The sequence below is a fragment of the Orbicella franksi genome, chromosome 3 (genome assembly GCF_964199315.1).
Source record: "Orbicella franksi chromosome 3, jaOrbFran1.1, whole genome shotgun sequence".
NCBI classification, from domain to species: Eukaryota; Metazoa; Cnidaria; class Anthozoa; order Scleractinia; family Merulinidae; genus Orbicella; species Orbicella franksi.
In genome coordinates, this window is record NC_138147.1 from 13,726,187 (window position 1) to 13,797,837 (window position 71,651).

The following is a 71,651-nucleotide window of genomic DNA, read 5'->3' on the forward strand; positions in this document are numbered from 1 at the left end:
TCAACACATGGGAAAGTCAACACCCTGAGCTGATAAAGGAAATCTGCGATGGCTTGTACGTTGATGATCTAATGACTGGTGGGGGGACTGTCCAACTCACTGCAGGAAAAAAAGTCACCACCACAAAAATATTCAAAGATGCCTCATTCACCATTCAGAAATGGCACTCAAACGCACCAGAATTGGAAGCAGACAGAGGCTTGCCGTGGGAAGAGTTAACGTACACCAAACAGCAACTTGGAGTGGCAAAACCATCGCAGGGAAGCTTCCTAGGCCTTCCGTGGGATAGAGAGCAAGATATCATCAGCGTTATTCTCCAGAACAGTCAGACTGAAACGACCAAGAGAGGTGTGCTGTCTCATCTAGTGAAGATCTACGATCCTCTAGGGCCTGCGTCGCCAGTGACACTCAACTCGCTGGGCCTTTACTGAAACATTGGAAGGAGTGGAATGCCACACTCACCAAGAACTTAACAGTCCCGCGAGCACTCTCAGCCTATCATCGACTCATTCTGAGCCTCACACTACACGCATTTGGCGACACTAGTGCAAAGGGTGTCAGTGCTGCAGTTTACGCCGTCGTCCATTAAGAACAAGGACTCTCTCAGCAACTTCATTTGCGCAAAGTCGACTTACAAAGAAAAACCTGACAATACCAAGACCTGAATTGGTCGCAGGTCACATGGCCGTGAACCTGATAACAAATGTGCAAGCAGCCCTAAGTTCCCTACCTCACACAGCTCACTGCTGGCTTGACTCACCTGTCACGCTCTACTGGATCAAGGGTCAAGGGGAGTATTGACAATTCGTTTTCAACAGAGTTCATAAGATCCAACAACATGAACAAGTCAAGTGGCCCCACGACCCAACTGAAGACAATCCGCCGATATGGGGAGTCAAGGGGGAAATGCGATCAACAACAACCTCTGGAAGCATGGCCCAACTTGGCTTAGTGATGCATCAAACTGGCCACCTGACATAATACTAGAACCTACTCCTGAAACCATGGCTGAAGCTAAAGTGAAATGAGAAGCTCTCTCCATCGCCATTCCTACAAGCGATGCTCTAGACCAAGTGCTTAACAGCCACCCACTACCAAGAGTCCTGCAAATTGGAGCGTGGGTGTGGCGGTTTATTCATAATTGCCGAGTGCAGTCAAGAAACTGAAAGAATGTTCCGATCACTACCGATGAAATGCAATGCCAAGAACTGTGGTGGATCAAGCAAGCTCAACAATCAACCCAGCAGCAAGCCAACTTCCAAGCGCATAAACGGCAGATAAACCTTCAGGAAAATGACCAGCAAGTTTTAGAATGCCGAGGACACATTATGGGAGAATATCCAATTTATCTGCCAGACAACCATCCCTTTAACGCGAAGTTGGTCTTCAAAGTGCACTTATCTACCCTGCATGGAGGGGTTGGTCTCACTATGGCTAAGGTTTGCGAGAAATACTGGGTGCCCTGGCTACGACACCTAGTCAAGAAGTTGAGAGGAAGCTGTCACGGGTGCATAAGATTCCAGGCCAAAGTTTACCAAGCATCACCACCAGGAAATCTACCCACAACCAGAAGAGGGTTCAAGGCTGTTCCAAGTAATAGGAGTAGATTTTAATGGACCAATTCGCTAGGAATCTAAACCCAAAGCCGAAAGTAAGGTGTACATGGCATTGTATGCATGCAGCCTGACAAGAGCTGTCCACCTTGACCTGTTAAAATCCTTAAGATCTGAATTTATAGTGAGCCTCAAGAGATTCGTGGCTCAAAGAGAGCAACCGGAAACTACCTATTGCGACAATGGTTCAACGTTTCAACCTGCCAAGAAGTGGTTACTGAAGGTTCAACAAGATGAAAGATTCCACAAGTTCCTATCTAATCGAGCCATCAAGTGGTGTCTTAACCTGAGTCGTGCCCCATGGTGGGGAGGTCAATTTGAACACCTTATTGGCCTCTTCAAAAATGCATTTTACAAGACCATCGGCAACGGGACCCTCTGCTGGTCAGAGCTAGAAGAAGTCGTGCTTGATGTTGAGGTTGCTTTCAACAAGTGGCCCCTGAACTACCTTGAAGAAGACATCCAGCTTCCTGTGTTGACCCCAAACTCCATGCTGCACATCAACTCGAGCTACATTCCCAAATTACAACCCCATCATGTGTTGGATAAGGATCTGAGAAAACGAGCCAAATTCCTTATGAAGTGTAAAGAAGAGATGTGGAAACGATCGATGGCAGAATATGTCAAAGGCCTTTGAGAAAGCCATTGTCGAGCAGGAGGAGAACAAACGCTCCATTTCAACTCCGGAGATGTTCTCATTATACGGGATGACAACAAAAACCAGAACCATTGGAAGCTAGCAGTTGTCACCAACTTAATCAGAGGCAAAGATGGCATCATGAGAGGAGCCAAACTGAAGACAGACAGGGACATGTTAGTCCCTTCTTGGAACTTACATGGGGGAGGGTGTCGGGTACGTATTACAAAATCGTGAAACTTGATCACTTTAATTAGAAGAGTTTGTGCAACAATTTAGGAGTTAGTCCAGATCGATATAGCTTTGAGTTAAGACACTGTGAAACCTTTGCAAACTTGTTACCATTAAAGCTTTTAGAAAATCAACCTTGTGACTTGGCTTGGATACTGCTCCAGCAGCCGGAGAATTCCAGCAAAGCAGCTCTTACACAATTATTCTTCGGTCTTTTCTTGGCTCATGTTTGTAGGCCACAAAGGTCACTCAAACCCTGACCTACGCCATGTTCTTGTAACCCAGACTCCGTGCAAACTTGTTCTTTTACCATAGCAACCGCTAGTGTTTAATAGTGCTAACGTGCATTACACAATCATTCTCGTTGAAACTCTCTTGTGGTTATCATGCCAAAAGTTTCCAATTACACGCGAACACGAATCAAGCTTCTTTACAAGATCTCCACCCAGCTGAGATATTTAAATTGCTAAAAGGAGAAGGCTTACTTGTCAGTTTTGCCAGTGTAACGCGAATAATCAAAAAGCTTTGACTCACCAGCTCCATGTCTAATCTAACACGTTTTGGAAGACCCACCAAGCTATCTGTAGAAGCAAGCACTTTTACAGATCAGCAAATGCGAAGCAATGATGAGATGACAAGCGCTCAAATCCAGAAGAGGCTGGCAAAGTGTGGCGTTGCAGTGAGTTTGTACAGTGTGAAGATCTTGCAAGCAACAAGGCTGGACACTATAGCGGACTGCTTACTGTCACCTGATACGCGAAGCCAACAAAGTAAAGAGATTGGAGTACGCTCAGCGCATCATAAAGAGTGGCGATACTTTTTGCAACATCATTTTCAGCGACAAGTGTTCCATTTCTCTTGTGCCATATCGGCGCACCTGTTACAGGAAGGTAGACAAGCCAACGAAGCAAAAACCGAAACCAAAACATCCGCTGAAGGTTCATGTTTGGGCAGGAATTAGCAGACAGAGTCCCACAAAGATTTGTATCTTTGATGGCATCGTGGATGCTGATTTGTTCTGCAACATCCTGGAGACCATGCTCATCCCATCCATTCGAGAAAAACTTCCCGACCACCAGTTCATGCAGGATAATGACCCGAAACATACGTCAAGAGAAGCAAAGGCTTTCTTCCAAGAAAAAAATATCAACTGGTGGTGTAGCCTGCAGAGAGCCCAGATCTCAACCCAATAGAGGACTTGTATGGCACACCATGTGTAGCAAAATTACTTTTCAACATATTACGACATATTACGACTCATCATGTGTCGAAAAGACATGAAACAGGTTGAAATACGTCAAAATAAGTAATGTCATATCATGTCATGTAATTCTCGAAGACGGTTGTCATGGCTATACCATGTAATGCGAAGCTCGTAATGACTTATACCATGTAATGTAAAGCAGGTAGTGACGTTCAAACCCTTGGTTACTGCCTGTTGTTAAAGACGGAAACTGTTCTCATACACAAAGCCTATTTACCCCAGTTCCGCTCAGCTCAATACAGTTCCCCCATGTTTTGATCATTTTGCTCTTTGCCTGATCTTCTCCTGGAAGTTGCTATTCAAGCTCACAGTTCGCTTGATAGGTTTATTGTTGCTGTGTATTTACATTTGGTTCTTTAGATTTATTGCTTTATTTATTCAGTGTTAACTCGTTGTTGTTGTTTGCAGCTCCATATTGATCTGTTCCTCTTGCATGTGCTTTATCATTGCTGTGCTCAGTCATTCTCTGTTCAATCCATCTTTCTTGTCTGTCTTTCCGTTCATTTTTGTTTGTAATTTTTAAGTCCCAATTGTCCAATAGAATCATGTCTGGATATTCTCCTGACTTGTTTCTGGAAAATGTGGACCAGGAGTTTATTTGCAGTATCTGGTGAGTGAATGTTATTCCTGCATATTTTGCAGCAATTTATGAGTTCACTGCCAACCTGCAATGGTTTCATAGAGGTTACGGTTTGTTGTCCCATTACAGACCATGTGATATTCCCTAGAGAATTGTTCTTTTAACCATCTAAGTCATTTCTTCATATACACGCAGCTATTTGAAAATTTGAAAGGAAGAATTCTCAAGAGTTTCATCACATGGTCTGAAATGGGGCAACAAACCGCCCAGTCGAAAAAGTTCTATTCCTATATATAAGTAATGCCATCAACTTTTCAATCAAAAATCGTGGAATTTTTGAGACGTATTTGTAGAATCAATTTTTAAGGCTGTGAAAGCATCAATTTTTGTGGCTACTGCCAATTTTTCTGGAATAAATTGTTAAGGCATTCCTTCTGCCATCACTGCATCACCCAGTGGCAGTCAAATCATAATCATTGTCGAGTTGACAGGAGAGTTTCAAGTGGCACTTTAGTTAGAAATCTTGCAGTTGAAGGTGTTAGCAGGGGAGTAATCAAGTGTCTGTCGACGATCTCTCTTCCTGGTGGCTGCAACTGGACTGGGCCAACAGCTAGTCTGGAGAATCACCTTCCACATTGCGATATGAAGATTGTGGAATGCATTTTTAAAGGTAGAGGATGCATTCCTCATTCTTACCAATGTGAACTAGCCCAGCATCTGCGAATCTGCCCTCACAGGACAGGGAAGTACCTTCCTATGGTGTGGATGTCCCACATAGTAATCAGTTAGGTCATGATGAGCTTTGTGTCGCCAAATTGGCGCAATGTCCGAACAATTGTGGGATTCAGGTGGAAAGGTAGATTTTAGTGAATTTTGTATTGTTATTGAAGTGAGCTACTGTAGATAGTCTTCATTTGCTCTTTATCTAAAATATTTGTTTCTCTCAAATCTTTTCCACTCATTTTTCTTTAGATGCAAGATGCTGTCCCACTTGGCTTTTGTGTGTACAAAGGAAAGATGATCCTGTCCCCTCTATGCCCTAGGATGTACAGAGGTGCACGCATTAGCTGATGCAGATTCCTCAAGCCACCTCAAGCTTCTCCTAGAAGCTCATGTTTCTGGGGCACGTGGAGTAAGTCTTTATAGCAGTGATTTAGTAAATATCCATCAATGAACATACTAGTTAACAAGCACTTGATAATACCCGTCTTCATGTAAACCTACTACATTCAAAGCCCTGGTAAGCTGCCACTCTCAGGGAAATGGGAGGTGGGTATTTAATAGTGGTTGGTCACTTTTTACTGTCACCAGGCTACCTGCCTTGGAGTAAATCATCACCAGTGTGTGTTTGAGTGATTTTATTAGGCATTCCTTTGTCTTAAGGACTGTTATTTATATATACCTTTTTTAAAACAAACAGACATGTATTAAATTTGTTTGTAGTATTTAACTGAAAATTATTTCTCAATTAATGCAAGTTAATTAAGGGTGGCTATGTAATAAGGGATGACCAGTTAACCTGTGGCCACTTGTCAGAGGTTCCAAAAAAACAGCGGTACCCAAATTAGACAAACAGCAGTGACTAGGGACTGGTACTTTGGTAGTAAACATTTGTACATTGCTTTTATGTGTTAAATGGCAGTATTCATTGTTCTCGTCACTTATAAGAAGCAAGGGGAATCTTCTTCCCTGAAATTGCTGCAAAGGCATGCCACAGAGACCATTTTTAGATAAAACTGGAAAAAAAATTGCTCGGGCCCCAGCTCAGTTAAATAATTGAGACACATAAAAATCTTCAGAGATTGCATTTGGAATAAGCACAGAAATACTGGCCCCAGAACTGTAGTTTCTTTTCTAGAACGGCTTAAAGTGCACGGTCACTTTTATTTGACTTGGGTTTAGCCTGCACACAAAAAAATACTGCTGTTACAAAAATGAGTATAACAATGCTGTAAAAGCGCTCAGTCATACGTACCAACAACACATTTCAAAGACACGCCTGAAACATGTAGATAAAGGAGATAGCATTGTCAACCTACAGACTTACAGACTTTGAATTTTTTCATTCTGAACTCATGTCAAACAGACGTGAATAAAGTGTGAGGAGTACAAGTGTGAGCGATGATGGTAATTGCCAGTCTTTATTTTACAATGTTTGCTTCCTTTTTGGCATGGATCACAATTCATGTATACCAACTACGATGCCTTTTCATTGATAATTATTTGCTTAGTTAACTAATCATTTCTTCTGTGGTCATTTATAGATGCACGAGAGAGGGAACGTTTGTTGCGGCGACGCAAACGCAAGAGTAGAAGAGAAAGTAGACGAGAGCGCTTTCAAGTTCAAAGAGGTATTACATTGTAGAAAAATAAGTGTCGTTCTCGTATATGATTTTGCAAAGTTCAAAAATTGCTGTAATTGCCCAACATCTGAAATGATTGCGGGTCATTTTCTTCGTAGAACACGAGGCAGAAAGAGAGGAAAGACGAGAAGAAGAAGAGGGATGAAGAGAGGATATAAGAATTTACAAAGGAGATTTAAGATACTGCCTGCGATTGAGAAGAGGTGAGTGTTCCTAGCTGTTGGGGCTGTCTCCCAACATTGTTGTAAAGAGAGAAAAAAAGGTTTCTTTACCATGCATGGAACAGAAAACACCATTTAATAGTTAATGAGATAATGTTAGATGTTATCATTTTGACAGATTCTGCTAAAAATATACTGATAGCACAGTAATTACTATTTGAAGCTTCTCACTTCAATGTTTCTTTACAGGATCCTCAATTAAATTCGCAAGTTTTTTTGATAAAGTTTCTGTCATGCCTCATAAAAATACTCAGAAAATGAAAAAGGTCAACTTCAGTTTTTTTCTTTCGTAGTCAGTTTGAGAGCCAAAGTCTCCATTTAACCAATTCGGAAGTCAATTTTCCATGCATCTGTCCTGGTAATGATCATTAATTAAGGCATAACGCGTGGATCCACTATACGGCTCAGCGGATCCATGTAATTCTCCCACCAGTATTTTTGACCTATCGAATGTTAATTAAAGCAAAATCAATTGTGACTATCTCGCGTGGACACGTCTTCCCATGCTTCGCATGTGTCATTAGTCTCTGGTATAAATCATTTATACAACTCTCTCGTGTGGTATACCATGGAATATACTACTTGTCAGTTGTATTCTCTTGGTATACACACTAGCCTAAAGGTTTGCGTATATACCGAGAAAATACAAGTGACTCTTGGGATATTCCATAGTATACTACGAGAGAGCACTGTATAACTAGTAAGATCAGAAAAATGGGATAGAAAGTCCTCATCTACATATCCCTGTGCACAATTCTCTATGTAACATTCAAAATTTTAAAAATTAGCATTCATATATATTTATCTTATTTCCCATAGTGCCCTGCTTTAACTGCCAAGGAATGGGCTACAAGGCAAGGGCCTGTCCCTTGGCCAGGATCAGATGAAGGAGATCACCAGCAGATCACCCCCCAGCAACAGCAACACCACCAGCACCAGCACCAGCACCGACCATTGTCCACCACCACCATTATACAAAGCACACCCGAGTTAATTTCTCGTAATTTCTTCTTTTACTGTCATTTTCAATACTTATTTTGTTTTTAAATCTCATTTTATCTACTGATGAGTAATAATTTTTCTGCATTTCTTTCGTCTCGTCTTTCCAATAGAAATAACTTTCCAATTTTGTTTTATTATTTAACATCACATAATTTTCGCCTATTTTTCACTGACTACTGGTATAATTATTTCTCGTTTTTTTGGTACTTTTCAATCTAAAATAATTTTCAGTGATCCCCTTCACAATTTTTTTTCTAATTTCAACTTTACAATTTTTGTGGGGTTTTTTTCAGGCATAAAATCAATTTCAATTTCAATTTTCTTTTTTCCAGTAAATAACATTTCCCATTTTCTCTATGTTTCAACAAATATTTTTTCTTTTTTTCACGAAATTTGTTTTATTTCCCAATATAGAGTTATTAGAGTAATAGAATGATAGAATATTTTCAAATGTCATCTTTTTTCCAATATACAATGATTTTACATTTGTACTTTTTTCTTATTTACCAATGTGAAACAGTTTCTTTTTCAAGTTCCATTTTCCAATAATAAATTATTTTCCAAAAACACTGTGTTGATCATTTTTTTTAAAGATTGTAGTCTCTCTACAGTAGATTACAGAATAGGGAATAAACAACACCTATGACGGAGGCAAGTGTTTTTCAGGAGTAAAGAAACTGGAGGCAAAAGAAAACCTTATAACACAGGGAGCTTTTGTTCTACAAATGTGAAATGTTTCAGCAGAGTGATGAGCACCTGTTTATATAAGTGTTTTGATAAATAGATCTGCAAGTGCAAATAAACGAGAATATTCCTAGGACAATAACAGTCATCAAGAGGCGCGACCAAAATAAGATGCCGTGAGGAACTTGACTAGTATATTTTCCTGCTCTTAAATTTCAGTTTTGAGTGGGGCTCTACTGTAACTTTACAAACGTGCGCCGATTATTTTCAATGAATTTTTTGATTCTTGACAGAGTAAACAGAGACTTTTTAACTTGCTATTCCCTTGCCTGGAAAGTAAACATGTACGTTGTGCTTTGTCGCCTGTGGTATGGGAGTAGAGTCAACAAACATGTATGTTTTCTAATATGGCTCTCCTTATGAACAGTTTGCCAGAGATTTTCCAGGTAACTACAGCAAATTGGTTTCTTGATTAATGGGATTATGACTGGAAAGTAAACATGTGTATTGCGCTTTGTTGCCGTCTTCCATCATTGAATTCTGGTTAAGTCTGCATGACACGAAATAACATCACCGTTGACAGGCAAACAACGAAAAACCGAAGTAAATGTATCAGGCATTCTTTTTTCCACTTCCCCCGTTCACCAAAAAAGGAACACCTTGTTACAGGTTACCAGAACTTAACCCATACATGCAAGCTGTGACAAAGAAGAAGAAAAGTTAATTAAAGCTCGAACAGCTTTGAATTGTGGTTTCAAAACAGGAAATAATAACGTCATTGACCAGAACGTGAGTAACGCAATGCATCACTTCCTTGTGTCAAGTTGACTGTGGGAAAGTTTGCTACTGAGCTTTCACGATATAACACAAGTACAAGATGGCCACAAAGGATCAGGAGGGAAAGCGAGTTCTGCTCAGGGACATTCACTGGTTGAACTTCGGATAGGGGGAGGAAAAGGAAGCGGGAAAGGTGGCAATGAAGCATCACCCAGACGAAGTGTGGGTAAGATTTAGTATAAGCGAGGATGAACCTTGGAAAAAATTAAAAATCGTGCGGCCAAGGCAAACCACAACAGGGCAATCACTTCCACAGGAACTTTACCAAGGACAGGTTCTCCTAAAAACTGCCAAAGTTAGAGACTTGAAAAAAATTGCCTCACAATTTTTACCACCTCTTCAACGTACATTTTACATTCAACTAAAGGACAATGGCTCAGAGGACAAATTCTACGGACTAGGACCCTGTAAAATAATTTTACTGTTTATTACGCGCAAGGTGTCGATCATCCAGACTTCTACAGCCTCTTGAAATGAAACGACAGTTGCCGCAAAGTGAAAAGGGAGCTTCACAGCTATCATCACTACAGATAATTTGGGCGAACCTTTACTTATCCTTCGGGCAGGGTGAAGTTTTCAAAAGTTAGGGCAGCATTTTTCTGGGACTACTACAGTCCTCCGCCAATGTAACCCGACAATTATCCCAAATGTGGCTGGTATTTAGGAAAATGCACCTGTTCGATAGGTCGGATTCTTATTGTTTAGCATAACGATGTCTGTCAAACGTCCTAGCTTGGATGAACTGCATAGGGCTTCCCAAACAGTTACGGTTTAAAAAGTTGTTTAGCCTGCAGTTCAGTAACTCAAAATGGAAAACTTGATTTACTTTCCCAAAGGTTTCGCACTGTTCATACCTCAGCGATGTCTGCTATCCATCCTGATTTGATGGACTTCATTTAGCTTGCCAGAAAGTAAATTTCTTGAAAAAAAAGATTGGATAAACAGCATACGGCTTGCCAAACAGTTGCGGTTTAAAAAGTTGTTTAGCTTGCTTTACAGGTAACTCAAAATCGAAAACTTGATTTACTTTCCTAAAGGTTTCGCGTCGTTCATCCATCAGCTGTGTCTGTTATCTCTCCTGATTTGACAGACATCGTTTAGCTTGCCGGAAAGTAAATTTCTTGATAAAAAAAAGAAATGTAATGATAGTTACAACGATAATAACAATAACGTAACTGAACAAAACATTGATGTATCCACGTTCGCTATTTTGTCCGTAAAAAAAACATAAATTTGCTTGCAAAGCCTTGATCTATTCATTGTGTAGCAATAGAGGTAATTAGGAAGGTCATCTCGCTTAAACCACTCTTGCTGAGAACTACATCACTTAAATTTAATAAACACAAGAGCTTTGCGTAAACAAGTCCAATCAGACCTAACAAATAAACTCTTCAATTTGTCTAGAGATATTAGTATTGAGATATTGATAACGTATTGATCGGTTCAAACTCATGTACAATATCGCCAAATTAACAAACAGCAGAAAGCTCAAACATCTACGGACCTAATTTCTTTCTTCAAAAGTAGTCAATACAAAATACCAAAAAAAAACTTACAATTTACTTGTCCTTTTCGCCTTACTCCTTCTGTGAGATCCAGTTATTTACCCGACAGCATGATAAAAACCAGCAAACACAGCGCTAAAGGCTACTTGACAAAATGGCGCCAGCAAACCAAAGTGATCACTGTTTTCCTTCTCAGTGGGATTTTCAAAGTGATGGCCACCACAGAAAAAAATACATCTCTCTTGCTTCACTCTTTACATGGAGATCAAAATCATAAGAGCTTTTTAAACTTCTCTTAGGACCATGTATATTTCCACAGAGCATGTGTTTATTTCCACACGGCTTGTGTCCATTTCCACACGGCAGTTGCTTGTTGTGTCTTTTGTAGTGAAATATTTTTTGCATAGTTTTGGGAAAGTGATCTTTGTTTCCTTCACAGCTAGCATTGATCGAAAATCATTTTTACACTTTCTCACGATACTTATTGCTCGTATATTCTTGAACGGAATAAAGGGACAATTATTTGGTCCCTTTTGGGAGTTCTGGTTTTGAAGTCAAAGGGAACCGAAAACGGCAGCAAAGCTTTATGGATGCGCAAAGCATACTGGGTACCCCACCTTTTTCGGCCAGCACATTTCAATGGGCGCAATTCCATAATCACCTGGACTTACCAGTGTGCTACAACCACTTGATGTCAGCCTCAACAAGCCATTCAAAGATAGCCTTCGTGCAAAGTGGACCACATGGATAATTGAGGGTCAGAAGACCTTCACAGCTGGTGGTAACATCAAGACAGCCCCCCTCAGTACTGTCTGCTCTTGGGTCAACAAATCATGGAAAGAGCTATCTCAAGAATTGGTTTCTTCCTCATTAAAAAAGAGCAGTATTTCAAATGCAATAGACGGAACCAAGGACGAAAAACGACAAGGAAGAAGAGCTGCCTGCAGTTGAAAGCAATGAAAATGAAGAAATGGAGGACAAGTGTGACATTTACGACGACAAATTAAAAGAGGACCAGTGGCATGACATGTTTGGAGAGAGTGATGAGGAAAAAGAATTTGAGGGCTTTTAGACATTCCGCTGTATAACTTTTTAGATTTTCTGTAAGTTTGCTTGTAAATAGTTGAGCAGTAGACTAAGACTTTTCCGGACTAATTTTGCACCTTAAGTTTTGAACATTTGCCATTTTGTTGTGTACTTTTATTGCAAATGGTTGAGCTGTTCACCAATATTACTGCAAAATATATTACACGAGTTCCTACTTTGAATAAGTAATTTACCTTTGACTGGGAGTGCTTTAGGCAAAGAGGGAGGAGATTCCGTTCACGTCAAAGGCACATGCTTTTATTTTAGTTACCAGTGCTTGTCGGGTTTTCATTACCAGGTTACTAAGTCAGACAAGACGGCAGATTGTTTTCAACTTCATTCGCTTGTGCTTCACATTCTTAAGTGTTTTGAGGTTTATCTATTCTAAAAGGCTCCAAAACTTCTCCCAAAAGTTATCAGGTTTGTTAAAATACCTTTATACTTAATGTATAGCATTGAATTTTTGAGATTTTTAACATAATTCTTGGTGAAGTGTCACTCAATCAATGCAATTTCTCCTTATAACATTTTTTACAAGAGAATGCTAAGGATTTGGAACTCAGTTTATAGAGCAGAACTAAGGAAAATCTCAAATTTTAGGCTCAAAAAGCAAGGTCAACTTGTACACCTGTTCGAATTATCAGGGTCCGAAATTGCCACCAGCTGGTCGCCAATGCGACTGAAAATCTAGCATTGGCAACCAGAATTTCAAAGCCAGTCGCCTACTGGCGACTAACTTTTAGCATCGTGGCAATGTTGAGCCACGGCTCAAGGAATTAAATTGACAAATTTCACGTTTGATTTTGACAAGAAACTTACCTGTAGTCTTGTCAAAGTTTTTTCCTAATATAAAATAATTGAGATAAAAAAATAAAGGTATGATTGTCATTAAATGACTTTCAAAAACGTTGTAATCCGCGCACTGAAATCAAAATTTAGCGACCGTCATGTTTTCAGCGGTTTCATCTTACAGCCATACCGTGGGCGCAGTGTGTACTACAGCTGGTAGAATCAGTGCCACACAAACCCAGTGTTTCAGCATTCTAGAGGACAGGACTCTCTCCAACTGTCCCTCGCTGTCTTCCATCTAAGACATGCTTGAGTCCCAGGCAGAGGAATATGTATTCCATACCAATCAACGAGGTGCCCTTAGTCCAGTGCAGCATTCTGCATTTCAGGACATTGCCTCCAAGTCCATGGACAATGCTCTGAATGTGTTTTGTCCAAACAGCACCCTTAGCCAACACTGCACAACCAAACTCTCGTTGCTTCGGGTATGGCACCTTCTTACAAGACGAGTAGACCGAAATATAGAAGACAAAACACTCCAGGGTGAGTGCATTGATCTTGCTTTACCATTACAAGACAACTTATTTAAGTTTCACCTATGCTTCTTGGGGTCTTTCCAACAACACAAATTGAGCTTACAGCTGTGGGGAAAATGGCTTTTTCAAATTCTGCCTCATGAGTCACCACCTAGGTCCAGAAGGGGATGTACTAACCACCTCCAAGGGGACACATTTATTTTACCTCCTATCTCACTAGAATGGTGTCATAGCACAGTTTAACTCTACTTAGCAGCTGTTCACAGCCTCCATATTACTGCCCGGTACAATGACCTTCTGAAGGACAAGCTCCTTTTTGACAAGGTTTTACGCAGTATTCACCGCTACCAAGGTGATCAGCGTCTTCGCCATCACCCGCAGTGTTTCTGCCAGAGTGCACCATTGCGGGAATCCCGTGTTACAATCAGAGATGGCCCCTAGAAAAACGAACAAAGGGCCAATTTGGCCCTTTCCTTTTACAAGGCTGCAGGCCTAACACAGGCATAATATTTTAAAAGCCATGCCAGGGCTCGAAATTGTGATCGATACGGTCGCCAATGCAACAAGCATTTCATCCTTGGCGACCAAAAATTCTGGTTTTGTTGCCATAACATGGTGTAATGGCAACTATATTTCTCTGTGTTGACGATCAATAACGGTTATTTTGTCTCACGTTATGTCCTTCTAGAAAATCATATTGAAAGATCATTGTTTCTAAAACATTCAACATAAGAAAAGAAGTCAATCCGTCCCTTTGCTTTGCTGTATTGATTCTCTCATATCGGAAAACTTCTAAATGGCTGACCTTGTTTGAAATCACCCTATAATGCATTGCAAACCCTTGATCGTTGACTACATCATGTTAGCCTAAGGATTGTTCTCTTGTAATGCACTGATCCTTTGTATTAGTATTTGATTCAAAAGAAACTTTGTTGAATAGAAACCCTTCAAAAAGCACATAGTATTAAATTTTATCAAAGATCCTCATAAACTGCTTTATTTTCCTTGGTACCCTGATGCACTTTTTCCTTCTGTAGTTTTCAGTTTACTGGCCCCTTAATTAAAAAAAACTAGCCCCTAAAAAAGATCTTCGGGGGCCACTTTGGCCCTCAAGTAAAATTTTCTGGCTGAAACACTGCACCTGGTTACCCCCGGGTGCTCTTAGCACCCATCCAGTTGCAATCATGGCTTAACCCCCTGGATTTCTCCATGGTCTGGGCTGCCTTTAATTTAGCCTTTCTTGCCTTCCTGGGCTGCAGTAAATTCTACCTCGCATTTGCATACAATCGGAGGTCACATGAGATAGCAAGCATGTGATATCCGAGCTCAGTGCAAGTTAGCTGTCCGAGCAAGCAGTCTGAAGTTTATTCTCGCAGTCTTATTTTCGAGTGTTTTAGACCTCTCTACGTCTTGCGGTTAACATGTCTGGAGGAAAAGAATCCGCAGAATCGGCGAACGAAGACCAGTTATTGGCTTATGACCCAGACGAGGACAACAACGCCGGAATATCCAGAGAGAAACATCTCGACACGCCAAGTGTCATGGCGGCCAAGGCCCCTGTGAGCGATTCGAACATTTCGATGTCGCACGCTGACGTAAAGCTCCTTTCGTCAGCGATACTGACCTTGTCACAGAAAATCGATAAATTCAAGGAATTCCCTTCTAAAGGGAAAGGAAAAGGCAAAGGTAAACGACTGAGTGATGACCGAGAACATCAACACGGTCTTCCCGCCAAGAAACCCGCCAAAGACAGCTCGAGCTCCTCGAGCGACCAACATGAGAACGAAGAAGACATTCAGACTCTCATGGATAAAGTAGAGGGTGAAGATGGCGATCTTGAGGCGGAAGAGCCAGAGGAAGACGAAATTTTAGCGGACTTGGAGAAGGAGTACGAGTCTGAAGACCTGACTGGCAAAAGTATTCACAGTCCACAGCTCGCCAAACTGCTTAACAAGATGTTCCGCAACCGTTTGCCAGATAAATTGCTCAAAGAAAAGCTTGAGCGCCAAGCTAGACTGGAAAATTGCGATACTGCTAAACCCACAAGGGTAAATCCAGGCATCTGGCGTAAGCTCCGTGAGCCCACGCAGAAGAGGGATTTACAGCTGTTCAAAATCCAGCAAGCCCTCGTTAAAGGCATAATCCCAGTCGCTCGTTTGACGGATCTGTCCATGACAGAGAAGAAAGGCCTAGACCAGGAAGGGGTTCAACAGATAAAACAGTTTGGACTCGACGCTCTATCGTTGCTGACGCATGTTAACTATGAACTTAACATGCAGCGAAAGCAACTCATGAAACCTGATATTGGCAGAGATTATGTCTCTCTCTGTTCTCCTCATGTGCCGTTCACTGACTTGTTGTTTGGAGATGACCTTCAAAAACAGTTGAAAGACATAGGAGATGTGAATAAAATTGGAGCCAAAGTGCAAGGTCATAGAGGACCCCACAGATCCCAAACGGGCTATGTCAACAACAACTCCAAGGGATCTTTTTCCCACAGAAATCAGTCAAAAAACTTGAAGGGCCAAACCTTCAAACCCTGGCGACACAAGGACTCCCAGAAGTCCAACACAAACAACAAGAGGTCATCTCAGTAGCCCACGTAGCTAACACGGTAAATGCTGTTTCAAATTTTGTTGCTGGTAATATAGCTAAGCACATCTCTAACTGGAGGTCTATTACCACAGACCCAAGCATCCTTGAGATTGTGTCAGGCTATTTCATTGAATTTGAAAGCACACCATGTCAGTCAGCTGTGCCACATATTACTTTTTCTAACGGCGACGATCTCATCATTGCTAGAGAGATAAATAAACTCCTAGAGAAGGGAGTAATTAACAAAACTACACATTGTGACACTGAATTCATATCCACAGTTTTCACTCGGCCCAAGAAAGATGGGTCTCATCGACTCATCCTAAATCTTAAAAGATTGAATGAGTATGTCACATATCACCATTTTAAAATGGAATCTCTCCAGTCAGCAGTACAGTTACTTAAAAAAGACTATTGGATGGCAGTTTTAGATCTCAAGGATGCTTATTATTCTGTGCCCATAAACCCCCAGCACAGGAAATTTCTCAGATTTGAGTTTAAAGGATCTCTCTACGAGTTCACCTGCTTACCTAATGGCCTTGCATCGGCCCCTAGAGTATTTACAAAGCTCATGAAGCCAGTATATGCAACATTGAGGTCAAAAGGATATCTGATAGTAGGTTACATAGATGACATCCTTTTGCTAGCAAAAACACCTCATGAATTAGAGCAAGTTGTGGCTGAAACACTTGCTTTGCTTAGATCACTGGGATTTACAATTCACGAATCAAAGTGTGTCACAACACCAACCCAGATTGCCAAATTCCTGGGATTCTTACTGAACTCTAAGGACATGATCATTTCTATGATCCCTCAAAAAGCAGCCATTATCAAATCCAAGTGTCACAATCTAGCACATCTGGAAGGACCCATTCCAATTCGAGATGTGGCCTCTGTAGTGGGCCTCATGGTCTCAGCCTTTGAAGGAGTTCAGTATGCACCTCTGTTCTATAGGTCTCTAGAAAATGACAAGACGTATGCTCTAAAAAACAATGGATGGGACTTGGAGGGGAAAATGACACTCTCCCCTCTAGCAAAACAGGACCTTTCATGGTGGGTCACCAATGTTGATCAACTCCCCAAAGCCATCACGCCTAAACCCTCAGACTTAACTCTCATGACTGACAGCTCTCTTAAGGGTTGGGGAGGGGTGATTGAGGGCACATCATCTGTAGCAGGTGGCAGATGGTCACACCAAGAATCCCAACTACATATTAACCTTTTGGAATTAAAGGCCATTCATCTCGCCTTGCAGGCCCTCTGCAACCATATGCGGAATCGCCACATAAAAATCCTTTGTGACAATACTACTGCTGTTTCATACATTCGTAATATGGGCGGTACAAAATCTTGCAGTTGCAATGACATCACCAGGGAAATCTTTATGTGGTGCATAGATCGAGAGCTAACACTATCAATTTCCCACTTACCAGGGAAACTAAACACAGAAGCAGATAAGGCTAGCCGTGAATTCCACAGTAGTAATACTGAATGGTCGCTAGACCAAACTGCATTTAATGAATTGAAATCAAAGCTGGGTGAGCCTGATATTGATATGTTTGCGTCAAGGCTAAACCACAAGACAACCCACTATATAGCCTGGAGACCAGATCCAGGGGCAGTAGCTATTGATGCCTTTACTATAGATTGGTCCCACTATAACCTTATCTATTGTTTCCCTCCGTTTAGCCTCATCGGCAAAGTCCTTCAGTTCATACAAGAGAGCAAAACAACAGCCATCCTAGTTTACCCACATTGGCCAACACAGTTCTGGTATCCACTCCTGCTTCAGTTAATGAAATCTCCCCCGGTAAAAATCAAGATGCACAAGAAGACTCTAACATTGCCCCATCAACCAGAAGAAGTTCACCCTCTGTTCTCCAAACTTCAGCTTCATGGATGTCTTGTGTCCAGTCATCATTAATTAATCAAGGCGTAACAGGGGAGCCTTTGAACACCATCTTGGAATCATGGCGATCAGGGACCCGTAAGCAATATCATACATATGTTTCTGCCTGGGTTAAGTTTAGTAATGACAATTCTATCAGTCCAATGAACCCAACCCTGCAACAGGTTTTGGAGTTCCTGTCATTCCAATCAAAAACAGTTGGATATAGTGCGGTAGCAACTGCTCGGAGTGCCTTGTCAACCTTCATCAAAATAGATGGCGTAAAAGTGGGTGATCACCCACTAGTGTCACGGTTTATGTCTGGTTTATTCAATCAAAAACCAGCCCTGCCTCGATATACTGAGACTTGGAATCCACAGATTGTGCTCAACCATTTAAAAACATATCCAACCACAGGAAACTTGTCACTTAAGCAACTCACTCAGAAACTAGTCATGCTTATGGCACTTCTCTCAGCACAGAGAACCCAGACTCTTCAAAAGTTATCTCTGGAGGAAATGCGTGCATCGCCTGGAAAGTATATATTCCATATCTCCTCTCTCTTGAAGCAAACCAGTGCAAAAGGTGGCCAGAACAGACACTTATTCCCTATCACCTTTACCAGTTATAATGTGGATAAAAGACTTTGTGTTGTTGAACTTTTGACAGTCTATATTGAAAGGACAGCCTCTCTTAGAAAAGGCACAAAGCAGCTGCTGATCTGCTATGTAGCACCTCATGGACCTGCCTCTAAGGACACAATATCTAGATGGGTTAGACAAACTATGAAGGATGCAGGAATCAATACTTCAGTTTTCAAACCCCATAGCACTAGGGGTGCAGCAACGTCAGCTGCTAAAGCTGCTAATGTACCTATTCATGAGATCATGAACACTGCTGGATGGCGCTCAGATTCAACCTTTGCAAAATTTTATGATCGCCCTATCATAAATGAAAGTAATTTCGCAGAGGCTATCCTTACTAGCAGTAGCCAGTAATTTTCTGTGTTTGCAGCTTTGCATGCTTTAGCAGTGGTACCATATCATATTCTGTTTCATTGTGTTTACATTAGCATTTGGTATGGTACATGTCATGTAAGGAGTATCATTAAAGTACATGCCATGGTGTTACAGCTATTATGCCTGTTATTTGCTGTGGCTTTGAGCTTTAAAATCTCACGTGACCTCCGATTGTATGCAAATGCGAGGTAGAATTGGAAAATTAAACGAGACTTACCTGGAAGTTGAAGTTTGATTGAAATTCTACCGTGGCATTTGCAGGAATGAGGAGGTCACATCCCACCCATCCCATGGGCCCTTACGCTCTTCATAGTGACCTCTTTTCCTGTACCATCAAAGCCACACCAAACTGCTTTCAAGACTGAGCTCGGATATCACATGCTTGCTATCTCACGTGACCTCCTCATTCCTGCAAATGCCACGGTAGAATTTCAATCAAACTTCAACTTCCAGGTAAGTCTCGTTTAATTTTCCAATTTCCCTACAACACTGTACGCAAATTAAGACTGACGACATTAATTCAGATTTAAATTTTATCACATTTCTTTGTCTACTTTTTCAAGCCAGACACACGAATTTAAAATCCATTTGTGTCAGTGAAGTGCCACTCACAAGTGATATGGCCACAACAAATTAGTACATTAATTTGAAGCTTAAATTCAAGACATCACTGTTAACATTTTACTTGTACAAAAATATCCTTTCAAGGATTCTTGGTGAGCTCAGCTCAGCAAAAAGTTCAGAAATGAGAGAAAGTCTAAAACGATGATCCTGAGGTACTCCTTCACAAGAGGAAGAGAACGAGGACAACTAATGATAGCCAGCCCAGAACCTCTAAGTTGAGGAGGGGTGGGATATACTGGGAACCTTCCTTCAGCTTCCCAGAAGAAGATGAGGAGTCCATGAACAATAAATAAGCAGTTCCCACCAAACAAGTTAGGAAAACACCAGACTAGGAGAAAGTAAAAAGGTGTATGGCCCTGACTTTCCCACAGAGAAGAACACCAATTAATAAAAGTGTGGAGCTGGTAGATATGTGATCCGAGTACTCTGCATTATTGGACTTTACACAGGTATATTTTCAGGCAGCAGCTTCTTATTAAATTGACTGAAGAAAGCACTGACATGATTATATAGATTAATGCATTTTGAAAACACCACAGATTCTCGACTGTACTTTGCTCAGTAGAGAAAAAATGAGCCTCAGGAAACTGTGTTCTCTGTTGTTTTAGTGCCTCTTGTTATAGTCTTCTTTATTGTTAAAGCACAGTCAACATAATCATTTTCACTTTTGTTTTGGGACAGGGCTCCAGGCTTTGGACTAAAAAACTATCCTGGAAATCAGTGATTATTCCAGCCTGAGTAATCAACAATTAAGTGGAACATGAAGCCTCTGAAAATGAAAGGAAATATTAGCTGAGTCAGGGAGGCAGAAATAAAATAAAAACTAAGCTGTTCCTGTTCAATGTTTTAATATCTGAAGAATACCATTTAAAACAGTTTTTTTAGTGGGACATTGTTTTGACATTAAGTAACAATTCTTTTTTTTTCCTTAATAGTAATCCTAGAATCCATATATGTAGGGGAAACGTTCACACAATTGCTGAAAACTAAGTCACGGAATGTCTGCTTTGGTGTGCAGTATATTGCATCACTCACCATGACGCAGCATGTTTCCCCTGTCAATGTCATGGAACCTAGTACCTCCACTCCACTGAATGTTATTCAGTCACTGCCCTTCAAAATTCCCAGGGTGTACATGTAGAACCTGTAGCTAGTACCTTAAGTGAATGTGACCTGGAAGTTGGCTGTCTAAATACCCAGAGCATAAATCATAGTGAGGTTGCATTGGAGGGGCCACTGGAGCCTACGAAAGCCAATCAAACAAGTGTACTGAAACATAAGTTTACCAGTGATGTTGGGTGTCAAATTAACACACAAGGAGCACAACTTATGATGAAATCACCTGAGTCCAAAACATACAAGTGTTCAATAGACCATTTTACAATTGTCTGCTCAGTGACCTGGCCTTTGGATGGCAGCGAGGCTGGAGTTGACCTTGTTTTGTTACAGACCTTACTGCTTTTGTTGTGTAAAACAAATTGTTCTGATGCTAACTAGGTGCATTTACATGACAAAAGCAGTGAGGTCTGTATGAAACCAAGGTCAACTCTAGCCTCGCTGCCATCTAAAGGCCACGTCACTGAGCAGACAGCTGTAAAAGGTCTATTGATGTAATCCTCTGTGACCAAAGCATTCAAACTGATGAAAACTTTTATGGAGAGGAAGTGATCTCTCCTGATGAAGTAGGCCCTTCCCATCAACAGAACATCACCCCATAAGGATCCATCTTATGTACCATTTGAAAATGATGAAATGTCAGATCACTCAAACAATTTACAGTCGGATGTTAGGTTCCTTGTGTTCAAACTAGAATTAGTTAAGCTTTTTAACCCTCTGTTTACCAGTTACGCATACATGCGTAATTTATTCTGACAAGAAAAAATATATACACATATCTTAAACTTTGCCTAAAGGGGAGTTCTACTATTGCTAATAGGGTACCTAAAGAGTTGTGTTTGGATTCTATCAAGTCATTTCACAATTTTCAAGCTTTGAAAAGGTTATTTTCTCGACAAAACTCCGAAGTACTTCTCGTGTGGTGCTTTAAAAATGGACGCCAAGGATTCAGATCATGCTGATCGTGTAATTCGGCAAATTCTTGGAGATTCTGACGTGGAAAGCGATGAAAATCTTGAATTTGATGAAGAGGAATTCGAGGACAACTTACCGCATGCCTGTCTTCTTACTCGTTCAGAAGAGTCAGAAGATGAAGAACGATTCAAAATGCCTTCTGATGAAAAGGAAGAAGAAGAATCTGACAGCAAGGAGTGGAGATCGGATGTCATTACTCACAATGACTTTGATTTTGACGAGAGTTCCGTGGGCCTGAAGGTAAGAATGTTACCAAACAAGTCAGCCTTGGACTTCTTTGAACTGATATTTACCAATGATCTTTACAATCTCATCATAACTGAGACCAATCGGTATGCCACTCAACAACGAAAAGAGCCTCGCAACCAAAAGACGCCCTGGACTGCCCTTACTATTGAGGAGTTCAAAACCTGGTTTGGTTTGTACCTTTCAATGAGCATTGTGCAGCAACCTTCACTAGTGGATTACTGAGGCCAGTCCACCCTGACAAATACCCCAGGTATTGCTGCAGTTATGACTAGAACAAGGTTTCTTCAAATCTTGCATTATCTGCATTTTGTTGACAATGAAAGTGAGGTTGCTAAATTGCCAAAGGACAGTCCTGATTATGACAAACTCTATAAAATCAGAGACTTGTTGAATATCATTAGAAGAAACATTGAAGGAGCACTGAACCTTGAAAGGAATATTGCTATTGATGAAACACTTATAAAATTCAAGGGAAGAGTTGGGTTTCGTCAGTTCTTGCCAAACAAACCCAGTCGATTTGGAGTAAAAAACTTTACTCTTTCCTAGTCATCAAGTGGGTACATCTGGGATCTACTCGTGTACACTGGCAAGACTGCTCATGATCCTGAGAAAGGGGTGGCTCACCATGTTGTAATGAAGCTATTAGAAGGACTTGAAGGAAAGGACTACAATCTTTTTGTGGACAATTGGTATTCACGTCCTGCACTGTTCCTCGATTTGGCAAAGGAGAAGACTCTGGCATGTGGCACTGTGCGAGCTGGCAGGAAAGGCTCACCTGGTGATATTATGAACATCAAAGACAAAGAGATCAAGTCCATGAAAAGGGGACAGTGTGTATTTAGGCAGAAAGGCAGACTCACTGCTTGCACATGGAAGGACAAGTTTGTCCACTTGTTGACAACAATGCCAGCCACTAATGAGTGTTCAACAGTAACACAGGCAGTCAAAGAGAAAGGAAAGTGGGTGCAAAAAGAAGTCCAGAGGCCAGCTATTGTGGAGTTATACAACAAGTTCATGAGAGGAATGGATCTAGCTGACCAGAGAGTAAGAAGCTATCAACGCAACACTAAAAGCTATGTTTGGTACATGAAGTTGTTCTTCTATTTTGTGGAAGTGGCAATCATGAATGCTTACCATTTAGAAAGAAAGAGCCCACATCACAACCCCCCAGCAACACAAAAGGCTCGGCGGATGCTCCCTTTCCGCCAGGAACTTATCAAGAAGCTAATAGGGGGATGTGTTTATCACAGAAAGCAACAGAACAATCGATCCTTGCCAGATGAAGGAAGATTCAACCTCTCACTGGGCCACTTTCCGGTATCAATGCCTACCAGATCCTACTGCAAAGTGCATATGCAGCGTGTTGATACCCAATATGCATGTTCTGTTTGCCACATTGGGATGTGTCCTGCACCTTGTTTCAAAAGATTTCACACCCTGGAAAACTATTACTATGATGACGAAGACCATGGTGATGCTGATGTGGTCAGGGGAACAGTGCGTAGCAGACCTAGAAAGCGAGCAAGGGGTCGCCTTAGCATTTAGAGTTATTTGTTGAAATGAGAACCTCCTTGGACTTTTATTACCCAATCTGTAGTGTCCATGAAAGAAAATAACTTCTGTTTTCATGTTATCATTGACCTTTGATATATTCTGATATTTTCCACCACAAAGTGAACTTTTTAAATGTCCCTCAGATCATACCCAAATTGACTAAATAGGGACCCCATGGTATCAAATGAAAGCTCTTTTACTGTAGTTTTAGTTTTTGTTAATAGTTTTGAGTCATGATATCATGGGAACATGTTTTAGCTCATTGTTCATAAAAATATCATTTTTTTTGTCCAAAAAAATGTCATTTTTTTGGAATTGCCCTCTTGGGTGACATGTAATATCTAAAATTTTGACTTTTTAATTAATCAGAATGATAGAATAAACATTAAGCTTTAATTTGATAGGTAGGTTGTGTGGTGGTATTCACTAATGATCAATTTGTATGACATTTTGCATTACACCCCCAAATCGAGCTAAAAAAAATCTGAAAGTCTGGTATACAAAGGGTTAAAAGATGCCCTGAGTGTGGTGCAGGCATAAGGAAAAGGCATGAATCTACCAAGGGTTCTCTGTTGCTTGTTACACTTAAGTGCATAAATGGCCACACCTACTTCTGGAACAGCCAGCCAATGATCAAAGGGATGGCTGCTGCAAACCTGTTAATGTCCTCGTCAGTTCTTCTAAGCGGGGCCACCTACACCAAGAAATTAGCTGAAATATCAAGATTATGCTTTTTTACAACATTTTATCACATTCAAAATTGTTGACTTCCAAATTGTTCCGTCAGTGAAGTGACCAGCAGTAATGCTATGAAGAGAGAAGGATCTAAAAGGTGCAAGGAAAACATCCAGGGTAAAGGGGCTAAACTGAAGGTTGTGGCAACTGATCGCCATGTAAGCATTAAGTCAGATATGAAATGAACCTACCCTGATGTGGATCACCAATTTGATGTGTGGGATTTAGCAAAAAGTGTCGCTCAAAAACTAACTGAAAAGGCAAAGAAGAAGGACTGTGGTGACCTCTTTCCATGGATCAAGTCAGTCTCCAACCATCTCTGGTGGTGTGCCAACACATGCAATGGGACAAGGAACTCTTACAAGAGAAGTGGATATCAATTGTCCACCACACTGCCAACACCCATCACTGGGACAGTGTAAATCACTATCATGAATGTCTCCACCCACTCGAACACAGCTAGCAGCCCTTGACCACAATGCCAACAACAGCAGAGACCATGCCACTGCTTCAACGAAACAAAACGAAGAGAGCTTCATTTCAACGTGGTCTCCCCCAAAAGAAGTTAGGAGTGTACTGCTAAACCAATTATGGAGAAGACGACAAGGGACCATGTACGCCCATCGCTGGATGCAATTGTCAAAGGGAAGTGTCAAGATGCTGCTGAAAGAAGTGCCACTCTCACGGCACCACATATTCCACGCAACATTGCTTGCACCCCTCGACCAGATAAAGCAAACGTTATTGCAAGGCACACGTAGATTTTCTGATACTTGAATGAATTTGATGCAATGGTTATTTAAGGGCTTCGGGCAATGTGTTCACTCTCTCTTTGGTATTTTTTTTGTACATGTACACCAAAAAATCTTACCTTTTAGGTGGTTTGCTCTGTAAAAAGTTATTTTCATTTAATTAACTTTCAAATCAATCCATTGCCAAGTTTAAGTTAATGAACGCAATGATGTTGGTGTGCAGAACAATATAATAACAAGCCATCATTATTACTGCTATTATTATTATTTTTTGAATAGAAATGGTTTGTTTGGATCGAGACCACGTGGTATACACTTCTCAGAGCGATGTACTCTGGCGTTCATAAGCTTCCATATAATTTAACACAGGAAAAAATGTCCAAACCGATGCAAAGGTCTTTTATAAAAGTGTTGCTTGCAAACTGCTTAGTAACTACATAAAGCAATAGCAAAAAATTAAAGGAGAACTGAAGGTAAAAACTGTTATTTTTTGTCACACTTTTTTTTAGAGAGCCTAACATAGGTAAAGTTGAGATTAGATAGTTATTCCTGTCCGTTTCTTGGTTTTCCCGAGAAAATTAGGTTTGAAACTGCATTTTTCCCACTTTTCAGGCCTTTTCATTGCAGGCCCGTAATGCATGTCAGCGGTAGGCTGTGACGTGTGATATGGGGAACACTGATTTCGTAAACAAGAAGAAAACAAGAAATATGAACTGAAAGCCGTCATTCTGTCACGGATTTCCACTACTATTTCCAACATGAGGGGCCATTTCAGCCATTTCAGTTTGAGCCAACCTGTCCTCCTAGTGAAGAATCAGTTGACTCGGTGAAAGGAGACGAAGGGGACGGCAAATTGGCCAATTTTGATGTTGAAGCTGGAAACACCAAATGGTGCATTTGTGGAGGCAATTGTGTTCCAATGCCGATGGCCAATGAATGTTTTTACTGTCAAGAGTTGGAGGCACTCAATCAAAAGTTCGACGAGTCGGGGGTTGAATGTATAACCAACCATGCAAAGTTTAGAATTGTGCCTGGATACAGACGTGCTAAATACTGCCCTTGTTGCAATTCACAACGCACGCTGTAATCCCTTGCCGGAACCCACCAAGAACAGGTTAGTTGTTTTGAAAATTGAGCCGCAAAAATTATTTGTTCATTGTATAATTGGCATATTTTTATTCTCTTCTAGATGGTGTTTAGTGGCCTACCTAACAATTAGAAATGAATTTCCAGAAGAGAGTGGTGAATATGCCGGATTCAAACCGGCGGAAATTGATTTAAATTAGACTTTCAAGACAATCAATCATGGATTTTAGCATGCTTTATTGATATTGATTTCTACAAATTTATGAATTGCAAAAACAGTACTCACCTTTGGCTAATACTCTTCTACTGATCTCTAAAATTAACCAGTTTTACTTTCCAGTAGTGTACTGGTTCTTGTAATTGGTTTTTTGATTTTCAACAAGTTGTTCAATCCACCTTAGAAATATTTATAAGTAATAGTCATGATCAAGTCCATTATGCATGGTTTGTTTGGAATAAATTTTGATTTGAAATTTGAAAGAAATGTACTGCTTGCTGTTGTTTTCGATGTATAGATTGGATGTCATGCATTTAAGAAAAAAATTGTTGCTTTACATTTTTTAACTTGTGTGACATTTTCTTTGAAAAAATAAATGTTAATCATCCATGATCACAAGTATTTCGATCATTTGATATATGACCTTGCATCTTGCCTATTTGAAATAAGCATGTTATTCAGTGTTTTCTTAAAGAAAACATAATACAACAATAACATCACAACATATGACAGCCACTGACCAAACACTGGCTCTTGTCTTTTTCATTCACTCACACAAGATTGATGCAAATGCAGACACTGCTTCCGAAGAAATCCAAAGCCATCCAAAGTCTGAAGTAGGTTTTACCTGTCCATCCCCCAAGGTACTGCCCCCTGGAGGTTCCAAGGGCATTTTGGGGGTGGCAGGGAACAATACCAAACCCCCAACAGGGCTTCTTTAACCCAACAACAAACTATCAGACCACAAAAGCCCATCATTCAGGGGCAGAAGCAAAGCTTGTCCTCTCCAGTTTCAAGGACCATACCACCCAAAACCACACTTGAGGTCCTGCCGCCCAAGCCACCTCCCCATAGGTATGTTCAGAAATCTTTAAAATTCTCCTATCAATGTGCCACAAGAAGGCTGGTCAAAACACCTTTCTGCCAGCATGGGAACAGATCACAAAGGACGCCTGAGTCCTTTAAGTACCGCACTTCACCTTCCCAAGCTATGGACATTGACTATTCAAGTTTTATTTCTTCTGTTGTGAACTTTGTACCAATATTGATTTTCTTCTGTTTGTTTCTGTATTTGTTATCTGTTCTGTCCTTTTACCTTTTTTGTGTTTATATTTTACTCTTGCTGGCTAGAGTTCAGGGGGGACAAACAAGCTGCACGCTGTGAGGACATACCATTATGAGAGATCCTTGGACCATTCCCCCATGTTCCTGAGAAATTATATTTTTATCCTCAAAGTTTTCATATTTCATTTCATTCTGCCGTAAATTTGGATACCTTTTAAATTTCTTTGCTCTTCGCACTGCTCACAAATATAATGCGTATATGGTATAACAACATTCCATCCTGAGCTGCTTGCAATAAGCATGCAGTTTCATTTTTCATCGCTCCAGGTTACTCGCCTGGCCACAACTTTTAAACTGCTCCACATTTCCACAGAATCCAGCCATTTGTAAAGAGTCAACTTCATCCACTGCATCACATCCGTCTTCAACAATCTCACCAACTGCAGCATCAACTTGATATTTTCATTCAAGCCCTTTATGTTATCGTCCACGCTGCCACTGACCACAACGAAAGAACTACCACCATACTGCACTTTACCTTCCCAAGCTATACACATTGACTATTTAAGTTTTATTTTTTTGTTCTGAACTTTGTACCAAAACTGATGTATTTATGTTTGTTTTTGTATTTGTTATCTGTTCTGTCCATTTACCTTTTTTGTGTTAATATTTTACTCTTGCTGGCTAGGGTTCAGGGGGAACAAACAAGGCACACACTGTGAGGACATACCATTGCACAAGATCCTCAGACCATTGCCCCCTGTTCCTGAGCAATGACATTTTTATACTCAAAGTTTTGATATTTCATTTCACTGCTGTAAATTTGGCTACTTTTTAAATTTCTTTCCTCTTTGCTCTGCTTACAAATATAAGGAGCATATGGTATAACTATGTTCTGTCCTGAGCTAATTGCAATAAGCATGCAGCCTCATTTTTCATCACTTCAAGCTACACCGACACTTGCCCATGACAACATGAAACAAAAAAACAAACTAGTGCTACAAGCTGACTTCCAAGTATGTTTTCACTGATGGTTTATCTTGCTCCTGAAATGATGTGAAGTCAAGAGAAAATCTCTCCTGCTTAAACCAAAAACATAAACCCATCCACAGGACTTAATCGCATTGCATCGCAATACTGTTTCCCTTGACAATTACTGACTAGCCCCCAGTAGGTCTGCTTATATTTTCCCAAGTAGACTACTATTGGGGAAAAAATGTCATCACTGACAATTTTGCAATTGGATCCAATTTAAGCCAAGTGCACTTTTACTATAGCAGATAGAAAAATCCCTTCAGCCACCCAACAATTCCATTGTCTTAAAAAATTCAAACCAGAACAATAGCCAAGGTTTCATATGGGTACAAACTGCCACAAGACAGTTCTATTGGCCCCAGCGCTGATGAGTTCATGAGAAACAAATTTCTCTTTGGCCTTAATGAATCCTTCAGCCACTTCCAAGAAGATATATTTTACAGAGATGGTCAAAGGAAACCTGAAGACCCACCATTTACCCTGGCTTTTATAGTGAACCAAGCCATATCATTTGCAGCAGCACAAATCAAAGTTGAGGACACCTCTTCAAGCTAGCTTACAAATTCTTTTGATGTTTTTAATATTTTGTTGTTTAATAGTTAATTGCTTTAATATTTTACAAATTTAAACTATTTTGTGAAGCACTTTAGAATATTTTTATAGTTTTAGCACTGTAGAAATACAGTTATTGTTATTACCAACACACAAACAAGCTTCTAGCCAGTTCCACCACAGAAGAACAGGTCCTCTACACAACAGCCACGGACACCTATAAAATGTTCCAAAAATCTCCTGGCAGATCCAGATCTGGAAACTACCCCCAACGCACCCTGCTTCTTCTGTGGCATTAAACAGCTACACCCCTATGACGTATGCCCTGCTTCAGGACAATCCTGCAGCTACTGTCACAAAACTGGTCACTTTGTAAATGTTCGTCAACAAGCTGCCAAAGACTGAATAACCCTCAAGCCCTAATTTCTAAAAGCCTACTTCACCAGGCCCCAGACAGGAACACATCAGAACAGTGGAGGAAGAAACAAACTCATACAAGTACACCCTTCCAGAGGAAGGCATATAGTACGAGAACTGCATCACCCTCTGAGACCAGCAACCTTCCACAACTAACAACCTTGCACCAGTCAAGAATTCTGAAAAAGGCCATTTTGTTTTCCTCGTTTTGAAGGACTTTAACAATAGCACACAAGTTTAGTTCCCTTTCTGATGGACTCAACAGCTTCATACAACACTTTGCCATCCAGCAGGCTCTCCAACATGCCATGGCAAAGGTTCTGCCATCCAAAACTATAATACTACCCCACGCCAATCCACATGAAATCATGAATACATGTAGACAAATGGAAATACCGTGCATAAATAAAATTATTAAATCATATTGTACCAATGTAACCCCTTGGTCTACTCCCCCTCCAAGCCAGTAAAGCCAACTAGTAGTACTCAGTACAGAGGCCAGCAAGACAATTGGTGCATTTAACTCTAAACAATGACTTCATATGGGAGAGTTCCACACACAACAACCCTCCCTCATTCCCCCGCCCCTGACAACTGGCCCTAAATGTAATCAAGATGTCAGCAGCCGGGACACCGTAAACACCTCCAGCCTCCTAAAGCAAGTCTGACCCAAACCAGGATCTTCAACTCTTGAGTTCATTTCAAACAACTGATCCTTGCTTTTTAAGGGGTTTGGCTTCCTCTGCCTGCCAGTAGATTTTGGCCGATGAAGAAGCAGAAGCAGCAAGTCTTCAAGAAGTTGATGCTTCTGCCGGAGCTTTCAAGCTTCCAACTGACCAAACAACTCAGACTCAAGATTCCTCTGTATTCATCATCACTTTCAAAAGCTAAAATAAAGCAATGCTTAGCACTTTGTGCTTAGCATTCCTCATCACCAATGCAGTTTATCTGAATCAGTTATCACAGAACCAATTTCAATGATAGTTTAATTTGTCCACTGAACTGTGTCGATGCCACAGGCAGCACAATGATGACATGCATTACTGAAACCATAGTATCCAAGGCATTTTTTTGGAAAACACTTTTGTAGTGATTTATTTCCAAAATTGTTTAAAACTAGTAAAGACATGAACGAAAAGAGCACCTCCATCATCGGTATTGACGCCCAATTGGGGCCCTGGAAAGCCGGCAGAACAACGTTCTTGCCATGATGGACGATAACTGAAGCAAATTAATGATCTTGAAGATTTCACAGTGAACTCTGTGGCACTCGCGAGCTCTGCAACAGCTCCTGTCTGTAACAAGACCATGTTTGCCCTGTCTTACCAGGTTTCCAGTGTTTTGTTTCACAGTGGAGTGTCTCAACAAGATAAGATTTGTCTAAGCCATCTGGGAATTTGCATGTCCAGACAGGGTGTTGAATCTTCAGAAAAATTTGGACAAAAACTTTGAATTGAAAATGCTGTGTTACAAATAGGCATTGGAAGAGAAACCATCAGAAACCCTGGCTATATTGAAGGGAAAATATTTCTGCGGCAACTACACAGTTTGAAAAAAAAAGGTTTTTTCTGATTCCTATGGGTAGCACAATGAGAACATCGTTTTCTCAAATAGAGAAGATACCACATTGGAAGAGGAAGGATTTCAGTCTTGAGTGAGTGTTGTACTTAATCCAGTAAATCTCACTATTTTGCTAGCGCACACATCCTATATACAACCATCCAAAATCGATGTGCATCTCTGGAAACTTCATCTCTGCAGTTCGCCATTTTGTTTTTCCTAAGCTCACGCAATCAAGTCACGATGATGTCATGCATCAATTATGTCTCACCCAATCAGTATTTGGTGCACCGATTCAAAATTCAAAGTGATGTGTGCAGGCTCTTCTCCCTTACTCTGCACACACCCCCCCCCCCCCCTAACTGTGAAGCACGAAAAACGCCTGATCCTGTATACTTTAAAGTACAACTGCACACAGCACCCTATGGTCACCAATAACATAAAGAGTATGTTAGAGAGGGGAAGACATCTTCCAGCAGGGCATTTCAGTTAAATTGATCCAATACTCCTAAATAGGGGACTGGTTTTAAGTGGTGACATCATTGGTCATCGCTTAATGCTGCCTGGCAATGTCCGAGGATGTTAAGATTTATCCCTTTGGACCAAAGAGCACTGGGAACGAGGAACATGAATTTTGCGATCTGCCATCTTTGATTTGCAAGGATTGAATACTCAGCATTGGTGGCTGTTACATACAGAGGAAGTATTTGAGTCTTGAGTGAGTGTTGTACTTAATCCAATGAATCTCACTAGTTTGCTAGCAAACACATCCTATATACTAAATACAAAATCCTTGTGCAAACCAACATATTAAGCTCAAGCAATCGATAGGTGTTGAAAAGTAGAGAGAAGGCCAGTGTCGCAGCTGTCAAGACCTTACCAGATTGGAAGGAAACCAATGGCAGTTTCTTGACAAGATTAAAAAGGTGAGCTGTCTAAAATTTAAGACATCAATTTATACCATGGTATTTCAATTTCTTTTATCATGGATGATATTCATTTTCCAAGACAAAATATAACGAAATAAGATAGAAGTTGCGTTCTACACTGGTGGTTTACGGTTTTACATGGTTGACAGATATCTTCCAACATTGAGTTTAACGAATAATCTACTCATAGTAAATGACCAACAGTATATTTAAAAATCGCTTCTTGCATGACTTGGGAATGATGTGGAAAGAAATCCTAGCCCTTTAATTAACAATCAAGGGGGTTTTTTGCATTCATAAGAGGCCATAAGATATTCAAGCTGGAAATGGACAAGTCATACTGTTTCAAGTTTCATAAACAATACAGAGTAAAGGGTTCAATAACTTGAAAAAGTCTAAGTGAAGTGTAAGGTATTGGGGCTAACAATGTATCAGGTAATCAGAATGGTAGATACAACAGTCTTGTTGTCTGCAATTTACAGATGGTATGTTTAGCAATGGGGTTATCATTTTTGTGATAATAATGTTATAGTTACTATAAAAGAGGTATTATTAAATTATAGTTATTTTAATTGATACCCTAATTTTTCTCTTTGTAGGACACTGAAAAGGTTACACCTTGCTCCATATATTCAGTATCACTGACCTTGTCAGTGTAATCAAGTAAAATTTGGCTATATACAAACAAGACATGGTTTCACAAGACAGTGTATAATGAGCACAGTAGTAGGAATCATTACACATTATTTTGTATCATTTGAGTAACATTAGCCCACACCAACCATGTACTGACTAAACAACACAATCCTCAATTGATGTCCTGCCCTTTACCAAGACACTGAGCTACGTACATAAGATCAAAATTATAACAAGTGTTATCTCATTGATTATATTTTGCATTGGAATCCATATGGTCAGTATAAACAAGTAAGAGCTGATATTCAAACAAGATGCAATCAAAATATATAACATGGAAGAAGGCTAGAAAGCCAAACACTACATAGAGTATGTAGAGACCCAGAAAGAGATAGTTATGGAGGTAGCCCATCATACATTTTATCAGATTTTGTTTAAGTTCCGCATGATTTAAATGTACACATTGCAGACCAAAAACTATTTGGTCAATATTAAATTACTACAATTGCAAGCTACTTACTGAATGATCAAAAAAATATTTTATCTAGCCAACTCTTAGGTTGGTTTATTTTTAACTTGAAAAGCGATTGAAGGAAAATCGCTTTGTTGATCTAATAACAACAGCTTAATCATTACCTGTAGCAATCTAATCTAGCAGGAGTTCCTATAGAACATTGCACAGCATCAATGAAAATTCATTCATATAATTTCTAATCTTTTACCATTTTGTTATTACAACACTTGTCAGTGGTTCAGTAGAAGAGGAGCACACACAGCCTGAACAGACCCATATTTAGGTGGCCCTTCTTCCCAGGCAGAGTTGTTCTCTACAAGGGGTTTTGTCAATCGGCGCCATGCAAGATACTAAACATTACCATTGCCGAATTCCAAGCAGTTGCCAAGGAGCTTCAGCCACAATACAGAGATGTCATTATCACACGCCTTTGAAGGCACACCAGTTTCACACTGTATTTGTGAAACACAAGCCGAACACCACAGATGATTTCAACAATGAACATTGCAACTTAGGACAGTACCAAGACTACTCCATGTCATATACCTTGCCTTCTTCACCCAACTGTAACCAACAACGTTAAACACAATGGACATGATTCCGCCGGTTTTATCAATTCGTGAGCATGGTCAATTTAGCCACAACAAAACCTTAAGTTACATATTATCAGGTTTTTGTATCTTGCCAATAGGTTGTAGGTGTAACACAACAATGTATTGATAGTATCTTTTTCAGCAAATATTTCACTCAACAACCAACAGCAATTATTCAATATTCTGTGATTGCTTTATTGAGGTGTAGTCTTTAATTAATTAAACTACAATTCCTTAAAGTTCATAAGAAGCAAAATTAGTTTTTTAATATTTTGAAAGTTCAACATTTTAAAGACACTATTCCAAAGTTTGAACTGTGTTGGAAAAAAATAGGCGATTTTATAAGCCTGAAAGTTGTGCCATTTTGCTCTCAAAAATGGTCTTTGAATTGCATGGCCAAAATGTCAGGTCATGTGGCCTGATGACATAGTGTTGTGGACAAGACTACGAGATTGCAATATGGCGTTGAGTAGGAAAGTAAGCAGAAGAAGGAGATAATGCATCGCTGGTGTCCCTAATAATCAAAGTTGTACAAATTCAAGCAACACTCCACATATACGAGTGCATCAGTTTCCTGCCGATCCAGTTGTGAGGGTCAAATGGGTGAAATTAGTCCAAAAACATTGCCACGATTTTCATGAGCCACAGTCAAAGTATTCATCACTCTGTTCTGCACATTATAAAGAAAGTTGTTAATTGCGAAACTTATCAGTTCTCAGCGGCATGGAGGAAGGAACCCAAGTCCAAGCTATATTAATGCAGGGAGCAGTTCCAACTCAAGTTACCATTGTTCCTGTAGTACCAGAACGCATTAAAAGACAAGTAAGATAAGCTTACATGTTGCTTTTTTGGTTATTATTTGCATCAACATCCAATCACACCAAGTGTAAAGACCACATCATCTCTCAATCTCTTGTGTGTAGTTTTGCTCTGCTGTGATGAGAAGAATATTCTTTTTGCTTAAGGCCTGAAACTACATGTACTTAATACATAGTTAAGTGTAGTTGGTTTTGGTTGAAGTTTCATTCTTGACCTAATCTGCAACACTCTTTGATTGCCAAATGTATATGAAGCTTACGTGTACGTGAGGAAATCAGGGGCGGATCAAGGATTTTCCTTAGGAGGGGTGCACCAAGCATTGGTGAATGTGAACCTCTGATTAAAAAGCTGTAAAGAATGGATCCCCCAATCAAGAGAAACTAACAAAAGGAAATCTATTTCAAAGGAAGCACCTATAACTGCTGCAGCTGTTGTACAAGTGAGATGGTGAGCCTGAAGATGCATCTGACAGTCAAGAAATTAACTCTGTCCCTGAAGAACTGCACCTCCTATCAGAAGCTGAAGGTGCGAATGAAACAGAAATTGAATCTGTGATTGAGGCTCTGAAGCTTCCTCAGGAAAATGACTCAGACTTTGACTCTGACTCTGAAGGTTTTGACAGCAAGGAGGAGTCAGATTAAGAACTTCTTTAGAAGTCAGCCATTTGAGTAAGCTTTGTTTTCAAGTAATTGACTTATAGCTTGCATTTTGGAAACACTTAAAATGATTTTTGTTTTACATTTCTATCTCAGACAAACAAGTGTTAAAAGGACTTATTTAATTTTCATCCTACAGTACTCTGTAAAGGAAGATAACACGGCGGCTAATATAAATCATTGCTTCTTTGCCTAGTTTTCATTAAATTAATGCCACCTAACAAAATCAATAACACTGTCCCATTGATAAAACAGTTTATAACTCTAAATGCTGAAAATGGCTTTTCCTAACTTCTACAATGTAGATTTCAAAATTTTCTGGGGGAAGGGAATGCCCCCAGACCTCCAAGATAAGGGGCCTTGCAACGCTAACTTGTCACAGCCAGCTACTCTTCCAGCTGTAGACACTTACTTCAAAACATTTTGAAACCCCTGCTGACAGGATTGCAAGAGGACTTTCTCCAAAAGGTGGTGGAGAAGTGGGAAGACCTCAGTGAAAATTCAAAGAAATCCCTTGAGGAAATAGGGAACTTCTTGCTGCAAACTTCACTTACTTGTAATTCTTGGTGAAGAAGCAAACAAAGCCTTGAAATTGTTTGAATATGCCAAAAAAGAAGGCAGAAATCCTTTGGCATTTCTTTCTTCAAATGAATCTGGCTCCTGTAGGGTAACAAGAACAGTGTGTGAAGCTTTTCATCTCTGTGGTAGTCAGAATGCTGAAATTTAACACAGTCTATGAAGGAATATTCAAGCTACATATTTTTACTGAATCAAAGTAGGAATATTTTAAAAAGGAACTCATTTACAATGGAACATATGGCATTCTATTTTGGTTTCATGCACATCGATTTAAGTCGTGTCAAGCAACATGATTTTGTTTAGACAGAGTCAATCAGTTGACAGAGTTTGATAAAACAGTTGGCAATTACTGGGTGTTTTTGAACTAGAAGTGAAATAAATTTGGCTGAACTATCGTTAATCCAGAATTTCCTTTCTGTACAACTTGGCAAGAAAACTTGAAATTGACATTTGGTGCATCAAAAGATTGCACAATCCCACACAATTCCCTGCACAACTGAAGTTTTTTTCCTGCACAATTTGCCTTCAAAATTTGGAACAATTTTTTTTCCCACACCCTATTAGAAGGGCAACTTGGAGGTAACACATTTAATTTTGAAATTCAGGTGAGAGGGGAAATTAAATTGATTACCGTATTTATTACTGTATTTTCTCAATGAAACGCCAGTTTATTCGAGCCTGGAGTTAATCAGAGTTTTATTCATTATCTTATTATTATACTTAAAGCTTACTATAACTCAAATATAAATTCCTTGAGGGTCCTTATTTACGAATCTACGTGGGAGACCGGGCATTTATTCGAGGCCCGGCGTTTTATTGAGAAAATACGGTCTATCCATTATCGGTTTTCATCGATTGGGCACACCGGGATAAAAAGCAGAAAACACAAGGTCACTTGTTCTTAGCAAATCGAGCAGTTTTCACACCTCCAGTCCCAAGGAACGACGCTCGTTTCCCTCCAAAGTCATTCCTTGTTAGACCTAGACAGGAGAAGAAGAGAGGGGTTGTTCTCAAAAACAGCTTTCACAATTACAATGAAGTTTCCAATATTTCGGAACGCAAAATCAACATGATGAAAGAGACCTTAATTGTGAAATCAGCTGGGCGACGCCTACATGAACACTCGTGTGGTGCTAGCAACTCGTCTATTTTCAACAAAGAAAACTAAGCAGAGAACTTGAATAAACTCGATCAATTCAAGCCAACCATTGAAATTTCAAATTTAGCAACAATTCGTCTAACGGGATGAAATTGGCAATAGAAACTCCGTGCCCAGCCTGCGAGCCCAAACAAAGGTGACCTTGCTCACCAGCCCCACAGAACGAGATCAAGTTTGACGCTAAAACTCCCTTCTCTGCTAATAGAAGATCATTCTCTACATCAGAAAGTATAATAAGTACCTATCATCTGTCATGAAAATACTAAATTCTTAAGTTAAGATTACTAAAACGTACCAAATAATCGACAGAACCAGGACGATCGAACTCACCTGATCGATTTCACATCCAGCTGTTACAAACTGACGCATTCTCCACAATGCATTGCGACGCCTTCACCAAAGTGAGGCACGTCTCTAGGGAGGGGTAAGTTCATCAAATTTTTCTAACAGGTAGAGTTCAGCATTTATTTTCAAAGCAAAATTTATAGAACAAAGATAATTCTTTACAATGAACATTCGGATTCTAAGCTGTGTGCCTCATTGACTTAAATTAAAACAGAAATACGCATCATTTGACAATTTTACTCTGCCCTACCCTACCCAGTCTGTTATTTTGTCCTCTTTTGTCCAGTGTTTTTCCCGCGCAAGTTTGAAGATGGCTTTGAGGGATAATGGCGGTCAGACGACAAAAAGAGCTACAAAAGTCCCCAGAACGGTCGTTATAATACACTCAGACGAGCTTGTAAGATTGTGCGATAATCTGCCCAAAGTTCCTAAACGGGTAAGCGGACTTTTTTCCATTTCGCTAGCGTTGTTTGTTTATTTTGCGCCGAGATCCGTTTCCGTTAACACTCTGCTACATTGATTCACCGGCCTGTCTGATTCCCTATAACCATGGATGTCTTTTTTTGTAGGCATCGCTGACTCATACATTGATTAAAGCCTATGGACTTATGGAAAATGCCAGGTAATTACGTAGCGTTTCTTCATTGTCTTCATTGTAGTATCAGTCTTTGAAACACCATTCTTTTTCTTGACAAATGTGTCATACTTCAGCTGTATCAAGAAAGTGGAAAACCGTCTGACTTAATTGCTGCAATTTGCCCGTGTGCTTACATGAAGCTCTCGCAGATACATTAAATTTCAGTCATTTTCCGTAAAAAGGCTATCTTAATTAAAGGAAATTTCAACTTTTTGATCACAAAAATTGCTTTAATTAATCCAAGAAGTCAGTTGAACAAATTATTAATATTGATACCTGCTGAAAAGCAGGTTTTTGTGTAATATTGACGTGGTTCAATTATTTTATACAGCTTAATCTTAACTTGAAAACCATGTATCAATTAACTTTTGTGTATGTTCATCTTAAAGGGAAAATATCAGGGATGCTTGTTTGAAAATTTTCTAATTAGACCACTAAAGGAGACCAAACTGGGTGTGGTTCAAGCTTTATTTGACCCCTAAAAGATACCACTTAAAACGGCTCTATTACCAGCCACTCTTCAGTGGGGAGTCCACGTTAGTAGACCGGACTCATGAGACCGGTAGAAATTGAGCCTAAAAACGGAATTAAGAGCATTTTTTCTATCTTTATTCTTTGAGTACCTTAAAAGATACTTTGACAGCCAAAAATAGTGGTGTTTTGTCATGAACACACAAAGTGAGACTAGAATCCTTGATTTATACCCCTAAGTGAGACAACGAGCATCCCCAACCTTTTCATATGAGTCCATCCCTCTGAGGATCTTGTTACACTTATGCTACACGGTGCCAAATGTTATAATCATCTCAACTTGAGGTTGATAATTAGCTAAGTGTACAACACATACACAAACACATAAATGATAGCACCATTCATGCAGCTTCAGGGAACTGGTTTCATAACGATACATGTATCTCTAAACAGAGTCGTTCAACCAAGACAAGCCTCAGTCAGAGAGCTTTCTGCTTTCCATTCTTTGGACTACATTGAGTGCTTAGAACAAGTAACAAATGGTGACGAGTGCGAGGAAGGGGAGCATGTGGCTTCTGAGTATGGTTTAGGTATGATAGCACTAAACCTAACTAAGTTAACTTATGATAATGCTATACACCTGACCAGTTAAATGACTGCACATAGAAAGCGTACACATATTGACTGAACCAGAAGCATATCACCTAGGTGATATGAACTCAATAGTGATTTGACTGGTGAGCAGAAATACTCACCCTTCGAACATCCAAGGCTTAGCGCACAGATGGTTGGCAGATGTCATCACATTTTTAGCCAACACATACACTGTAGTCCTTACTTGCTCACTAACTTACACGTACTTCCTTTTACCATATGGCAAACTAGTCTAGCAATTCTGATAAGTTCCCTAAGCAGTCTAAATTTACAATTCAGCAAACAATTCTTTTCCACAGGCTTTGATTGCCCTGTGTTTGATGACTTGTTTAACTGCATGTCTGCTGTAGCTGGAGGAACGCTTACTGCTGCCGAGATGTTGAACAAAAGGGAATGCTCTATAGCAATCAACTGGCAGGGAGGCTGGCACCATGCCCAGAGGTATGTAGCTCATGATTTTTATTCCTCAAACCATTCCTTTCCATATCAAGATTCTCCTTAAACCATAGAACAGAATGATATATAAGCTATTTTGCTCCTTCCACAAGCAACTACTATAACAATACTGTTGCAAGGGCAGCACAGTGGATATCATGTATGGGTGACATTGCACTGGCATATGATCAGCAAATTACTATTAAAATTCTGCATCCAGCTAGAACAAGAGTTGACAAGGGATCAAACTCTGGCTCTTATTTTGCACTCTTGACAACCCTGTTAAAAGTAGACAGCTGCTCTTGAAAATCACAATCCACATGTATTGCACATCATGCAAATGATCCTGCACATCATGCATTACTCATATCACACCATACACATGTACTGCAAGTACTGCAACAAAGGGCTATGTGGCTATTAATTCCTCCGGTATGCATCACACGCCTACATTTTTTAAACTTTTCCAATCTAGTACATGCATGTGGAAATATTACAACTGGTTTAAATTTTTTGTTCTTGGCATCATTAGGGATGAAGCATCTGGATTCTGCTATGTTAACGATGTTGTCTTAGGGATTTTGAAGTTGCGGGAGAAGTTTGATAAGGTTCTCTATGTGGACATTGATCTTCACCATGGCGATGGTATGTGAAATCTGTTTTTAGCTCTCATATGAATTTGTTTGTTTTTTGTGGTTGTTGTTGTTGTTGTTTTGTTTTTCTTTTCGTTTTTGTTTGCTTGTTTTTTTTTTTTTTAAGGCTAGTAATAGAGGATCATCCTCTAATCACTCTATTTTGCCTACTACTGGGCAAACAGATGCATTTTGTTTGAATTTCAGAGAGCTGAGTTGGGTAAGAGAATGTCTGTGAATGGGCCATATATTTGTGTTCTTGGTTTTGGACTGGAATTAGCTTGCAATAGAGGCTCATCCGTCCACCAACAGGCTATAAAAAGTTGGCTATATTAATGGAGTAAAATGACTGACTGAGCTTTTGTTCAGACCAAAGTAGACGTAATAACGAGGTGACCATATTAACGGAGTGACAGTAAGGTGGGGTTCCACTGACTGTAATTTACATTGGGAGAGATTCCCCCCATTAGCCCCAGTTGCAAGCTAGTTCCAGTCCTATACCGAGAATTAATATGAATATGGTCTATTTGAACTCCCTATTACCAGTATTATGAAATCCAGTATTGGTAATACATTACAGGCTAAGCAAGAGAGTTTCCAGAGACCTGAAAACAAGTAACTTCTACTTTGCAGTGAGAGGTTTAAGTACAATAGATGTGTGTATGACTAATTCATCTTTTGCCTGAAAATTATTTGCAGGGGTTGAAGATGCCTTTTCTTTTACTTCAAAAGTAATGTCAGTATCATTTCATAAATTTTCCCCTGGATTTTTCCCAGGTATTACAACACTAAGTTTTGTTTGTTTCTTTGTCTGGTTGTTCTTTATGGTACAAACAATAACCCTAACAATAATCACATTGTGATGTGAAATTTTCGCATACAACGCATGGATACACAACAGTGATGTACAATTCTTGTCATATAGTCGCAAAAAAGACGAGCATTTTTTGAAACAAACAAGATAATTTATCCCCAGTTAATAATTATGGTGAGACTCCAGAAACTAAGAAACCACTTGTGTCAAATGGAGAGGAAGCCATTGGTCAAGTGTCATATCCATAGGTGACAACAGGAGACAGTGTTTTGTCTAATCCACTAGTTGCTTGATCTGATCTTGTACCTCAGTCAGTTAGTAGAGCTCAGCTATGAGGCTTGATATCCAGTCTAGTAAGTAAAAACAATGCTTTTGTTGGACTGCAAGTGAAAAACTTTTTGTCTTGTTCATTTACAGGTACAGGATCACACTATGATGTGGGTTTTGGCAAAGGAAAATATTATTCTGTCAATGTGCCACTGAAGGATGGAATCACTGACAACCCTTTCATTGAAATATTTTCAAGGTTAGTACAATACAACCAGACTATGTTTCTCTGTCTTCCTGGTTGGTCTAAATTTTAAGTCAGAGCCTGTACAATCATGTGAAGAGCTTTCAGAGCCTTTTGAGGATCAACTGAATGTGTGATACTCTATAATAGTTTTCCAAAGGTCACTATTAATAAACTAAGAAGTTTAAAAATCTTCTTTCAATAATTGTGTTACAGAGTGATGTCAGAGGTCAAGATGAGATTTAAGCCAAATGCAGTCGTTTGTCAGTGTGGCATTGATACACTGGCTGGTGATCCTATGGCATCTTTTAACCTCACCCAGCACAGCATCGGAGAGTGTGTCAAATACCTAATGCAATGGAACCTGCCATTGTTATTGCTCGGAGGAGGTCTGTGAAATGTCATTTTACATGTAGTTGCTACAGTAATTCCATTTCTTGGCCATCCCACTTTGTTCATTCCAGAAGTTTTGTTAAGAATAAGTCTACTGTCCATAGACATGTCTGTATTGACTTATCAGACTATGAGCCCTAGTTTTCATGTTGTTTTCACAAGAGTATTCTTTTCATCTTTGCAGGTTTTGGCATTTGTCCTCAATAAAAATTTCAATTTCCATTTTAAAGAGAGGCTTGTTGGTGACATCTGCTTGTCTGATGTTATCATACATAACAGCCATTCACACTCCTTGTCAGAACAAGAGATAAAAACTGTCATGTCAGCTAATTGATGATTAATTGTATTTTATTCTAGGCGGATATAACGTAAAGAATGCTGCAAAGTGCTGGACATATTTGACTGGTGTGGCTCTGAATCAATCATTATCACTTGACATCCCAGAACATGAGGTAATAAGTGCTGTGAATTAGATTGAAAAAAATAATTATAATCCTTGAATGACAGGTGTGGCCTGTTTGAACTTGATGACACAAAAAGGCAATGCACAGAGCTGTGTTTTAAACTTAACAGAAGATTTGATTTATTTTTAAAAAAATAAAGCACACTCCCAACTACAATAACAAAATATTTATCTTTTTTTAAGTATTTCCTGACCTATGGACCAGACTACCAGCTTAATATTCCACCTGGGAGACGGCATGACATGAACACCACAGAAGATCTCAAAAATCTCCTCAACACTGTATCAGGTAATTCATTGGGAAATCCTATCTTACTAATAAAAACCACCCAATAGTTCCTGTTTGGTGGTTTTATGGACCGGGTATCAAGTGATATACACAGTGCATTTCCTACCTACCTTATTCTAGTGAGTTTAACAGGGCCTTCCTCCTAGTCTAGGCACCATGCTGTATTATCTGTGGAGAACATCAATAGACAACAAGCCCCAAATCACACATTATAGTACTGATTTTTTATTGTTTCTCAAGTGCATCAAATTCTTTCACAGTCTGTATGCTATTGAATGGCGTTGACACTTATAACAGCCCCAGACCTCTGTGCACATGCACCCTTTAAAATTTTTGAGGTCAAATTTCTTATTTTTTTTTCAATTATCCACTATTACTGATGTCTAAACAAGATACTAATATTTTTTCACATAAAATTACCTTTCTATTTCCATCTTTGTAGGAAATCTGCAGAAGATTAGATGATGAGACCTTTTTAAAAAAATATATTTAAAGTTGGATGTAACCATTTGATAATCTGCCTGATGCAGTGGAAGTGACCATGCATTTTGAGCTTCAAGAGTTTTTATTGTATAGTTGTAAACTAGTTGTATTTGCAGTCAGCTGGTCTGATTTCATTTGGAGTTTGCAGAATAAGTGTACCTGGCAAACAGACATGTATGTCTTTTAACATACCCCAGAAGGGGTTGCCTGAGATTCAGTGTCTCTTATCACATGGCAAAAGAAGTCTATAGTGGTTCCTTGTAGGGTACGAAACTTGAACCACACCTAAACTATGAGTCTGAATGAGCGACTGAATGGATCAACGTTCTTAAATGTTATCTAGTTTTACTCAACCTTTGCAAGATACCTTTAAGAAATATCATGGAAGAATCACCTTTATTACAAGCTTTCAAACCCAATATTATTGTTTAACCATGTTTTTGTTTCATACATGGAGCCCCCTCTAACATTATTGAGACACCGGTATTTATTTTTAACATTTCCTGAATGAATGTACTTCGGAAATATAAAAGAATGTGGAATATTTATTTTTATACATCAGTCAATCTAATTATACAGTATACAGTACATAGTATTACATCTGCTGTAAGCATAATAGATATATTGTCTTACATGTATTTGAAGAGTACTTTTCTTGCATAGTGACTGATAGTTGGTTGGAAGTCTTTTTTTACTATGTGTAGCTGTCAATTATATTTTGCATAAAGCGGATACTTTTGATTCTAATTAATGGTGACACCAAACACTTTGTAATTTTGTCAAGTTGCTGAAAAAGAGTGATTGATTAAAGAAAGTGTTCATCATTCAATGTGTACCCAGTCATCAGGTGTGAATTCTGGTAGCCATTTTCATGGTCAGGAAATTTTGTACATCATGGAGGAAATTCAGAATTTCCCGTGAAAGTCAGGGCATTTGATTTAACATTGTTGCAGGTGTTGTTAGCATCTGTTGTTGATCATTACCATCTCGTTATTAATAATCAATTATTTTCTGCACAAGAAATTGTCATAAACTACAAGGTTAAATTGGCTACTAATTTTCTTTGATTGGTCACAGTCTCAGTGAAAAGTCAACAGTATCCTTTCTCATATTAATTAACTTCTAGCAACCTGTAATTATTCAGCCTCAAGAGTCCCCATGGGCCCAATGAGGATGAGTGAGTGAGTAACCTGTAATTATATTAACTCATTTCCCATCTTACATACACATTCCTAAAAATACAAGACATGTTCCATATTTCAAGTTATAGAAATATGAGTGGAAGTTTGGGAGAGAGAAATGCTGTGGGAACACAAGCTGACAGGAGTGTTTCCATAGCTTTTTCAAGTTCTCCCAAACTTTCACAAGTGTTTCTATTAACAGAGGTCTTTCTTAACTACAGATTTAGAGCTGTTGCTATTAAGGGATTGCTGAAGGCGATATTCAGAGGAAAACTATTTTGGCCATGATTTGAAACTTTTGCAGGAGTCTTCAATGAAACTAATCTGCGCAAATAGCTTATCCTTGGCAGGTCTGGTTTTCAAAATTTGACAGTTAGAAACCTTCCTTACCAACAAATTCATGACCAATTGGTAGTTAAGAAGGACCTCCCTTAAACAATTAGATCATGAGCTCAAGATTTCTATCACGTGATAGTCAACAAAGGGGCAGCCCGAGTCAACTATCACTTGTAGAAATTGAGAACAAATAATCTAATTGTTTTGGTATAAATCTATTAGCCATTTAAAACTTTATCTAAATCCTCTTCACAGACACTTCGAGAATGTCAAGAGTGGCTGTCATTTTGTTAACACAGGCACACTGTTAGGCTACTCACTATCACAGAATAGATGGTGAGTAGCGCAGCCAATCAGAGAATGGCATTTGTGATAGAATGCTTGTAGATTTATACTAAAACTCAATAGAAGCACAGAGAACATGTCTACTATTTCTATAGGAATTCCTTCCCCTGTTGTCATGCTTGCAGGCAAAATGTACATCTCAATGCAGTCTAAACAAGACACCTACCACAAAATTAACCAAACAAACCAGTTTTAATTACATAAAAAAAACTACTCTGTACAATGTAAAAATATCACTGATTTCAAACAAATATGAATGAAAAATGTTGAATATGTGCATTAAAAAATGTCTAATTATTTTACTGTGCAAGAATAATATATAAATAAAATTTTAAGAAAGGCTTTCAAAAATACATTGTAAATACTACTTCACACCTAAGCATTAAAAAAAACTGGCTACTTTTTCACTTAGTTTACAATCATACAAAACCTCTCAAGACATAAAATAATTCATGTATAAATTCTAACTTTGTAAAAATAACTTTCCAAATGGCTGTTCAATTCCTTGCCAAGGTCAATGTCCATAAATAAAATTGTAAAATTGAAAATAATAATAATTGTCTATCTGCAATAGAGAGTTCTGTTTGATCACAACTTCTGATGACATCATCCATGTGTACCAGGAAGTTGCAGCACAGGCGATAGCAGATCAGCTGGTTGCCAGTGATCAAGATTTTTTACTTCTTCAATTTCTTCCCGTTTTAATTTTTTCTTCTGCTTTTCTTCAAACGTGAGTCTGAAATGGACAAATAATATATAGATTTAGCCAAGCTTGAGTTTTGTAACTTTGCAGTGAGGTTTTCTATTTATATTGTTTGGTTTTCTCTTTTGAGTTTCAAAAATCTCAAATTGCACAAAACAAAAGTAGTGAGAAACACTTGTATACCCTCCGAACAACCTGGCCCTGATTAACAAGTTAACCTGAAATGGGCCTGCGATCCAATCAAAAATCAGTACTTGGTCAGCGGTCGACTTTAAAAAAGTATGTGACCTCGCTGAGCTCCAAACCTCAGCCCTCAATATGGTCACGTGAAACTGGTCAGCAGATACCTTGTTTTGACAGCTGTACATTGACCATAACATGGATGCCCAATATCAAATATACATGCCGTGAACCAACTTAGGCTGCATACCTGGGTCGATTTATTAGCTGGAGTATGGTGGCCATGTTGCGCAACATTGTTGTTGTTGGGCGCACGTGCCCGCGATCCACTCTGCTAGCCATGTTGACCATGAAAATAGAGTTGCATGGTTTTCTATTTCTAAGCATGCGGTTCTGTTCCTAGTTATGGGGCTCTGCTTGGCAACCCTTCACACAGCCAGAGCTCCTCTATGAGTGGGGGAGTTATTGGTATACCATAGCTAGTGGTCTAAAAACAATTCTCAAGTTAACTTATGTTGTTGGGAATTAAGCTTTAGGGTGCCATGTGTGTTGGGAATTAAGCTTTAGGGTGCCAAGTGTAAGTGTCAGAAATTAAGCATGATCAAAGAAGATTTACCGGTATAAACTTACCTAGGTTTAAGTGGTAAATCCTGAAGAGGAACAAAAGTGTCTGGTACACATTTTAAGGATCCGCTACAAACAAAAATAACACATTTTAACACTTTGCCCTCACTGATGGATTACTTGCCAGTTATGAGTCCCACAGTTCATCAGATATGAACCCCTGAACCACACATTTGATATATCTCTGGATTTGTTATGGTTAGGTTAGTATGAACTTCTGATGGTACCCTTTTCTGTTAAAGTAGTAAAAATGTGTTGTTTAGCTGTTGTAATCTACTGGAGTGGCATGTTATTGGTAAAATCCAGGATGAACCTCCCAGCCAGAAGTAGTGCTATATTCAGAAATCAGAAATAAGTTCAGGCATGTTCAGGGAATAATTTGAACCTCTTAAATTAGTAGCAGACACAAGTAACTACCACTGACTTTAAATTATAAGGCACATATTTATCTACCTGGTCAATTCTGTTGCACCTTGTGTATGCATTTGCAGACCTATTGGAGAAAATCCATATACAATGCAGACCTACTAATAAATATTACACTCACCCAAAATTAATAACAGGTCTTGTGCTTCCCTGCTTGTGGAAGTCCAAAGAATATTCTGGAACTTGGTAGCTTTTGTCTCCTAGTGAGGCTATAGGGATACCATTTCTGTTCTCAAACACTGTAATGGCCGGCAAAACAAAACACAAATGATCTTATTGTTAACTATTGCTCTTACAAAATAGAGGGATCCTCTCCCTGGATCCTAGTTTCAACAAAAATTGAGGTTGGGTAGGTAGCTGTACTAAATTATTTAAAGGGATTTCAAAATGGCAGGTGGGTGGCTGTTGGGTGTGAGATACTGGCCATATTTTAAGAAGATCAGAAGATTTCCATTTAGCAACTAATTAAATTAAACTCCTAATCACAATTTGGATTTCTTGAGGTTTTTTTTTTGACAAAAAAATACCTCTTAGTCGGGGCGTCGAGTATGTTAAGGGTCAATGGTTGAGTGAGTGAGTGAGTGAGTGAGAGATGTATGTATGTCACACCAATCAGATTGGATCTACTATGGACGGCCAATCAAATTTCTTGTTGTAAAGGTAAATGGTATGTGAGAAGATCTGATCCCGATAAAGTTCAGAATGGCCGTATTCATTCTTCTATAAAAGAGGAGGAAGTATTCATATATTGGGTTTACTTCGACATTTTCTGTGGGTTAGGCTGAGGATTTTAGTTAAATGAACGAGATGAGCCTTGAGGTTTGAAACAGTTCGTGAGTTCATAGTATGCAAATGCAACGAGATATTTTTATTTTTAGTTAAAGGTAACTTGATACTTTTGTTTTTCACAAGGAGTAAATTCAATTAGAGGTCATGAATCGTCGCTTCTAGTTCTTAGGACATGTTTTAGAGGGGATGAGACTTTAGATTTGAAACAGTTCTAACGTTTACAATAGTAAGTGCGGGTAACGATTGTTTTGTTCTTGTTGCATGCAAATATAACAAGATATTTTTGTTTTTTAGTTACAAAGTGTAATGTGACACTCTTGTTTTTCACAAGGGAGTAAATTCAATTAGAGCGGACGAATCATCACCACTCCTTCCCACGAGATGTTTGCTATCTTTAGTAACAAATGGTAACTTAACACTTTTGTTTTTTATATGGGAGTGAATTCAATTAGAGCTGACAAATTATCGGCTATTGTTTCCAGGATATTAAACAAAAAAGCTTTCATTTCTGGACAGTTTTTACGTCCCTGTAGTAGCAGTTTAATAGTTTTATTTGATGACATTCATTTCAGTCCGAAATTTTTAAGGTGAAAAGTATGAAAACTGTTCAAATGTTCTTTGAAGATTGCGCAGCACCAAGTTAAAGTGCAATTTAATTAAATCAGACTTTCAACGTGTCAGAGGTTTTTTTCTCTTTCTTTCTATTTTCGGTGAAGTTGTGTTGTGTTGTGTTGTGTGAAAAGGTAAACTTACGTCTCGTATAAAGTGCGAAAAAGTCCCTAAATTAACTTGAGTATTTTTGAGCAAAAATTCCTCTTGGGGGTTGGAAGGGTTATGTGATCGGTGAGTGAGGGAGTTATGCATGTACGCGTGTCACAACAGGTTGTATCAAAGAACGAATCAAATTGTCTGTTAGAAGATAAGATGGTATCTACATTAATCTGGAGACATGTCAGATTACTGTAGTTTGTTCAGTCAAACATTTTATGGCTTACTATTTAGCTATCTTACCATGACCAATGTAACATCGCAACCAAAGGAAAAATGTCAAATTAACCAAGTCATTACTGTACCATGAATGCTCCTATCTCCGACACTTCACACACAAAAATAACTCTTGCACGTCTTGCGTGCCTATGTTTTGTGATTTTGGCATCAGTTTCGTTCTCTTGAGTGAATATTATTGAGAAGTACAAGATACCTTCAAATATAACATAATTTTATCACAAGTGCAGTTCCAGAAAATATCCATATCTTCCCCAGGGATGGGATTTTTTTCTTAGATCCCCTACCTCTGTGGAAATTCTAATTAAGCTCCATTGACTTTTTTTTTTAATTTGTTTGGTCTTACAGAACCCCCACCCCCAAGGAAATTCCAATCCCTTCTGTAGGGGGATAGCCTGCGAATGCAGACATATTTCCGGTTATCACTTGGTTCCGCCGAAAAATAATGTCTGCAAACGCGAGCCAGGAAACAATTTCTGTGATGCAATGACTTTTGTTTCTCCTTGGCCAATCAGATTCCATGATAGAATGAAACTTGAGCGCTCCTCGCAGTGAATTCCTCACACAGTAGTTCTGGGGTTATTTGAGCTAAACTGTGATTAGCTTAGAATTCCTACGTCACAGAAATTGTTTTCTGGCTCGGGTTTGCAGACGTTATTTTTCGGCGGAACCAAGTGACACCCAGAAATACGTCTGCGTTCGCAGGCTAGTAGGGGGAGCAATGGATATTTTCTGGAGCTGCACATTAATTAGTAAATTAATATTTGATCTTAGGGATTTCTCAGTAATTGTAAGAAATTTAATTTATCCCCCAGAATAAGTACCTTGTTTCTTGGCCCCAACAGACATTCTTAAAGATATCTCTAGTGGTCTTCTCATGTAAATTCTCTCAAAGTCATCATAAGTGTCATATACAACAGTAGGCTGAACATATGCAGGTTTCTCCTCCCTTCCAGCACCAACTTCACTGGGTATCATTTCACTACCTTGCTCTCTGGTCAGTATATAACTTTCCTTTGTACTATGATTTATAGGTGCTTTTTGTTCTAGCCTGGGAGGGGACAGTCTTGTTTCTTCCAGGGATGCACAGCGAATACTTGAGACCCAGTCAAGACCATTGCCCCCTCTGAGGAACACAATGACAGAACATAATAATATTGCCATTAATAATAAACTCAGCTACAATCATGTCCCAAGTTAGGGTGTCAAGTAGTAAATTTGAGACTGACGGCAAGATGGATACCCTTTCTGAAAACTCAGTCTTGTGAAAGAAATTAAGACTGAGATATCAACACAAGCAGGATTTGAGACTGTGAGATCATTGAAATTTGATGCATAGCTTTTGAAGGGCCATTTGCCACTCCCCCAGGTTTCAACATGAAAAATTTAAGGTTTGAAATCAAAGGGGACGTTAGGCACATTGGATTACAGGTGCCTAGAACCCACAAAATCTTCCACATGAACAACAGGCAAGGATCCCATTTTTCACAAAATTTTGCTTGTCACATTTACACTAATAAATTCATAAATTCATGCATCACGTTTACCTTTCTTATTAATTTTCACACACCATGCACTAGTTTTTGCCATCATCCAGGCATAAACCCTACCTTTGCTACCTTCTCCATGAAGACCCTCCCAAACACTCTCATACCATAATGTAACCCTATGACCCCGCTGTGACGCAAATGGTATCCTTGCCCAGCCCCCCTGTTCCCGGAGTTCCCTCCTTAATTATGTGTGTGCTAAGTACTTTTTATAAATAACTTATTGACCCCTTCTCACACATAACAGTGATTTAAACAAAAACTTCTCATAACCTTTATATAACAATTTTATGTAGGCAGGTTAGGAGAATGAAGACTCTTATCACTGCAGGTAGTCACTGGGGCCTAAGATTAACTGGGAAATAGAAATGAGAAAACCTCTGGAATCTGAACTGGACCTTGAACCATCTTTTTCAACAGCAAATCATGAAAATGTACGGAAAATGGAACGAAGATTTTCTTACGCTCCCAAGGGTTAAAAAAAAGAGTCCCACCAGATACTCACCTCGCTGTGTTGTCAAGTCTATCTGTCACTGAAAGAGCATTTCTAGGATGTGGCCTCCATTGTGGCTCGCCTATTGATTTACTTCCAAAGCCGTCTCTATAGTATGGTTTGATAACCGGGTTCACTAGCGGCACATCTATTAATTGAAGAACACTGCATGAAGTTCAACGCACACACATGGAATTCAACGCTCGATCACAACGCTGAGATTGTTGCCTTGTCTCCATATGATACCTATTATTTCAATTCATGGTTAACTTAATTAAGTTCGATGAAATTCCTTTCAACAGATAACGGCAAAAATCAAAGCTATAATTAAGGTAACAAATGGTGTTTGCCTTCGATCGCTCCTTCGATAGCGCGCGATATTACTGCGCGATGCTTGATTGTGTAAGAGACCACACGTAGTTCGACATTTAGACATTTTGCGGGAAGAGTTTTTGAAGGAGTAATTGCCGGTTGAACCAGATTTTATTTTAAAGGGATTAATTGATTATTTATCGAAAGATCGTCATATATTTACCTCCAACATCAGGACGTTGGTGAAGAACGTAAGCCATTTTGATTATTTTGGTATTACACGTGTGGCGTCTTCACCATGGCAACCATCCACTGCAAGTCCCGCAACGATTTGCCTTTTCAAATGACCAAAAATGTTTATAAACGAATTTTTTTTCGAAGTTTCAGTCACAGATCTTGATAAAAAAAATTTTTTTTTTTAAGAACGCAATAGTAAGAATATTTCGAACATCATTTCCTGCGGTCCATTTCGTCCCAGTCTCATCAAGTGTACGCGAATGGTTTTGTCTCAGAGGGTCTGAGTACGTGATAAATTTTTCAAATGAAATCACTTCCGTAGGCGACTTATAACAGCAAGCTATTTTCTTTCGTGGAAATAATCTTGTACCATCGCCAAGATGCGATCTAGCAGTGCTGGATCAACAGGAGTGAAACGGAAGGCCTCGTGCCTTGAAGCTGGAGAGTCGTCTTCATCTTCAAGCACAAGTTCAGCTATGAGTTCGCGAAGAGCTCTGATCAGAGCTTCGAATCGTGGAACGCTGAAGCGCGCTGGCCCTTATTTGCTTGGGCCAAGATTGGGCAACTCGCCGGTACGAAGCATTGTTCAATGCTTGGCTAAAAAAGAAGGTACAGATGATTTTTACTCCATCAAGATTCTTACGTTATCGGATCCCGGACGTGAGAGTTACGATGACAAACAAGGTAAAATGCTCTTACACACGGAGTATTCATTGCTTTCCCTTTTGAACGATCAAGATGGCGTTGTTCACCATCACGGACTTTTCAAAGACGAATATTACGAGGAAATCCCTCCCGAGAAAGAATCTCCAAACACAGCAGCAATTCATCGTTCTCAGAGTGCAGTTGCGAGACAATATCGAATTCGCCATCGTCTCTGTTTAGTATTGGATTGCCTTTGCGCCCATGACTTTAGTTCGGACACTGCCGACCTGATAAATCTTCAACATTACGTGATACGAGAGAAACGATTGTCCGAAAGAGAGACCGTTATAATTTTCCACGACATTGTCAGAGTGGTAGAGTGCTTGCATAAGGTAAGACTACAGTACGAAATGATATTGGGCTAATTATATCTGTAGTTTGTGTGGTGTATTTCCGTTTATTTGTGAAGGCAAAACCTTATTCTTTTAGTTTACCCTTTCAAGGCAATGTTCTCGCGTCTCGATTATTGGTTGTAAATGAACTTTTAGAACGTTTCACAGCCAGTGCTCTCATCAAGTTTAGGTCAGCGCAGTAATTCTTTTTATTATTATTTTCAAACTTTATCAAGACTTGATGAAAGATTTCTTTGTTCTTGGAGCATAGGTCCTTAAGGGTGCGTAGATTCTGGGAAATAATCTTTCGCGTGGGTGTTGATGTTCATTCGGTTGTTAATGTGTATTCTAATCACGGAATTTCCTCTTCAGTCTGAGTGGAACCGTCTGCTTGACTGTTGATTAAAACTGTTACAAATTTATTAAATTAGTCCGAGTGCAACGCATATTATATCAGAAGGTCTACAATGTACCTGATGTAATATACGAGGAACGAAAGCAATGTCTACAATAAATCGAATGTTTTCCGCGTGGATGGCATATGTCAACACAGAGATACAACTTAACAACCGACAGGGGCGTTCAAGCACATTCAATCTTTACGAGCTTCGTTTCAACAGCTTTACTCCTACGCTTTACTTGAATAGGAGTTTCTTTGTTTTGTAATAAGACGTTGGTTACAGTGATTTTGACATTGCGAAATGTATTTTTTGATTTTTTCATTGAAAAAATCAAATGTAAAATGTAATGCAATGATCCTGTAATGAGATTAGTCCGCTTATCAATTTAACCGCAATTTCAAATTACATTTACCTGGAAATGTGCTTGAAAAAAAGGAAACCGCTGTATTCACAAGTGTTTCTGTATAATTTTGAATTATAATTATGTCTGTACTAAAGTGTTTCTGTTCCCTTTTGGGTCTGTTTATGTAGTGTTGGTGGTTCTTCCGGAAGGGTCACCAACCAATCACACCTGTGTACTTGCCCCCCAGCTGGTGACAGGGCCATTGTTTTTGTTGTTTTTTCTCTTTTTGCATCTGTCCTTGCCAGGAGTACAGTTCTAGCTTTTCCTTGATTTCTTTCTTCTGACAAAAACTTTCATAAATATCATTGTTGATCAATTTTTTTCAAAATTTGTTTTCCTCTTTGACTAGCTAGTCCCATGAGTGGGCAGGATGAAACAAATGTTGCACTGTGATTGACCACCCGACTGTGCAGGATGCAGCTATCTGTTCCCCTTGCCCAAATTTTCCTGTAAAATATAATAAATCATTGGCTGCGCCGCACTAAAAGAGTTAACTGGGTTTATTTTTTAGAAACCTGGCTAAAATTTATAAATAATTTAACACATTTAAAGGTTGGTTATAATGAATTAACAGGGTTATATTTTATGAGCGGCCGCACTGGAATAGGTTATGAAGTGGGTTAACTCAATTGACATCATGAGATAAACCAACAAAATAGCAGACTTCAAGGGCCATGTTCTTATAATCTCAGTTCTTACTTCTTTGTTTTCGTTTCCTTCCTCTCCACTCATGGAGAACAGAGAACAATGAACAGCCGAAATTAGTGGCCACATCATGATGTTTCGATAACCCAGCTAACCGTGATTTATTAATATTATTAAAGATAACCTGGTTAACTCTCATAGTGCAGCCACAGCGATTATCAACCAAACTTGTACAGTTAACACAACTGATTAAAACTACTGACAGTTCATTCCTTTTATGGACCTTTACTGTGACTCCATCCTTGTGCCTGGTTAAATAATCCAATGATATATTAAAAAGGTACTGCCTAGCACATATTTTTTTTCTTAGAGTGACTTCAGTTGTTTTGGCTGTGATTTCATGATACAAAAAAAAAAATGGTGGTATATGTATGTATGATCATGAAGTAATGAAATATTGAATGAAAATGGGGTACTTCATGTCTTAAACTTGCCATACAATCAGCAAATATGATTCCTCTTACCTTTGCACATTGCACTGTAGGAAACATATTTGTATGTCATTCAAGAACATTTTCCTCCAGTCAACTATATGTTAAACTTCTGGACTTTCCTTTCTTCACTCCTTTGACTTTTTCTTTATCAACATTGACCGTTGTTAATGCAAGGTCAATCTTAGGATCTGCCATCTTGTCGACATGGTCTTATTTTTTCATTTACGGACTCACAACTGAGACAACAGCAATATGCTGCAGGTGCTGACTGAGACCCTATTAGGGGTTTTCGGAATACAGGATATTTACAATAGGTTAAAATTAACGGGATACAGGCAGGATATTTAGTGGAGAAATTCATGGCATATGGGATACTGAGATCAGATAAAATGGGATTATTTGACTTCAAAAATTAATTTTTGCAACTGTAATTATTATCGGGATATGGAATACTTAGGCCAAAAGTTAGTGGGATGTGGGATACTCAGACCTTCCCCTCCCCCAAGGGGGGTGTCCTGACTAGATGGCAAAAGCAGACTTTGAAGCTTGATACATATATAAGAGATTCACTTGATCCTGAGTTTGGAGATCAATAAAACACCAGTTCTCTTTTCTACAGTCTGGTCTCACAGCGGCTTCTCTTTGTTGTACATTTCATGCATTTTACAATAGGTTGCCAAAGTCCCTGTTTTTTGAATGTTATAAACTTCAAGCTGTGATTGACTGATGGCAGGTGAATGGAAATGCATGACGAACCTAAAGAGCATTAATATTTTGTATATCAAGCTAATTAGAAAGTGGGAAGTGATGTACATTGCATGTTGGCAAAACCACATGAAAAGAGAAAAATGCAAGCTTTCTGCACAGTGTGTGTATCTTTTTTTTTTTTTGGGACCAGATATTAAGATCATAATAATTTATAATGATGTTCTCATTATTTAAATGTAATTTGTTTTCTTTGCAGAGAAACATAGTTCATCGAGACTTAAAACTTGGAAATATTGTGCTGAATAGAAGGTAACAAACAAAACGTTCCCACTACCGCCCAAATAAGTTCTTACTACCTTGAATAATTAATTTCAAATTCAATTATTGCTCAATGATTTTACCTCTTAAAGTACCTGGTTGTTCTTTGAATTGTCTCAAAATGTTCCTTTAAAAACTTCACGTACCCGTTGGGCAAGCAAAGGACAGAATTGACTAGTCCAAATGCAAAATCTACTAGCCCAGGCTATTGGACATGACTGCATTTCCATGCTGCGAAATAGGAATGGAAAAAAGTCAGGTACATGGAATACCCGTTAGAAAAGTGAAGGAAAACCTGGGTGGATAGAGGGACATTCTCAGACTACTGAACACAATATAACTCAAAGAATGAGCAGCAGGCTAAAACTCAGACCTTTGATCCAAACTCCAGGGTAGCAGCTATAAGGCAACTCCACCTATCACTCTGACTTCTGATTACAGCAAGGAATGGGGGGGGGGTTAAAACTGCAGGACTATTCCTTTTTTTTGTTTGCCCAACTTCCCACGTCTCTAGCAATAGTTCAGAGAATAATCGAGAACGTTGTGGTACATGAACACCACATTGTAGCTTCCATCCTGCTTGACAAGATGTCCATATATATGTGTAGTGTTTCAATAAAGTGAAAAAATATAAATATTCACCACACTTGAGAACAACACTGGATAAACTAGAAATATTTTCTACTTATATTTACTAGGGTTTTTTTGTAAATGTTCTCTTCAGCACAAAAAGAATAACAATAACAAATTTTTGCCTGGGGAAACACTTGATACGAGACAACGATTTGTTGAAAGACCAGAGAGGCAGTCCAGCTTATATTAGTCCAGATGTCTTAAGTGGTGAGTGATACAACTTTGACCTCCTAAATATTAGTACTATTTGACTATAATAAATGCTCCAGTCCATAGGATCATTAATTGATAAGTATCTTTTGAAAACCCCAGCAGAGTCATGTGCACCTCAGCCATAAAGTGGACCAATTTTTGATTGCTTTCATTTTAGTCAACAAGATTTTGAGAGGAGCATGCATTCACCTGAATAAGCTAATGTATTACTGCTCTCATATATATATGGGAACAGTGAGCAGTTTTAGTCTTCATATGATTTTGAACACTTTGCTTTGTGGGTCTGAAATAGCATGTGATTTTTGTTTTGGGTCTATAGATTGGGAAAGAGTAATCAAAGACATAAAATTGCTCTCTGTTTTGCTTTAGCTCTGCTTACCTTCTTGGGGAAAAACTGAGATCCACAGACCAAGACCCACCCAGCTATCCTGCCCCAAAAACATACAAGGAGCACTGTACCTCTCCAAGAGTAATCCTAGGTTAAAGTTATCTGCATGCAAAAATCTGCATGGTATGGCTGGTTTCTGAAAATAATTCTTGTTAGAAATTTACATTGTTAGTAGATTAGATTTTTAGAAAGTGCGTAGTAACTGTTGGTTTTGTATAACATAAATTATAATATTATTCCTTTACTATTTTCTTCTTTGTTCTGCAGGGGCTCCATACTCGGGGAAAGCAAGTGACATGTGGGCGCTTGGTGTTGTCCTGTACACCATGTTGTATGGTCAGTTCCCTTTCTATGACAGCATACCTCATGAACTGTTCAGAAAGATCAAAACTGCAGAGTTTGTGCTGCCAAAGTAAGTTATGCAGCTGGTTGAAATTCTTATGAGATACCATTTAATGAATACAGGTGCCCCACAGTTGTTCAAAGGATGAATAGCACCATCCATCAGATAAATCATTAACCAGTGGATAGCCTGGTTTATTTTGTCAATGCTTATCCACTTAATAGCAATTTATCCCCTGGGTATTGTTATACCTCCTTTGAACAACCAGGCCCTAAACTCTACATTAACGAGCTGTTCAAATATGATGTGCAGCCTCTGCTTTTATAAATACGGTGCGAAGGAGTTTGGGCCAATAAAAATGTGTTCAACTAAGACTTTTTTTCCAATTTTCTTTCAATGGTAGTGGGTTTTTTTTCTGAAAATTTAGTTAAGGAGGTGTGGACACAATTAACTTGATGACCCTTCATGTGCACTGTGGATGTGTAATTAATATTTTCTCACTGACTTTCCTTTTTCTCACCAAGTGTTCTGCGTGTCAGAATCCAGGGGTCCTGGTTTTGAGTTTCGCTCTGACCTTTACCTGAATTTGTTTGAGGGTAGCCCTGAGTTCAAATCCTGACAGCCATGCTTGTTCATAGCCAACTAGTTGTCCTCCGGCCAGTTGAGATTCTTAACAATGCTATGTTCAATTTGAATTATTTGTTTCAGTTGTTTGCTCGGCCCCACTAGCCTTTGTGCTATAAACACTGCAGAGGGTAAATTAAAGGTTATTTATTTTATTATTACTATTTATTATACAGTGATGGTCGCGTGTCTGATAATACCAAGTCACTGATTGGACTGCTACTGATGTTGGATCCTCAGAAGAGACTCACAGCATCTGGTGTGCTTGATTTCCTGAGAAATACCATGACGGCATGGTGAGTGGGAGAACCATTTCTACATAACTTTCATGCAATTCAAGTTTTCCTCTACGATTAAGGTGTAGGTAAACTTTTGGATTCTTTGGGGAAGATTAATGGGAAAGAAACTTTGTTTCCAGTGCGATATCCCAACCCCAAACTCGACCAAACCCAACTGCCCCTACCCAGGGTTCACACGCACCTGGCAAGTCCTGGAATTTGAAGAACTTGAATGTCCGTCAAAAGTACGTTGGGTCCTTGGAAAACCTTAAAATTTGCAGGGGTCTTGAAATTTGCTGGGGTTTTTTTCTCTGACTCTTTCAGTTGCCTAACAAGGCAAAAAAAACGTGTCTGCGTGCATTTCCTTCAAAAAGGAAAAAATCTTAGTTAGCTCTTTGCTAATGTCGGTCAAGAGCTCAAGGAAAAGATTGCCCGTGCAGTGGAAGAACACATTTGGCAGGTATCCCTTACTGGATAGAGTCCTTGAGAAGTTCTTGAAGTATTAAAAAAGAATACAAACCCTGTCTACCCCAGCCACCCAACATAGTGTTTCTATAAAATTATTTTTTTTGATATGTATTCTCTCTTTTCAATTATTGAATAAAGTTGTATATTGTTAATATTTAACTTTATATATTTACAATTCTCCTAGTGTAGTTTTTTTACACTGTTTTAGGAGTAACTTGATAAAAAATAAGGCTTGTCTTGAACTGTGCCATAATATTTCAAGTCATTTTGCTTATGCGCAATTGTTTTCTAAGTTGAGAAAAACCTTAAAATAATACTGTTACTCTAAAGTAGTAACAATACACTGAAAATAAACGGACTTGGTTGTAGGTCCGATTACCAGCCGCTGTTGGTGAAAATGAGCCCGTCCCCCCCCCCCCCCCTCCGTTTCCCTCCTTCTCCTCCTCCTCCTCCTCTTCCTCTTCCTCCTTCTCAAACTCGCTCTTTTCAGAGAGGACCTTCCGGACTGGACCCGAAAAGGCGGAAGTCGAGCGTAACATGGTTACGACTGAGATATATTAAGGAAGTCGTTTTTCAAGATGTGTCGTCCTTAACAATTTTATTTTTCCTTATGGGTAGGTATTTGTCGAATACAATGAGCGAACCCGCCCAAGTAGTTCCTGATATCGATGAAGGCTCTTCAGGAGACACCAAGGATGGATTTGACAGTTCGTCGAGGTTAAGGCAACCAGAGCTTGAACTCCGTTTGACTAAATACCGTGACAATGTCAACAATAAGGAGCCGAGAGTCACACTCACGAGAGAAAGTCTCACACAGCCGCCAATACGACGGATCTCCGAAGATGCCCGACCGTTGACGGCGGCTGAAATTCTTGCTCATCGTCACTTACTTAACGTTACGTAAAACGCAAAGCCTAGAAAATGTTAAGAAGGGAGAAGCTTATTCCAACACAAATCTCAGTTCTGTTTATCTAGAGCGAGTCGGAAATACGTTGTGCATTAGCTTTAGTTTTGCTTCTCTTTAGGTCTGTGATTCGTTGATAAAAATTCGGGCAATTTTCTTTTAACCTATCACAGCGGACATGCTTTTATTCAACAAATCAGAAGCATGGCCCACACCAATCGTGATTGGCTGATGCGCTTTCTCCCGCACTTGGTCTCGCATACATGTTTGTGCATTGAATTCTAATTTGTTTGTTTCATTCATATTTGCGTTATTGCTATTGGCGAGATGTGATCAGAGTACTTTGCTTGTGATGTTAAGATGGTCATCAGCTACAGCACTCTGTGAACTAAGCAAGTTATTTTGCATCGTTTACCGCTTACATTGCGGACCCATTCATCGTTATTCTGCGTTTTTTCCTCTGCATACATCGTTATCGTAAGCATTCGGTACTCAAATCAATCTAAAAGCAGCTTCTTGCAATACTAAAGTTTCACATGGTATGTTGCGACGATGAACCATTAGGTCTACAACAGAATTTTTCATACAGATTTTCGTACATCGACTACAATTCTTCTTGGAATAATTTGTTTTGTTTTTTTAAGCCATGGAGGAAGGGCCAAGGGTTAGAGAGGGATTGGGAACGCCTCTCAAGAGGGGTTTTTTCACATCCGGTTTACGCTATTAGTACTCGTGTTTAAAATGGCCGCTGAAGGACGGAATGCAACAAGAGTTTCAGTAAAGACAGATGTACGAAACAGGACCTTTCTGGGCTTATTAGCTATTCAATTCTGTGAATTGGTTTACTACATGTGGGTTGTAAATAGGGGTTGGAAATTCTATTGTATTAGGAGATGTTGAAGGCATGAAAAGAAATTATATATATACATATATTTGTGGCAATTTCCTGTCTGGTGACCGGAGTCGAGAGTAGGAAATTTTGAATAGATATCAAATTATCGGGAAAGTTGACAGGTCAATAAAATATTTATTCCATTGCTGACCGAATTGATTATTGTGTCCTTGAGTTACCTCCCTTATCGCAGGCACCTCTGGAGTAAAATGCCTTACCCAATGACACGACACAATAAGCTGGGCAGGGCTTCAAGAAAGACCCCTCGATTCGGAGTTAGCCGTAATGCCATCACGCCTCTCATTCCATTCTTGTTACAAGATCCCTTGCCACGTCCCCAGGCGTCCCTCCTTGATTTGAGGGCGGTGCACCATGTTACCAGGGACGAAGCAAACAAGATCCCCTTGCTTTTCGAAACAAAGGACTGCATAACTGTATGCTCCTAACTTCACTTTCAGATTGGATGCTTAACCCTGTGATTGAAGTTGCACAAAATTGTCAGAACGGACGAAACCATGTATATACATAAAAAAAACAGGCGATTTGGAGGCATTGGCTTGGGGAACGATTTTCAGATATTTACGTTGTCCAGCCTTCCTCCTCACTAACTGAAGCCTTCCTCAACGCCGGGTTTGTAACGATCGAGTTCCCAAGGGCGCCTGTGGTCTAGATTATTTCTACGCAAATATGTAAAGTCGGGGGTATTTCTGTGGAAATATTAATAAAATAATGCAGGAATAAGAACGAAAATTAAATTATTTTTTTTGTTGTTCACTAATACCAGTGGCTGTGCGATTATGTGTTGTTTAAAAACCGTAATGTATATGATTAAGTTCGCCTGGAAATTTTGTTTCTCTTTTAATTTTCACAAGAGCTGAGAAGTCTAACAAGAAAGGATGGTCTACTTTGAAAACTAACCGGCTAATATTTTGAGAAAAAAATTCAATGTTCTCAAAACAAATAACGTAATAATACCCAGTTGTCAAGAATAATTTTATTGCATCATCTAAAATTTTATACAATACGAAAAGACCGACTGGTGTTCTATAGTATCTGTAACAGCAGACAAGATCAGCCTCTAGCCTGACTCATGTCGAGATTCGTAATTTACATTTCTAGTGATAATCACTTTTCTATAAACAAATAAAAAGTACAATATATCAACGTGACCAATACAGATTTTGACCGGTACTTATCTAGCCGGTATAAACTGCAGCACTCTGCTTTACAAGGATTTCAACCGCTGACAAATCGTTACTTGCAAACGCTAGCACATAAAATGAAAAGGGTTTTGCCTGTGTTGGCTATCTGTAAAACCACATACTCGGATGTAGATCGCAATAGCGGAAAATAAACTTTATTGAGAAACATTTCGCCTATCCGTATTTATTAAACGACTAGCGATATCTGATTTATTATAGATACGTATTGTATATATGAAATTTGGCGGCCCTCGTGAACTCCACATCTCCAAGCAACTCACCACGTGTTGTTTCGTTTTCTTTGTGAAATAATGGCATTGTCGATGATGTTATTTTCCTCAGTGCGTTGCAACGGTCAACATTTGCTGCAACGATCTTTCAAATGTATTTATCATTGGAAATGAAACAATAAAAAGTTATTATTTAAGTGAGTAATTCTCAACGCTCATCTAGCGCGGCTGATAAAATTGTACTTGATTTTAAGAAGACTGAGGGCACAACACTGGATGCTAAAAACCAAGACTCTCCATTGAAAATTGCAAATAATTGATATCGCAACTAAAGCTATACCAGTTTCCTAGTATCGTAAATGATGATACACCAGAAGAAGATCATTTCATTTAGTTATGTCTTTTTATCCCAAATTATTACTCAAAAATAACATAAACAAAAGTAATGTACGGGCTAAATGTTTTATCTTCAAATTCAAAATCCCATACTGGTGTTTTGTTTAGAATGATCTACAGTGTACCTCAGCAGGGTGTGTTTGATGCAGTAAGATCTATGCTATAAATAACTTTGAATTTTCTAGTGTAATACACTTGTTTTCGTTCTTTTTGGCTGTCTTAATTTTTCTTTGCGGAATTCCCTCTGTTAGTGTCACTAATAGCCATGCCCTCCACAAAGGAAGGCGGCTGTTAGGATGTTATTAGAATGCTATTGAATTAACTGAACAAAGATCTTACTCATTTCGGAGAGAAACTGTTACAATATTCCATTTCTTTAGCTCACATAAAATACCAAAGTACTTGAAAAAATACATGTAGGTTTTATTTCTGCATAAACGTCGAGCTATTCCTAATACAATATTGCATATTTATGCAGTTCACAAATAATGTTAAATAACAAATAATAACTTATAATGTGAGGATAAAAACAACAAAAAAAGACCATATTTACGCCATGTACACAGCATGTAACCAGCCCATTAAAATGTTTGAAATAAGTAGAAACAGATGGTTATAAAATTATGACATTCTGGTCGCAGTTTTCGGAAAGTGTTTTACCAGCGTTGGTATTCGATGCACTCAGATTAATAAAAGACGTCTCCTGAAATACGACTGACCTTGCCATACTGAGCAGAGAACAGTTGTTCAAGACTGCGACGAGAAGACAAAACTCAGGTAAATTTCTAATGTGATTCTTTCAGCTTTCATAAAGAGACCCCTGAATGGAAGGAATAAGATAAACAAGTGTATTTAACGTTCCGCCTAACACGACATTGCAACTACTAGTAAGTTAACTACAGAAACAAAGAAACAGTATTTCGACTGCGCAGCGGAGTGAATTTTCCAGATGTAAATGTTGAAGAATTTGTCCTCGTGTACCGTTGCTAGGAAACAAAATCCGAATATATGAGCTAAGATATGGGTGAAAAATGGATTCAGCCAGTATTTGGTTCTTTTTTTTCTAAACCTTTGATGCTAGTTTCAAAGTCACAAATTCTCCTAAGCTAAACAAAATGTATCCTCAACGGTCACTTGTGAAGATGTATGTTAAAACATTCGAAACGTCAAGGGAAAATGTATCAATTTTGTTTTCAACATTGCGTTTTATTGTCATGTTTTTCACCGCAGTTTGCGTGTTATTTCTTGTTAAGCTACGACGGCCAAAGAAAAAGAGTAGCAACAAAATGTAGATCGCTTGAAAAGTCTTCTGCCGAGATTTTGTCAGTTCTGTCACACTGTTTTCAACACCGGCTCGATACGAGAGTCTTTTAGAACATTAATCAAGTTGAGGGGAGGGGAGGGGTGAGAAAAAAGTGTCGTTGCACTATGTGTTGGTTAGTGTTACATTAGAATCCCACTTGATAATTACTATGAGCCTGCGATGAAAGAAGATGCTGTTGCTAAGTAACAAGTAGATGACAAGTAGTGGTAAGTGTGCTTAATTAAATAAACTGGACCATAATTTTTTGGCTGAATTGATCACCTTAAAGTGCTTTTCTAAAAGAAAAGAGAGAAACACCTGAAGAGAATCTGGAAATAAATGCCAAAACCCTTATTACGCTAAAGGCGTAAATAGCCAATCAGAGCTTGCGGCAAATATCTTTTAATCCGTCGTTCAAGCCTGGACAGGAAAAGTCGCGAGAGATGAAGAAACGGTATTTTTCTTTAGTTTTTGATGAGTCCAGTAACAAAGGAAGCTATGCGAAAACGAGCACGAAAAGAAACAATCCAAGTACATCCTTGACAATACATTGATTAGTAAGAAGTTATTACATGCTGTCAATTACTGCAGTTGAATAGGTTCGGAAGAAGAGTTCATTGAGATTATGCGTTGTTCGGGGTAGTCTATTACCTTAAAGCCATAATGTTCGTTTACAAGGCAAGAGATTTTGTCATCAAAATCTTACTCGTTAGAGGCGGTTGAGGAACTTTAGGAACTCGTACTTTGTCTATTACAGAATTTTTCTTCACTATTCCGACTGCCATTAATGGCACTAACCAAGTTGAAGCATTGTCTAACAAAAAGAAGGAAGAGGAAAGCTGAGGTCGAAGATAACGAACCGTGAAATCGAAATTCTAAGATTTGACGAGAAATCGTTTTGCAATACATAGTTTCGCGTAATTTTCCATGGAAGTTTAATTTTTAAAAAGGGCCACTTCAAGTGGGCAGGAGACAAAATATGGCTGTACACTTCGGAAACTAAGCTGAAATTTCTTTTTTGAACATAACTTGATCAGTTTTCCCTACAGGAGTCGAAAGCGTCCTATTTGACTTCACTTTCTTGCAGTGAGAGACCGGAGGTCGAAAAACAAACACGGATCTAAATCGCGTCGGAGAGCTTTCGATCGGCAATCTAAATTAAAGGTAAAAACGCACTTCAAAACAAAAGAACACAATCTTCGTGACTTATGACGGACTTTTCACGTCAAGCAGCAGTCAATTTTAATAATTGCTCCAAAATGAATGTTGATGCTACGAACTGACAGTATGGTCACTTGTTGACGTTTAATTAAAAGTCCATGTATAGGAAAGAAAATTACCTACGCTAATATTGACAGGAAAAACGAACGCACAAAGAAAAAAGCTACTAAGATTAACATCAACAATTCTCCATCTTCGATTACATTGACTTTGCCCACGAAACAACTTAGGTTTATTCGCTTACCGCGGATTAATCGTTCCCACTGCCATTGAGTTTTTATCTTCAGTCAACAAGCGTTTTCCTCTCACGAAACAGTAAGTAACCAAAGTATTGATTTTCCACGATTCTGAAAGATCTTTTGTTTGTTTTTACGGGCGTCATCTGGCGATGTTTTTTTAGTCCGTTTTCTTTGAGGCTACGGAACTTTAAGGTTCGGTTGCACTTATTTGAGATGATTACTCCACTTTACTCTTTACATTCTTTTGCTAATTTCATTCAATTATCAAACGCCGGACGGCTCTTCGTTAAGCCACTTTTCAATAATGATCTATGGTCCAAAAACTTATTCTTGACTAAACAATCTATACTTTGAGCGCGCATTTAATTCGTTAGCTTTTTGATGCTTTCATTAGAAATTCTTTTCTTTTTTTTCTGTCCTTTGTTTTCATTAAGGTTCAGTCGAGAACTTTTGTTGATTAAAATTCTGACGCGGGGTTCATACATTGTCTACATTGTCGAGACAGGTGGTGCGGTGAACGCAGGTTTCAACAAAACCCCCGCGGCAACAGCGCATATTGGCAGACAACTCAGGGATTCTAAACTCTGCTTGACAATTTCTCTACATTATCTTTCCTTGTTCACGCAGGATAACTTAATTTCAGCGGATCCTGACATCAGCGATTTGATTGGGACTTCTTCATGGCACTGAAATGGCTCGTGAGTTATTGTATGACAAAGTTGTTTTGAAATTGGTAAGTGAAAATAATTTACGTACAGTTACTTGCGAGACTGTGTTTGAAAGCTAAACATGAATGGGCAGTGATTGCATTAGGTGAAAAAGTTTACATGTTCTCATCTTCTACATTTCAGGTCTTTGCACTCCTTCTGGGAATATTTTGTGGCCATTCTGAGGGTAAATTCTACTGTAGTTTTTGACCGAGTTTGAACAACAATTCTATTCACATCAACGCACTTTGTTTACACTTTTGTACTTTACAATTCTCTTTCTAAAATTTTGGTTAATCTTTCTGAGGGATTAAGAAAATGTGAAACAAGTCTCAGAGACTGAGTTCATCAAATAACCAAAACTTTAAATAGCCGTTCGAGGGCTGGGCTCGACAAAAATTTGTTAATGGTATCTTGGTTCACGGACAAAGAAATGTGGCCTCAAACAAATATTAGCACAAGGGTTGAAAGGTATCTCTTATTGATAGGTAATTGTTCCTTTTCTTCACGAGTGTTAATGTAAAAATCTCAAAATTCCCTAAACGGCCCAAATATCCATTGCAGCTTCTTATGAAAATTATGCTTGGCGACCGCCGTTGCTTTCAAGGTGTTAAACCATTAAATTTACACTGCATTTCGAGGTCTGCCGCTTATTATCGCGTATGAAAACGTTTAATTTGAACGGAGAAGAAAAACCGTCCCGATTAATCTCGTTTGCTTATGATTTAACCGCCGAAGGCAAAGATTGAATTAAGGGAAAAGTCGCTGAGAATGTTTTTGAAGTTCTGGCGGTCTCAAGGGTAGTCCGACCTCCTTGGGCTAAATTATTTTTTTTTCTGTAATTTTGCAAAAAAATTCTTGTTTTTCATTGAAAGGCGGAGAACTTTGCACTACGTTGGAAAACCATCCAGCTGCGAAATTTCGAGTTCGTTTGTTGTAGCCAATGAGCTTGCAGTTAAACTAAGTGGAAAACCACAAGACGAATTCATCAGTGTCTCAGATATGTTTCAATTTAGTGTTTGCTTTTCTCTTTGTTCATCTAGGATCTGCTCCAAATCTAATCATATCGTTTAATAAAGGCTGTCTCTTTGGATAATTCTAGGAATTAACAGCACTATACGAGGAAGTTGCAGTGATCTGCTTCCTGAGAGTTTTTTTAATTTGCTTCCTACGAATTTGAAATTTTGCAAATAGTGAGATGTTTTGAGTGTAGTCGGCACTTCAAAAATAAACGTAAATTGAACTCAAAAAATTTTAAATACACTCACTTAAATCAGGCAAATGGTCACCATCAAGTGATTTAAAATTGGTACATGTACTTTTTTAAGTGATAAATACAAATTTTTGAATTGGCATAAATTCCAAGAGGAATATTATCAAATCTTCCCTGCTTTGAAAATCCTTCCGAACTTGACGACCGAAATTTTGAAATTGTATTTCAACTTTTTTATCAAGTGGCTTGACATAGTCTAAAGCAACTTCTCAGCCAAAGTGTCGGTGAATACCCATTGATAATTACCTCGATATTGGAGCTCGGTAATATCCTGCGATATTCACCTCCACTACGAGGAATAATCTTGAATTGTCGCTCTCTCTGCTTTATTTCAAGAGGGTTACTCAAAAAATAATTAGATTAGTGCTGTTTAGTCTAGTTTTCCCTGGTTCATTTTAAACATTTACAAGAGCAGCACAGTTTAAAGGCTTAAACATCTTCAAGGTTCCTTGTGAAGAATTGTTTTGTGTCTGAGATCGCTTAAATTTCAAGGAACTCTTGGCTCCTTACATACCAAAGACAATCTCGAAACAAGTTTGTTTAAACTAAGAAAAACAAAACAGATCAAGTTTTCTCTTCCTACAATTATCATTCACGAGAGCAGGAAAGTCTAAATACAGAAAACAACTCATCAATTCACCTTGATATTTACTTTTGGAACAGTAACAGTGAATATAATACCACTACCTAAAATTCTTTTAATGTTCTTCTGGGATTCTGTATTATCAATCTTTAAAAATTGGCTTCTGTTGTCTTTTGTTCGTTTGATTGGTAAGACTCCACAAAATGACGTCATCCCTTTCAAAACAAAATGTTTTCTGTCAAAATGTCTCACTGTTTTACCTGTAAAATTGGCATCGAGACACAACAATAATCAAGGTTTTCTCCTCAAGAGCCGGTACATGGATCGGAGTTTGCAGAGTTTTCATTTGAGGGCACCAAAAAGCTGACTTACAGAAACACTTCCGCCAAATAGAGTTTTTCGAATAACGCAGATTGATCAGTGGTTGTCACTGGTCTCGAGCAGTCGAATAATAAATTAGATTTTATGTCAACTACAAGATAGATAGGAAGATCGCGTGATAATGTCTCAGTAGAAATATCCTTCTTAAATATCGTTTTTAGTAGAAAATGCTTGATATATAAACGGACAACATCAGTTCCTACAGACAGTTTAAAAACCCAGTTAATAAAACGTCTAATGACAGAAGAAGGGAGCGAAATCGCGCGTTTCGTGAACGGGTGAATAGATTTAGGCAAGGATAACCTCACAAGACAGAAGCACAGATCACTGTACACCTTTGATGTTAGATTAATGTCTTCAGGTTGCCAAGCAAAATCGAATTAACACCGGCTCAATGAATCAAATTATATCGGTGGAATTTCAAAAGGAAAGTTCTAATCAAGTTATAATGTAATTTATTAATCCACACATAATTCGATTTAGACTAAAATAAAACTTGAAAATTATGTCCTACATGATGAACAGTTTACTTCTCGTTCTTTTTTTCAATTCCAACTGCTAGGGAGTTTAATTTACCTTTATTAACTTCAAGTTGATACGTAGCTAAGTGTTTCACTTGCTCAACAACGCAGGCCAACAATTTCTTTAGAAGACAATGTTAAAACCAGAAACGACCAGAACGCGGGAAAGTATAGTGGTTAACAGTTAGGCGACTAGTTTGCGATACCGAAAATAGATTATTATAGCGGAGCTCCCACGTTTCGGAGGCGCACGAGTGGAGTCCCATACTTTTGAACATTTGGTAACCCGTGGATCTGAAAATGTTTGTTACGTGATTGTCCATACGTATGTCCGTACGTCCGTCCATAGTTATTAGTAGGGAGTGTTAGCAATGACGACGACGACGCCGAGGACGAAGCCTTGTAAAAAACGGATTTATGTCGCAACTGTGTAAATTGGCTCAGTACGCCTACCGGTCTAACAATTTGCTCAGTCTAGATACATCAATCATATAACAAGATCAGTGAACACACCCAACAGATTCCGAATCCATTGTCATGGTAAATATATTTTCCTTGTTTCAGCGCGGGTCGATTACAAAAACTTGGTAACATGCCAAGGAGAACGGGTCAAACTCCACTGTGGAAATGCAAGCTTGGGGCTGACTATCTATTCTGCAAGTTACGGAAGAACATACCCCGGTGATGTCATTTGCCCCTATTACGGAGACGAGAGTGACAAGAATTACAACTGTGGCGAAAATGACGTTACTGATACATTTAAAACGTTGTGTGAAAGGAAAAATAGATGCAGGGTTAAAGTAAATAGCGCATTGTTTCGAGATCCATGTCCGGAAAAACACTTGTATCTTACCTTGATTTACTCGTGTGGTAAGTATTTAATACAAATATATTTGAATAGCAGTAAAAGCGACAATCCACCGTAGGAAAAAGATGGCGGCTGTGCATTTTACCACATTGCCTTGCGAACCTAACACGGCCTAAAAGGCACAAAGAAAGCCAAATTTTTACAATATTTGTCCCTGCACTAAAGACATTGAGTAGCCTAGGTTTGAAGACTTTATAACGTTTCTGCACGTTTTTATAAACGTTGTTAAGAATTTCATGCGCTGAGAACTATGGGTAAATGTATCAGTCGCCACCTTTTTTCCTACGGAGGATTCAGCTGCTACAAAAAATTTTCCATTTCTGAGTGTTACAACGAAAGTCCGAGGAAAATTTCGGGCTTTCATTTCGTGATGAAAAATGAGTTATGAAGCCACGAAGAACAGGTCAGCAGTGAGTTAAAATTCATTTACCATGACTTGCTTCCAGGCTTCATAGTTCAATTTGTAAAGGAGAGGAAGACCTAGGTCCAAATCGCCATGAGGATTGAAAGTTAATTGTTTTCTTATAAATTGCAGTTGCGTTATTCTCGTACTTTGATCCACTTTTCCTCATGTATGACTGGCACGTTTAATCTTAATGAAAATCTAAAATGCTACTCTGAAAAATAGTTATCATTGAAATAGCTGTTAGGGCAGTCATCAACAGTTTGACATAGAATTTTTATTTTGACCCTTTCGTCTCGTTATTATGCCTTTAAACAAAAGAACCGCAACAAAAGCTATTAACGTTTTCCCAGTGCACCAGTTAACAAATAAATAAATAAATAAATAAATAAATATACATTTATATAGAGCCATTTTCCACTAATTGTCCACTAATTGTCCAGTTAACCTTTTGTTTATTATGCCTCCATTTGATCGCTAGGAAATGTACTTTTAGCACAAGTTATCATGTTCTAAGTTTTCCTTGTCACACCTATGCATGTGCATCACCATTTTAGTCGAGTCTTTAATATGTCTTAATGTCAGTTTTTGGCTGCTTCTTAAAGATTGGCAGAAACCAAAGGTCATTCACACGTCCACGTCATCGAGTATCGTAACCACTACAACGAGTACTATTCCAGTACCCACTTCCTCCCTGGTCAGCATGTCAAGTTTCTCATCAATAACAATCTTTCCGACAATAGATGTTATCGCATCGACTAGTTCTGTACTTATGAGTCAGCATACGCCTAATGTTAACGAAACTCCGTCAATTCGAACAACCACCACCAAGGAAGGCGATTTAGGAGTCGACGACGTACTCGGCTCCGCGACAAAACATGCCGCTGAATCGCTTGGCATTGCAGGCACACTTTTTGTGTGGCTATTATTCATGCAAGGTATTTAAACATAGTTTAACCTTTGAATCATGAGAGAATGATCTTATCGGAACTTGATAAACATAAAGCAGGTGTCCATGTATGATCTTGTATGGTCTGATCACTTAATTAAAGAAATCGATTAAGTCATGACTTTGACCGAAATGGGTTCAAGACGTTTAATGTTAAAAATATGTTTATCTCTTTATATAGCAGATATACACCTTAACATATCTTAATAGCCAAGCGTTTTAAAGGGAATATTGGCCCGGGGTCTTGAAAGTACGGACCGAGCACAGCGACATTCTACTACGGACTCGGGCAATCTTGATCAATAAGATACTCATACTACGATCGTGATAGAGGGAAAATACCGTGGGATTCAAACACACGACTCAACTAGCTCAACTTTTACACGTAATCATGGCTGACGTTTTCAAAAGTAAAAGAAAAATTGTTGGATGAGAAAGAAAAGAGATTTTTTTGCGTGTAACTCAATTCTTTTCGAGAAGTAAGCCATAAAATTATAATCGTTCACGGGTCATTCCGGGCAGTGCTCGGGTCCAACACTTCAAAAATGTTGGACCGCCACTAGAGCAGTCTGACTGGTTGACTTAAGTTATTAGCCATCTGAATTAACTTAGTCTTGTAACGATTGGCAGCTGTCAGAGTATTTGCAAATGTCAGCTAAACTGGTTATGTTTCTAAAAAGCAGATAGTTCTTAGAAACATCTAGTCAAAAAATTTCAGAAACACTTTCTAATAGATTAGTAAAATGGCGTGTAGTCTAATTCTCATTTGATTTTGCCTGACCCTGACTGGTTGGAAAAAAAATGATTAGTTTTTTCGCCTTGGTATAGGAAAAGGAAAAATTATCAATCAATGACTAATTCATTCGGCTCTATGAGAAGTGCCTGTAGAGAGTCGTGGTCGTTGTATCCATCAAAACAAACATCCAGTCCAAAATGATGAAAACAACAACCATGATTCCCTGCAGGCACGTCTCATAGAGGGAATTGGCTATTGCTGTGTCTGGTAAACTCGGAAAGACAAAAGCCTTGATGTCCTTTTTTCACAGATCATTCGTCTGATTATATAACAGTGTTTTGTGCCAGCGCTGCTGGCGCACTATCTCTTGCCATAATTGTTGGTCTCTTCGTACTTTACCGTCACCATGCAAATAAACAACACCTTCACGTTGAGGAAGAGTCAAAATTAAACCCATATGGGAGCACGGAGCCAAAAATGTCAACCGAAGTTGACCCATTCTTAGCAGGCCCCGTTAAGACCCTTCCTCCCGACTGCATGATGGAAGGATATACCTGGCAACGTGGAAGAACAATGCCTCTCAAGAAATCTCAAAATGGCACAGTTGTGAGGACGTTTAGTGCCAAGGATGTTTACACCAAAGAGCCGAACGGTGAGAGGTAAGTTTACCAATATTGATGCGTGCGTGAAACAGGGAAGTAGAGATAATGAAACAGAGATAATTGTTTTTGGAAAAGAATTGCGAATAATTTATGGACATCTTTACTTGTGCGTGTTCTTTCTTTAAAGAAAGGTTTATGCTTGTTTGCTTTGAGAATACCATTGCACATCAACAGTTCCGAAATTAATGGTTTGTGATTTACATTTTTATTTTAATAGCATTCGAATAAGTCAATACTGAGAAAATATAATT

General features: G+C 38.9%; 5 protein-coding genes and 1 long non-coding RNA gene across 6 annotated transcripts in view; 4 read left to right on the top strand and 2 right to left on the bottom strand.

Moving 5' to 3' along the window:
• The first annotated feature begins 1,662 nt into the window (after positions 1–1,662).
• Positions 1,663–2,250, top strand: LOC145482336 (uncharacterized). The gene has a single exon (XM_081460984.1). It carries the CDS (start codon positions 1,663–1,665, stop codon positions 2,248–2,250), a length of 588 nt encoding a protein of 195 aa, XP_081317110.1.
• Positions 2,251–26,151: 23,901 nt separating this feature from the next.
• On the bottom strand, positions 26,152–37,023 carry LOC145481369 (uncharacterized). Its single transcript, XR_014048627.1, has 3 exons — positions 37,003–37,023; positions 36,440–36,493; positions 26,152–35,594 (listed from the first exon to the last, which is right to left on the bottom strand). It is a non-coding gene; the product is annotated as an uncharacterized LOC145481369 (long non-coding RNA).
• Positions 36,489–43,833, top strand: LOC145481368 (histone deacetylase 8-like). Its single transcript, XM_081459852.1, has 11 exons — positions 36,489–37,453; positions 37,587–37,639; positions 38,579–38,715; positions 39,079–39,220; positions 39,747–39,859; positions 40,546–40,623; positions 41,078–41,186; positions 41,388–41,560; positions 41,922–42,016; positions 42,211–42,316; positions 42,759–43,833. The coding sequence occupies exons 1-11, from the start codon at positions 37,328–37,330 to the stop codon at positions 42,779–42,781; spliced, it is 1,155 nt and encodes a 384-aa protein (XP_081315978.1). The 5' UTR covers positions 36,489–37,327; the 3' UTR covers positions 42,782–43,833.
• Positions 43,834–44,840: 1,007 nt separating this feature from the next.
• On the bottom strand, positions 44,841–51,000 carry LOC145481374 (uncharacterized). Its single transcript, XM_081459858.1, has 6 exons — positions 50,964–51,000; positions 50,441–50,576; positions 49,213–49,514; positions 46,716–46,833; positions 46,175–46,237; positions 44,841–45,397 (listed from the first exon to the last, which is right to left on the bottom strand). Exons 1-6 carry the CDS (start codon positions 50,998–51,000, stop codon positions 45,268–45,270), a joined length of 786 nt encoding a protein of 261 aa, XP_081315984.1. The 3' UTR covers positions 44,841–45,267.
• Positions 51,001–51,345: 345 nt separating this feature from the next.
• On the top strand, positions 51,346–59,871 carry LOC145481373 (serine/threonine-protein kinase 40-like). Its single transcript, XM_081459857.1, has 6 exons — positions 51,346–52,014; positions 54,922–54,974; positions 55,708–55,823; positions 56,485–56,629; positions 57,361–57,480; positions 58,549–59,871. The coding sequence occupies exons 1-6, from the start codon at positions 51,358–51,360 to the stop codon at positions 58,832–58,834; spliced, it is 1,377 nt and encodes a 458-aa protein (XP_081315983.1). The 5' UTR covers positions 51,346–51,357; the 3' UTR covers positions 58,835–59,871.
• Positions 59,872–64,195: 4,324 nt separating this feature from the next.
• The window catches only part of LOC145481370 (uncharacterized), a 9,521-nt gene continuing 2,065 nt past the window's right edge, over positions 64,196–71,651 (top strand). Inside the window, exons 1-6 of the mRNA XM_081459853.1 lie at positions 64,196–64,393; positions 64,945–65,050; positions 65,169–65,211; positions 68,347–68,652; positions 69,659–69,991; positions 71,049–71,397. Of these exons, the coding sequence (XP_081315979.1) occupies positions 65,009–65,050; positions 65,169–65,211; positions 68,347–68,652; positions 69,659–69,991; positions 71,049–71,397 (1,073 nt within the window). The 5' untranslated portion in view covers positions 64,196–64,393; positions 64,945–65,008. The remainder of the gene's footprint in view (positions 64,394–64,944; positions 65,051–65,168; positions 65,212–68,346; positions 68,653–69,658; positions 69,992–71,048; positions 71,398–71,651) is intronic.

What these genes read in the sequence shown, in the direction of transcription:
- LOC145482336 (XM_081460984.1), top strand. Translation starts at nt 1,663, where the DNA reads ATGGCATTGTATGCATGCAGCCTGACAAGAGCTGTCCACCTTGACCTG.
- LOC145481368 (XM_081459852.1), top strand. Translation starts at nt 37,328, where the DNA reads ATGGCTTTGAGGGATAATGGCGGTCAGACGACAAAAAGAGCTACAAAA. An exon ending in TGATCTTCACCATGGCGATG is followed by an intron (nt 39,860 to 40,545) that starts GTATGTGAAATC and finishes AATTATTTGCAG; the next exon opens with GGGTTGAAGATGCCTTTTCT. An exon ending in TTGACATCCCAGAACATGAG is followed by an intron (nt 42,017 to 42,210) that starts GTAATAAGTGCT and finishes TCTTTTTTTAAG; the next exon opens with TATTTCCTGACCTATGGACC.
- LOC145481374 (XM_081459858.1), bottom strand. Translation starts at nt 51,000, where the DNA reads ATGGCTTACGTTCTTCACCAACGTCCTGATGTTGGAG. An exon ending in TGTTGGGGCCAAGAAACAAG is followed by an intron (nt 46,834 to 49,212) that starts GTACTTATTCTG and finishes CGGCCATTACAG; the next exon opens with TGTTTGAGAACAGAAATGGT. An exon ending in GATTTACCACTTAAACCTAG is followed by an intron (nt 45,398 to 46,174) that starts GTAAGTTTATAC and finishes TGTCCATTTCAG; the next exon opens with ACTCACGTTTGAAGAAAAGC.
- LOC145481373 (XM_081459857.1), top strand. Translation starts at nt 51,358, where the DNA reads ATGCGATCTAGCAGTGCTGGATCAACAGGAGTGAAACGGAAGGCCTCG. An exon ending in TGGTAGAGTGCTTGCATAAG is followed by an intron (nt 52,015 to 54,921) that starts GTAAGACTACAG and finishes TTTTCTTTGCAG; the next exon opens with AGAAACATAGTTCATCGAGA. An exon ending in TAGTCCAGATGTCTTAAGTG is followed by an intron (nt 55,824 to 56,484) that starts GTGAGTGATACA and finishes TTTGTTCTGCAG; the next exon opens with GGGCTCCATACTCGGGGAAA.